The sequence below is a fragment of the Phytophthora infestans genome, genomic scaffold, assembly GCF_000142945.1.
Source record: "Phytophthora infestans T30-4 supercont1.30 genomic scaffold, whole genome shotgun sequence".
Taxonomy (NCBI): domain Eukaryota; phylum Oomycota; class Peronosporomycetes; order Peronosporales; family Peronosporaceae; genus Phytophthora; species Phytophthora infestans.
This window is the reverse complement of record NW_003303729.1, coordinates 1,506,108-1,570,964: the sequence shown is the minus strand read 5'-3', so window position 1 is coordinate 1,570,964 and position 64,857 is coordinate 1,506,108. Positions and strand designations below refer to the sequence as shown.

Here is a 64,857-nt window from a genome sequence, read left to right as displayed (position 1 = left end):
TGAAAAGGCTGGGTCTTGTTAATGATGCTTTGCTTGGTTTCCTCACATTCACAGCCCACAACATTTGAAGAAGTTAATCCCATCTTTGGAACCGCATTTCCTATGAATGTCAAGCTATCGTCGTTTAGCCAAGTATCCCCACGAAACAGCAGAAGCGACTCGTTAACTATCGCACCAAAACTCGACTGTTGAGACATGGGGATAACCAATTTCTGAATCGCTGTAGCAGCAGCAAGCTTGTTCAATTCCTTGTATTCATAGAGCTCGTCAGATACATCTAGACGTGCCAAAGGGATACTTTGCATCCAATCGACGGTATCATAAACAGCAAAGAGCTTCTCCATTACGCGATAGTACTTTGTCATCAGTTGCAGCTGAGACTCGGTAAATGTCCCCACTTTTGGAGCTCGAACACCAACTTTTGTATCAGTGTCTGAATGTGGCCGACGTCGGTGATCATTTTAGCATACTCGAGTTCAGCTATTGATTGCAAGAGAAGAAGAATATCCACGCACTCGTCTAGCATCAGTGTTGGCTTCAAAACATCCTTTAAATGACCCCACGCAGCTTCTAGACTAAAGCGACCGAACATTGTTAAAGTTAGTACAATTTTATATTATCTGCAAAAACGTTCTTACCGATTGTTTGTTGTGTTGCCTAAGTGAGGTACGTCAGAACGACCAAACCCACTCCACATTCTTCTGCACTCATGCCAGTTCTTGTCAAAATACTCCAGGAACGGGTGCAGGGATTTTGGAACATCTTGATCTAATTTAATCTCACGTCCCTCCACAACGTAGTACATATACTTCCGAGCTGTATCGTACTTGAGCTCCGTCTGAGCGCTCAGCATCATATGAACAGCATCTTCTACTTTTTCGCGATCGAAAGCTCCATAATCCCTCTTAGCCATTTCAGTACGGAGGTACTCAGCGACATGAAACACACAAAGTAGAATCTGAGCACCAGGAAACTCTGCACGATGAAGCGAAATTTTACCAGAATTTTTGTCAACAATGATGACACGGATTTTATCCCAGGTAGGGTTGGATGTCTTGAAAGAAGTGACGACATCCGTAAGACATTCAGCGCTCTCATTTTCCATCAGTACATGCTGAACGTATTGTCCCTATTTCACACACAGATCACAAAAAGCCACAATGAGGCATCAAGAATCACAAAAGCCACGATACGGCACCGGGGGGCACAAAGCGACACAAAAAGACACAATGGCACACTGTGAGTCACAAAGAACAAATAATCACAGAGTTGTCACTTACATGGCCGGATACGTCATGAAATATAAAGCTAAACAGCTTATACCGAGCGTCATTGATGTTGTGGGTGGCATCCACCACCATCACTTCTGGAAAGGCCTCAAAGAAGCGGTGCATCTGATGAGTCTGAAAAGTGATCGTTTGAGCCAGTTTATCCTCGTCGACATAGACCGTAGCTGTGTTTCCCTTCTGAGAACAAAAATCACGGAAACAGCAATCCAGTCTAGAACCCACAGTTGTAGCTCCCCGTCGTGCTTCCTTGGTATTGGCAACCATGTTGTGTACGTCCCTTAGGGTGACTCGCTTGCCTATAATAAAAGCGGTGTAGTAACGGTATAGATCTCATAATAAATAGCAGGCGTACCTGTTCTTCGCCTCAAATACTCCATGATCATTCTTTTCTTCGCTCCAACCGCCTGTAACTCCTCGACGAAGCCGAAGATGTCAGCATCTTCAACTCGACGGCTGGCAGGGTGATTGGCGTAGGTGAGTTGACCGAGAGGGTGATTGTGGACAGTTGATTGCTTAGTTACTTTCACCTGGAAGCCTAAATCCGCAACCCAGACCACTGTAAGAGACAACTGCGCCTGACTTTGTGTCGACTTCATAAAATGGTTCTCTCGTTTCCCTTAGATCGGCTTGGCCGTGACCATCCATGCGTGCATATCATCCGCTGGTAATACTTTTCGTAGAATAATTGTTGTAGATGTAGCCTTTCCACGGCGCGTGAGGTCCGTGTTTCTTGCCTCGACATCCTCTTGCGGAAGACTTGGTACATATCATCTTGGGACTTGTCCAGATACTAAAAAAAATGTCCCAGCCCGCGAAATGACGCTTCTCCATAGGCCGCGCAACGAACTTCCTGTCATCAGACGAGGGAATATGGTCCTCGGGTGGCTGTGCCTCAGTTGCGGAGATGCTGTCAACCGCTAGAGATGCCTCTGCGTGGCCTCATCAGCGGCGTCGGAATCCGAGGCAGACGCGGACCTGTTCATATCTCCGATGACGGCGAGCTTCTGCAGCGCTTTCAAATCTTTCAAAATGAAAGGCTGTAAGGCGCGAAAAGAGGGGAGGGGTGAAAGGTGGGAGAGGGGGTGAATATTTTGAGATCCGTGGCAGTTCAAATGTAGAGATTTTATATCTTCGCAGCCGTTTTTATCGTTAATTACTAAAACTCATAGTGTGCCTTTATCCACTTCCAATTTTCTAAGCGTCACGTATACTATTCGCACCGGTCGTGCAGAAGTGAAGGACAAGGCTAAGAACGCTAAGATGCATTTCGCCTCAGGAACGCTGTTGCCACTGCGCAGGTGTACCGCCACTCGGGTGAGGAAGAGGCGACGCATTCTCACTTTTGCCGAGGGCTACGTCGACAAACAAAGGTCGCTGTCGCGTATTTTTCTTCGTCAAAGGCATCGACGGAGGTCGTGGTCAACATCATGCAGCCTCTTAACATCAGTGCTCCACACCTCAATGGTCGGGTACTGGTCAATCCAGCTACCAAGATAGCAGCACAACCGCCGACGTCAATAATTTTCAAGTCTCTGCTCACTTCTGACAGCAGTGCCGCACTGCTGTCTTACACTGGCGCACTGGCAGTGCGCCAGTGTAAGATTTTTGTTGTCTGCCACGATCTGACATGTTTTTTTAATTTGTTCATTTAAAATAAATATTTATCCTCCAAGTCCTAACGCCAGCTTACCTGCACAGACACTTCGTTTGATAGCGTATTATATAGCACCACTTGTTGTAAATCTCCCTGAGCGATCTGGCCATTCGTTTGTGTTGGGTTGTTGTGCCGCTCACAAAACATAACTTTTGAAACTTGACAAACGTGGCCCACTTCCTCCTTCAAATTTACACTTCGGTTTCAAAACATCGATTACACCAGCAAGTAGATACGTATAAATAAAGGTGGACAAACAAACATTTTGCTGCTCAATACGTATGGAGCTTGTCAATTGTTCAATTTGCCCAATCAGATAGCGCTATTGTAGATAATTATCATATACCAAACGGAAAAAGAAAGCATATAAACCGTTTTGTATTTCATCGCGCCGAGAGAAAGTTGGCTGCCAGATTGACATGATTCATCACAGATCGTCCCACGAAAGTTTTAAGAAGCCTAGGACCTGGTGTTTCATATTTGAAAAAAATGGGCTTCCTTCATGTTATGATCCAAGACTTACATACTGCAATCAATATTGGTAGCTTCAAATTTAGGGTTGAATAGTGAGAGAAAAGTGCATTGTTTAATACATGCACTTCTGCACGGTGCTGTGAAGTGCAAAGATATTTTCGCTCGACCACTCACACATCTATTTTTAGAGAGTGTATAATGACTTAAAATCATGTATAACTACATGTAGCGACCACGTTGGTGAGTGATGTGTGTGTATTCCAAGCAACCGTGTTTAGTATTTTTGCTCGTTATGGTAGCTACTACGTAGCACGTCAGTACTATTTAGCGCACGAGCTGCAACGCATTCGTCGAGATCCCCGAAGAAGCCGTGGAGCTGGTATCGCTGTCGGCGTCATCGCTTCTACCAGCACGTGGGTAATGTCGATCATCGACAACACGTTTCAGGTCGAACCCCAGCTCCTCGTTGACTGCTGATTCATCTTCGACAAGATCTCCGACCCCTGCCCATCTTTGAAAGCTTCGACTTCAGTGTTGTTTAGCCAAGGTGTCGTAAATGTCGTACTTGCGCTTAGGCCCTTGCCACCCATGTTCGAGTAAATGAACACTAGCATCGGCACAGTCTCCAAACTGAGTCGATTTCGTCGCTTCGAGTGAATGTAGTCGTGTGTGCTCCACGAGCGCTCCGCAGCTGTTAACGAGGTTGAGGTGGCGAATACTCTGAGGGCTATCTTGGCCAACGTCGGAAACATCTTGATATGGGTGCACCACCAGCTAATCGGGGAGTATTGGGTCTGTTTCTCAAGTTCTTCTAGGAACCACGACTCTTTCATTGTGACGAAGCGTCCTATCTCGTCTCACAGGAGAGCGAGTTCCTTCTCGTCGAGCATGAAGCGCTTCGCCATTACATCCAGCTGGTCCAGTGTAAGTCGTTTTCAACGAAATGCGACGTACTCTGCGTGTGATCTAGGAGAAACGCCACCCCCATGGCATCCGTGTGAATGAAGTTCCATCGATATTGTATGTGTGCCAGTATTTCCGTGCGACGCTGTGGGGTACACCGCGGATTCTAACAACGCCGGTGTATATAGGATCTTGGATCAATTTTTCGAATGCCGCGTGGATTACTGAGAGCGAGCAATTGTCGCATTCGAAGGCTGCAATGCGCTTAACAATTGAAGAGGCAAGCTTGATACACAGCTTCAGCTTGTTCCAGAACAAATGGTCCTTCACTTTGTCAATTGCACTCAGGGGTCGACGCTTAAGATTTTTGTCTTTCCTTGGAAGCGTTTCATAAAGCCGATGTCAGCAAGAACTGCTTTGACGATATTTCTGTTGTGAAAAATATGTACCATGCCGGAATTGCACGAGTATTAATACCAGCGCGTGACAACATACGATCACCGGTAGCTAGTGTTGTAGCGCTGCGAGAAAGTTACTTGTGCCTTGCGAAATTGCTTAAGCAATGCACGTCGTTTCTTGACGAGCTTTGTCAGCGATCTGACTTTGCCAGGCACAGACTTGATGACCTGGATACTCATCACATCTTTCAGCAGCAAATTCGCGGCATGAGCTCCACGTACACTGCAAAGTAACTGTGGTCGCTTTGCCTCCAAAATGTCCATGGCAGCCCTCATTTTATTTGGGTTGTCTGTGGTGACGGCTACAATTTTCCCTTACCAAAGAGACTTTTAGCCTCGTCAATCACGTCCAAAATCTACTTGGCGATAAACTCTGTAGTTGCTTTGTCATCGCCGATTTCCACTGTCTTAAACAGCAGATGGCGCGACTTAGCTCCTTTTAAAATTAAGTTTACGATGTGTTCCCCAGCAAGATTGGCTCAGCCATCCGTCTCCGTAGCGAATATCTACTCGTTTTTTTAAACTACTACTACTTCGTCTCTTTCATCAGCGTATATTCGCTTGCGCCATGCCTCTGAAAGCAATGCACGAGTCGGTAGCTCGACATGATCCGGTCTACATTGCAGCAGAGCCCTTTAAAACGCAGGCTTGCCAATTAGTCGGAATGGGATGTTCGCTGAGTAGAACATTACTGTGACGTTCCGTTGAAATGTCTCGTTGTCAAGCTCCGAAGGTGCAGCATCGTATTCCAACGCATTGTAAAGATCCTCGTCATCGAAGCTACTTGTCGAGCTCTTTTTCTTAATTTTTGCGTGCTTTCCGAGCAGCTTCTGCCATCCCATGCTCCAGGTCCCAGAAGCGGCACTACTTTGTCTTCTCCTCCTCCGAATCCTGGAACAGACGATAATGTGGTTCAGCAACGCACGCCTAGGCTGTACATTCAGCATCTCGATTTGGCAGTGACAGCATTGGAATACTGCTTATGTTCCCCCTTGGGAACTGTCACTCGGACCTCACTCCACAAGCGGTGTGGGCGCCTCGGCATGGTCTAATCAATCATAATCGCAAGTGCACTGACGTTAGCACCGCACATCCGCACAAATACTCACCGTACTGTTGCCACGCTCAGGAGCGACGCTGTCCTTGGTCTTACTGTGCGCGTCAAAGTTGAAGTGAGTGCGTGGTTGAAGTGGGTGCGGGCATCGACACTCCCTAAAATTTGGAATAACTTCTGCCAGAAATTCAGAATTTTAGTTACCATGCAAAGCTCATATGCACGTTTGACGCACTTTTGAAATAAACCTCACGGTGCATTACTTTACAATTGTGCGCGAAATACATGCACTTCAATTTCCAGCCCTATCCCAAATGGATACGCTACGTGACTTGAACGTAAGCACGCATAGCAAAGAACAATGATGAAAGGAAATATTCAGAATCATTCTGCGAGTGTTGGTCCTGGCTCAGCATGTGCGTTTTAATCCACTTTGGATTTTGCTTCATCCGCATCACCCGCATCTGCCATGTCAGGCGCCTTAGCCGAGGGTCGGCACAGCTCTCGCAGTCCGAATGCTGCTCTTGGTATCCATATCGCTCAGCTCAAAGTTGCTCATAACAGGGAGATCACTCAGCTCAAAGATGATTTCCACAACAGGGTCATCGCTCAACTCGAAGCTGCTTACGGCAGGAAGATGGCCTCGCTCAAGAGGACCGCTCTGGAGCGACCAAGGGAGAGCAGTGGCGATGCTCAGCCTAAGCGAAGCAGGGTCGTGGGCGACGAGATAGCGCTTGTGTGCGCTGTGCAGGGCACGCACGAGAGCGGTATTGCGATTGCGATCAGCGCCAATGCATTAGTACGCGACTTGGCGGAGAAGATCTGCATCAAGAATGCTTCTCAGCTAGGCAACATTGCCGCGAAGCACCTCGATGTACGCCGCATTGCCCAGCTCGCGAAGAAGTGGACTTCGTTCGACAAAGACAGCTGCGTTGTCATGGGCCGAAGAGACGAATCACATACTACTTTCCCTCCTATCGCGTCTACGACTCTGGAACGGTGCAAATCGTTGCGGAGGTAGCGCCAGTATTCTCACGCACCACTTTCCCAGACCATCGAGCATATCAGAATCGCTCAGATGAAGAAGAGGAGGAAGAGAAAGCGCACTACGACGCTGTCATGAACGAGTTCGGCCTGCTCGTAGCTTGGCCGATTCCTGGCATCCACCTCTCGCACCAACACTGTTTTCCTCGCGCTCAGTGGCTCGAATACTACTATCCTGGTTTGAATCGGGTGCGTGCATACATCGGCGACAGAAAGACGCGGCGGGACCTCTATGTCGCGTGCAACAAGTGCGTCTAAATGGCTGAAGGAAGGGTTGCATTCCGCTTTGTGGAAGGCTTCGACGTATCGTCCGACTCGCGCACGCTGCGACTGGGTATTGGAACGTAGTCTAAAAGGCTAAACAAATCGGGTTATTGGTTCACGATACGTAATTTTTTCGTGCGTTTATTAGTTTAATACATTTGCTTGCTTAAATTTTTCTGCATGTAAAACATGACTTTACTGGTTTGACAGTCAATTTTGATTCATGTCTTTCCAGGGCGCATTTTTCGCCCTTTAGCACCTTTTTCAATACAAGGTGGCAAATGATACTCTAGAAAACCGACAAAAATCGCCCTTTTAGCTTTTTCTCCAGCTCTGCCTACCGTGTTCATTACTACCAATCACAGCAGTGAATGCAATGAGAGTGGGGGTAATTTTTGGTCGTCTGATCACCGCATCGTAATTTAATTTATTGCTCCAACGACCATAATCGGCCGTTTCTACGCGGCCGTGTCATCAATCTAAAGGTCAACCGCCCGACAGCCACCGGACCGTACAAAAGGTAAGCCAAATGCACACATATGGCCTCTTATTCTGCTTTAGTATTCTAAAAACTAATGCGCACTCGTTTCACAGACCCGGAAGACCAGCGCCTGGTGCAAATCGCCTTCCTGTTGGAGAACGAGGGCTTACGCATCACATGGGACTACGTGGACCGCAAAACTGAAGACAAAGCGGCCTGCCCGCCAACTGTGGCTTCGGCTGGCCAGCCTCAAAATGATGATACTTACGGGAAGGCGATTTGCGGCTTCCCACCATGTTTCCTTAGCGGCACGTCTTCAAGACGTCTTCTCAGAGAGCTGAGAAACCACCACTACCACCCCTCGTTTTGCAGTGACTGGTAAGACCGACCTGCCGTCCTCCAGCTACTCCGTCGAGTGCTAAAGATCTGTGCGGTGATCATCACGCACCAGGTTCGTCGGATTTGGGGAGATGTTGGTGCCGTTTGTGAAACTGACGTTGCGCTTGTTGGCTGAGGTGACGATACACATAAGAGTACCGCCAGGGGCAAAGAGGCGCAAGACAGCGAGGAGCGTGCATCGGGATTGAACGTCGACGAGACCTCGTCTTTCTAGGTGAGTGTTGCATGCAGCAGCTGTTCAAGCAATATCCACGGCTCATGAAGGTACTGCTCAAGCAAGTGGATGCTTGAGAAACTTTTGATGTCACGGCATCCTCTCATTTGTGAAGCCACTTTTATAACCATATTTCTATTTGAAGAAGATGCAAAGCTGATTGTTTCACGAGAGCTAGGTGCAATACCAGATCCACGGATGATGATTGCAACGTCGCTCTTCAGCCCGAGGCATAGTTCATCTTGCACAGCGCCATAATGCAAGTGCTGGGAGCCCGGTCATCACATAAAGTACATGTTAGCTGTAAGGCAACACTCCATCCACTTTTCATATACCGTAAGAAATTACGATTCGTTTTACCATATTACACTTGCCTCTCATCGGTTTCTCCGATATGTCCGCGGGCGACGGCTTCACCACGACATGCACCACCAAACCCAACTGCAGCACTTCCAGTCGCGCTAGTGGCACCACTAAGTCCGTGGACTACAACCTGCACCACTAAGTCCGACTGCAGCGCCAAGTCCGCCACCAACGTCGCTTCCGCCAACGCATGCAGCGTCATCACCAAGGCCGAGCGCCAGCTTGTCTCAATCACAGCTATCTGCATCCTTGCCCCTAGGCCGTCCTGTAGCACGGCCACTACTTCCACGCACCGTCTCACGCGCAGACCCGCCGTTTATTCTGCGATCTGTCCTTTCCCACTATCGCGCAGCTTCGCTGTTATTCACGCCTTACGCACTGTAAGCGGCAAGTCTGGGTGTGGTACTGCCGATTGGACACAACGCGTCAAGGCCTTGAGTGCCACCTTCACTGAGCCAGCCGCCACTGAGCCCATAACCAATCTGCCGAACAGTCGTCAGCCGTTGTATAAATGTTCTAGACTCATGATCATCTCTCAGCTTCACAAGATCACAGTGACGACGTTTATCCATAAATAGACAGTTAGGAAAGTAGAGCTGTTGAAATTTATCCTAGCATGTAGATGTTGTTGACGGACACATCCATGGTTTCGTGGGGTGGTCATGTACAACCCGGCATAAACACACACCGTGTGTTAGACAGTAATTCGTGACCTCGGTCGGATAGCGCCCCTCCCATCTTTTCGGCTCTTCTCAGCGTGAATTTGTCTTGAAGATACCGATGCGCACGCCGCTGCTGGTAGCACTTCATTCTTATTGGGTGGTGTCCGAGATGAAGGTGTACCAACTTGCTCCACATCTCCACCGTCGAGCGTTTCATCACTATATATCATTTTACCGTCACTAGGTGCATTCCGCTACTTCCCGTTCAAATGATCACCGACCGGCTTCATCGGGAACGATCTGTGGAGGTCATGAGTCGCTGGGTCCGTCTTCACCAGTCGCCACGTAAAATATGCGTCTGACCGTGCAACGTCAATAAGCGCGAGGGACTGCATCTTGTGCCCACGTTTGTACGAATGACCATCCGCTGTAGAGAATCGTCCTCGGAGTTGGTCGGGCGATCGACACCCTGCATATTTGTGTTGTACTGGGCAAAAAACGCTGGGGTCGGATAAAACTGCTTCTCACTGCCAACCATTCGAGCCACACAAGTTATATTTGTTGAGGCCACATTGGATACCAGGTTGACCACGTTTCCGACACACCATGCCGCCGCCAACATGCCGTGGTCGTGTGAGACGGCTTGACGGTAATCTCCTTGTGTGCAGACATCTTTGCGCAAAATTGTATGGGCTGGGAAATGTTGCTATTTGCACGAATCATGCCACAAGAGATTCTTCTAATCGCAGCTCCTGAAGTAGCTGCACCCCTGTGTAATAAATGTCCATGTTGACCACGCGATTAGTTCCAAAAAGTGGCCTCGTCACTTCTAGAACGTGTTGTCTAATTTTGGAGACATACTCCAACTCTTCTCTCAAGTCTTGTGCTTCTAACAGATGAGCCACACCACTAAGCCATCTAGGAGAAAGTGGTAACGCGATGCTATTGTCCTGCGAAGAGAAGTACAATCTAGCTAAGACCGTATTTGAGCCTGTATTTAATCACCTGTAAAGTCTGTCTAGCACAAAATTTTATAAAGAGTTGGAGAAATGAAAAAAAAAAACATTGTAGCTAAGGCGATGGAGACCAGTTATTCCGCAGCTACCAGCAATGACGACATTTTAGCGGTAAAGGGAGTATTGAATCTGATGACGACTGGCAAGACGTTGACACGATCGGATGTTCGGGTGATTTGGATATGATGCGTGAAATGGAGAAGATAGAGTGCGCGCTTGACGAAGAGGAGCACAAACCCTAAAAAACAGAAACAGTATTGTTGCCGAAAGAGGCAACGTTAGCTCAAGGGGCAAGGATATAATTCGACGCCATTAACCCAAGATTCATCTGTGGGACCTACACAAATGAACAAAGTTGAGTACGATAGCAAGTGCTCTGTAGTTGAGATGCCGCTGTCAGCGTTAGCCCCTTCCACTTATGCTGCTATCGAAGGGTCGTCTATCTCACAAGTGTCCCCGGGAGATATTAAAATCTCCGAACAATCCCAGCGTATCATCGAAGATTCAGAAGTAGACACTGCTTTAAGTAAGACGAAGCAACATCTTCAAAGACAGCAGCCAGCCCCGTACCCAAAGAAGAAGGCTCAGGCATTCAGTAAAATTTACCGCGACCGTTTCAAGGAAATGCCAGAAAGAAAAGAAGCCAGAACGGGTCGGCTGTTGTGGCTATGCCTAGGTACGCTGTGATCGACTATCCGCAGGGCCTGACAATCACCGTCAATGATGTTACCAGGTGAGCGCGCAATACCACCCGTCTCAAAGACGTTGCTAATATTTTGACAACGTTCCCGTGCATCATGAACGGGCAAACCCTCCGCGATAGATACCGGCGTGTTATGAAAGTGAAACGACAGGTAGCCGCTTCGTACTGCTACAAATACGTCATTTCTGAAGACTTAGTTATCTTATTGCAGGCTGGTTTTAGCTATTTCCGGAGACGACAGGCTGGTGAGCGCAAAACCTACAGTGTGGATCAAGATGTGGTGGATCTCACCTGTACTCCGAGGTCTGCCGACGACGTGACACCGGCTGTTTGGGTCACAATAGAACTCGATCCATTCTCGAGGTACTGGTAACGTTGCAGATTTATTGTTGCTTTATTGCTAATGTTGCACAAGCAACAATAACTGGAAGCTTTTTTTCTTTAGTGAGTGTGCTAGCGCTATGATGGAATTCTATACAACAAGACAAACTTGTGAGCGGTCGGAAAAAGATCTGAACTGGCTTGTTCAAGATTGGTCGAAGGTATCGGGGCGACCTGTCGAATTTTTCGCAACTGAGACTGGATCCAACGGCAAAACGGAACCAGCAGCCAAGCAAAAACTTGTCTAGCTGACCGAGAAAGTGGCGCCAATATACTTATCGCTCAGCTTAGAAACGATGATCGGCAGAGGTGACGTAAGCAAGGAAATTTGCTTTGATGAAGTCGAGAGATATTTGGCGGATGGGGCGTGGTTAAACGATTCCGTGCTAACCTATGCACCGGACCGAGACGATGTGCACGTATTGTCGTCGTTCATTATTCAGAGCGAGAGCTTCCCGACCCCTCCACGTCGGGACCTTTTCTCAATAAAATTTATAGTACTGCCAATTAGCAACTCCAATGCGCATTGGGCGCATATGATTGCTGTCGTGGAGAGACATGGTGTGCTGAGCCCGCACTTCTACGACCGACTCTATTTGGAACGATCACTACAAAGATAACGCGGACGACCTATGGGCAGCGAAACTGTTGCCATACCTAGGGGGGGGGGGGCGGAGCCGAAAAAAAAATGAGCTAAATTGGGAGAGGTCGCCTACGCAGCCAGATGGAAGCAGTTGTGGAATAATAGTAGCCGTTATGGCCTACTCGTTTATTCACGGAGGACGGGGGTTTAGTGCGGACTTTGGAACCACGGATGTCGTTAATGTTATGCGACTAAACGCGCCCTGGATTATTATGTGCAAATCTATGACCAAGTCTATAGATGCAGATGAACAGGAATACATACCGGATATAGGAAAACAGCTATCGCGAGCATTTGTGCAGGGTAGAAAGAAAGTACGGAGCTAAGATAGCTAAATTAAAAACAACTTCAACTTGAATGCGGGACAAGTTCTTGTCGAAGTAGTTGCACTGCTGTCAACTTGATAACGTCAACCTCAGTTAAATTGACGATTGCTACATCAGTTCCTCTGCTGTCAAGTCGATGACATTATCCGCAGTTAAATCAATGACTTCAACAGGAGCAGTACGGCGTTCTGAGTCGTGTGGCACTTGTGGCTGACCAGATTGCTCTGCCGTCGCGGATGAACGTGGGCAGTGGGGGCGCTTACGGCAGGGTCGACGTCGATCTCACACGCTAATGCGTCGAGGCATTTCAGAATATTGTCTTTCGTTTCGGTGGGTCATGGACATTGTGAATAGCGAAAACCACAGCTTGGATAGGTGCTTATTGTCGATTAGAACAACGTTATCTGGCGGTGTGCAACGCTAGTATACCCCAAGCAATGTTACAAATTTATAGCAACGTTATTAAATTTGTTTTCAAATGACAAGCACTTAAGTAATACAAGCAGCGGTATAATAGCAACGTTATATTAGCAATTTGAACTGAGCAACGTTAGCTAACGACCACAAGCGAGATCTAGGCTAACGCCACTACTTGTGAAGTTGCTTGCAGCACTCTTCCAGCATCACAGAAAGTGTTGGTACGTAGTTATGGTCCGTCGGAGCTGTGTTCGTGGCTTTGCTCGCCAACTGATATGCAAGGTCGAGCTCTTGCCCCAGAAGCTCTTGCAATTCTGTCGTGACTGAGCGCAACTTGTGTGGTGAAGTGCTTTCTCAAAAATAAGAGAATGGACCTAACATGGGGTAACTATCCAAAGTCAGTGACAGTTTCAAGTAATTAGAGAGGATTTGGATTGGAAGACAGGGACTCACGTTGCCCGAGGTGGATTGGCCATGATGAGCGGCATCCCGTAGAAGCCGACGATGAATCTGGTATGGGTGACGTATGGGAAGGCAGGATCCACCAAGGAAAGACTCGGATCCACCTTCACCTGAGTTCACTTAGGTGGATATGGGATATACTATGTACGGGTGGATCGAGTGTGGATCCTATGAAGAAATGATGGTAGGTGTCATCTGAAGGTGGATCTGGTATCAGCGACTAACGAGAAGTCAAGATCCACCACGATATGTCCCAGATCCCATACTCCCGAGTCCGGATCCAAAGGGGTGAGGATCCCACACGGAGTGACCTGGATCCGGGATATGGGGACGGTGGATGCAGTGGATCTCGAACTTTCGTGGGACAATGGGGATCACAGACGGTCGCAAGACGATGTAGGAGGATTGGAGAACTCAGATCCATGACGAGTGTACACTTGCAGTGAGGTGGATCAAAGCGATCTGGATCCGGATGCGTGTACCCATAATATGGCGACCATAATGATTACGCCATGGATCCGGTGGATATGATGATAATACAGCTGGAATGATGGGTAAAAGAGAGAGAGGACACGCAGCCGATCCTGGTAAGGGATTTAACAAGTAAAAGACATTGAAGGTAGAAATCCAGGCAGGTATAGGCTTAAGTATCAATACAGACGTCAATTTGCACAGTAACACGCAAGTGCTTTCCTGCCCTCAAGAATCGGAACTACATTGGCCGTACGGACTCGGAGAAGGTTAAGAAATGCAAATCTAGTGTTGGTAGTGATAATTGGATAATACATTGGCCAGATCCTACAACCTAGTGTCTTTTTTTCTTCCTTACACGTGCAGATCTGAAAGGTAAACCGGATTTACTATTTTGCCGGCTACAGCCTAGAGTCTCTCAACTCTCAAGATCCCGTCATAGGAGGCGGCAAGTACGACGAAAAGGAAAACAAAGGCAAGCCACCCGCAAGGTAACCCTACGGCCAGATCCACGATCTAGGCCCTGGATCCGCTCAAGCTCGAATATTCGCTTGGGATCCAGAACCAACCACGGACGCAGAGTGAAGATTTTACCACTGCTGCTCCACTTCATCCCCACGTCTCGCCAAGACACTCAAGCTTCACCACTTGAACGTTTTGGAAGTTCCCGAGAGAGCAAGATCCCGCCCTACCGACGGGTACACAAGGTGAGGAAAGTTCAGCAGAACACGGATCATCGGGGGACCCTCCGTTAGTCGGTGTCTGTGCGCAGTTGGTAAGTTGAATCCATGCAATCTTGCAGATTTTGCTGATCCCGCTACACCACACTTGCTAGTGTAGTAAGCCATCTCCGCAAGTTTGTCTCGGATGCATGATAGGTCGTGGACGCGAGGGCGGACAAGTAAGTCAGCAAGCTGGCTGGTAGCAACACTGCCTTTCCACTGCTGCTTGCGCTGGTTATAGGAGCCCCGCAGTCTTTCATCGCCCTTCTTGCTCTGTTTCAGTGTGCAAAACACAGGGTCAATTCAAAGTGGATCAGTGCCCGATTTGAATAGTCCCGGTGTCCATGAAATTCTAATGTGAATTTAAGGCTAATATGATATTTGATAAACCGATATACCAGCAGAAACCAGTTTAACGTTGTATAATGTGGATAATGTTGCGCATTAGAACCGTTATGACGTCGTGAAGCGGTGCGGATTTGTTTTAGAGGTCTTTATCGAGTGCCCATTACTCAGTCAATTTTATATTTTTGATTGTGCATTTTTCACACAAGTTTCTTCGAAATAGCAAGGATTTGCTAACGCTCGCGTTTTTGCACTTTGTAGGGAGTCTCACATACAAAATAGAGGAGTGACGTTCCTGCAACAATAACCCAAATGTTTCGCCTCGTTCTTTTTCATGATTATTAAGTTTGCGGAGGGGTATTTCCAAAAAGCAGTACAGTACCAATTTGACCCAATAGTACAGTATCGGCATCGGAAGCACTACTGTATCGGAAGCAGTACCTGCTTCAAAAGCAGTACCGACCACATGGACAACCTGCTCGATGGAGGTTTTCACACGCTGGTGAAGCGTCGAATAACGAAGAGCTGAAATGTAGTGTTTTCTGTACGTGCGCCAACACTGTTCCCTATTTCCTGTTGCAAATCTAGGAACCACACAATTAAAGGTCCATGGCTACTTGTAATTCAGCGAAACTCAACACTATAAGTACACGATTAAGTTTTCATGTGTCAGCGTACGATTTGTTGGTCTAGTTCGCATTAAAAACGTCAACACTTGCTCTAGAATGGGCAATTGTCGCCTCATTTAGGGTGATCGATGTATCACTCTTGTTTAAGCCACCGACTAGCAAAGCTGAGGCGTAATATGGCTTCGTGATATATAACAATACATCTCTGCTGTGATTCTTTGAGCCAGGCATACCGCATTATCTTGCCCAGCTCACGACATTGCAATTCGATGAGGGTCTACAGGCTGTGGTACAGCGAAACCTTTGGATAATTTCTTGGGTACATTAAATAGCCCTTTTTCTAAATTTTGGTACCTCGAGCTCCCTAAGCTCGCGCTCCATAGTTTTTCCCACACCAACGTCTGTCACGACGGACACACGATTAGAGTAGCGAAAGCAATGACCTTGCTGACTCACCCTGTCCTCAGACATTCCACCCTCAGCTCCGGTCACCACCACACGAACGCCAGCGCCGTCACCCCTTATGTCCCTGCTAATCTTGCGAAGTGAGCGATGGCAAATGGAGGGGGAGATTGAAACATCTAACAAATTTGCAGGGAATACATCGCCTTAGACAGAGTGCGGCGCGAATCAGTTTAGCTAAATGATACACAGATTAAACGCTTTTACAAGGGTACCGAGCTTAAGCAGTCTGTAATCGTATAGGTAAGGTGATTTTTTGTCCAAGAGGAGGTAGTAGTTCTGCCCGGATTAAAAGGATTTGTTTAAACAGTGGTCGTTTGATCCTTTTGTGCTATCAACTAACATTTTTCTTCTTCCGCACTACGTTCGAGTTTCCCAGATACGTAGATAGCAGCGAGGCGATTGAGCCCTGGCTAACGTGGTTGGGGACAGTCTAGTCGTTGACCAAAACCATTTCTCGGATTCGCAAGTATGTTGCGTACGCTTCTTTGAGAGAAACTGGCACATGGGGAGTAACATCTCCCACTGAATTTCCATAGTTTTTCCAACGCTGGAACTCCTTATCGCGGTAAGATGTATCCCGCCCCATTTTCTCCAGCTTCAGTGCAGAGAACAAATTAGACCCAGACATCCTCTCTTCCTCGCCGTGTTCGTTAATTTCGACCTTGTCATCCGTTATCTGGTGACTTCGAAGAAATCTCGTGTCCTCGGTAGCGAGAACATTTGAGGAGTGAACATCCACGTTCAACTCACTGGCCTGATCGGCATTTGACACTGCTGTGCCACTTGCAAGGAGGCCGGTCGCAAGAACCACAAGGGTCATGTTAAAAAGACGCATGGCTGGATGGGTCTTGAGGACCGAGGAAAATTGCGGAATGAGAAATGCGGCAGCTGTATAAATAGGCCTGCGTATCGAGAGTCGTATCATGTACCGTACATGTGGTATCTGGTCTCTCGAACGCACAAGTGGATTCGGAGCACTGGCACTGGCAAGGCTATGTTAGTCACCTTTATGTTTTTCCTCTTCAAGAATCTGGAGCTCTGGTAAATATTAAATGTATGTTTGTGAGCGCGGACAGGATGCACTTCGGAGAGAGGATAGGTCATCGAAGCAACGCGCGAAAATTGAGCTCTCGCGCGAGTGGGCAAATGGAATCTCCAAACTCGTCACCCACGAGACCAACAGAAAGGCTGTCCATCTAGCATTTTAGCTGATCTCCCACTTTAAGGTCAGCTAAAATGCTAGGTGGGAGTCCCAGGAATGTAGGACTTAAACACAAACTTGGTTTGTTTAAATCATACAGTACGAACAATGTACAACGCTCAAATCATGTACTGTACATGTACTTGTGATTACAGTGGGGGCGGTACTTATCCTTTCACATCCACATCCAATCATAAAGAGTGGATGAGTCTCATTACGCAATACCGGTAGGTCCATGTACCGGTACGGTTCCTGCAGGTGTTTACTGAGTAAACGTTAAGTTCACCTGTACCCGCCTGAAAATCACCGTAAAACCCAGCACACTATGCATGGAGAGGCCATTCTCGGACGCCCCGCTGCGGCAGCGCGCACAGCCGGGTGGCGCATCCGGCGCGATGTGCTCCCGCCGAGGGATGAGCATGCAAGGTCCACTGACCGGGGTGGGCCACACCCAAATTTGGGCCACTTTTAGGTGGCACACTCCAGTCAGTATCTCGCGGAAGCTGTCGACGAGCAGCAGCAGCGCCGCCAACCCGGAAAGCCGCACGCGCCCCAGACCACACCAGAGCAGCATGCCGGGCCTCAGCGCCTCTGAGCTGCCTCCAGAGACTCTGTGTGCTGGTGACACGATCGAGTACTACTGCCGTGCCTTCGTCTGTTTAGACCCCAAGGGCTTTCGGCGCGCCGTCGTCACTTGCATTGACGACGGCGCGGACGTAGACTTCCAGGTCGATTTGGACACCGGGGACGTAATCCCGGGCGACATGATGATGAAGCGAGTCACTGCTGCGTCTGGAAAGCAGCTAGATCCCAGTGCCTCGCTCTGGAGGAAGCTACGGACGTTCAAGCTCGTCGCAGGGACGTTTGCAGCTCCATCGAGGGCCAGCGCACTCAATTCAGCGCTTGCCGGGGCAATCAATGCTGCGGTAGAGTCCGTTCGGGAGGCGCTACGTGATAAAAGCGAGGAGATCGTTCCGGAGACACCCCAGAGTAGCGCGTGCAGCTCTCCCGAGCCAGCGCCGAGTTTGAGCCAGGTGGAGCTGCCCAGCACTCCAACCCGGCCGTTGGCGGCGACAGCGAGCGGTGGTAAGGCTCCAGCACGGTCGGAGAAGAAGGCACGAAGCGAGCAAGCGTACGAAAGATCGTCTATTAGGGAGATTATCGACTTGGTGTCGTCGTGTGATGAGAGTGGAGTGCTTTCCGGTGCTAAGTCTGCCGAGCCAAGTCCAGCAAGCGAAGTTGAGGCGGCTGTGTATATGCGGGCGATTCCTGACACCTCGTCACACGCCCCGGGCCAAGATCCGCCACCAGGCGAAGAAACCTCTTTGCGCAATGGCACGTCCCGAGATCGAGAAAGCGCCGCTATCTGGCAAAGTGCGCCATCACCAAGAGCGGCTCGGAGATCTACCACGCGAAGCCGTTTCAGGCCGTCTAGCTCGAGGCCTTGAAGAACAGCCCTGAGGTGAGAGAGCAGCTGGAGACTTTGCACGCTAGACGAGATGTGTTCCAGGATCCAGCAGCGAAGCAGTCTCGCACGCTGCTCAAGACGGTGCCATGGCCGTCAGACGTCGAGCCCATTACGATCTGCAAGCGCAACGGCGTCAAGTTCCCGGACATCGGGGCAGTCGACGCATGCAAGTGTTTCGGCGATTGTTTTTGGGATACGTGCTCCAACGTGGCGTCCGCGTCGTTCTGCACCCCGAAGTACTGCAAGCTCGGGGCGAGGTGCAGCAACGCACCGCGGACGCTGGACACGTTGAAGCTCTTCGACACCGGTCGGGTAGGCCTCGGGGTGTACACCTCCACGGATCTCGAAGTCGGCGACGTCCTGGGCGAGTACTGCGGGGAGCTGATGGAGTTCCCCGCAGTGGTGGAAGGGCAACCACGGGCAGCCGTCATGGAGAACAGCGGCTACACGCTGCTGTACAACGCGAAGTCCGTCAACAGGAACATCGTCTACGTGGATGCCTTGAATTGCGGCTCCGTCACGAGGTTCATCTCGCACGCCTGCGAGCCCAACGCAGCTTTTATCGAGCAACAGACGCGGTCGAGAGTCCGCGTGCTAGTGAAACCCAAAAATGTGTCTGCAGGCGCCCAAGTGACTGTCCATTAGGGTAGCCAGCGCTGGTTCAAGTGCGCGTGCAACAAGTGCTGGATGGACCCGAGCCAAAATCAACGTAGTTCAAGTGCAGGAAAACTGTAAGCTCTGTTGTGGATATACTCGCTTGTTCAATATGCATTGGCCCTAGTCAGACTCCGTGCCACTATAGATCCTCTCCTACGTCCGCATCCGCGAGTGCTGGGTCAGTCTGCAGATAGTGCAGGTCTGATTGCTCGCGGACGACCCCCGGCAGCGTCGGTGCCTGCTGATCCACGCTTCTGCCCAATGCGTCTGCTCACGAGTATGCGCCGACCTGGCGATCCGTAGCCCGGAGCCCGAAAATAAGGTGCACACAGGTGCCGAGCTTGAAGGAGTAATTACATGGACACCACTTTCTCCGCAACTGAACGGGCCACCCATACGGTGGCTCGTTCTGCACTTCCATCCTGGCGTAATTGACGCCCATTTGGGCTGAGACGGCAATCGCCTCCTCCGTGGTTCGCTTGGCCCCCTCCACGACGATGCGCTTCGCGGGATACTCGAGGACGTGAACGACTCCGGCGTCCCCCACGACGCTGTCCGCGTCGCAGTTCCTTAAGAGCAACTTCTCCCGAACGAGCTCCACCACGCGTCGAGTCAGCGTGAGTGCAGCTTCGGGCTCCGTTCGGAATGGTCGCTGCCTGGCCGATTCGTGCATGCAGCAGTCACTCAGCTCCTTCAACAGCATGCCCATCTTTAGGCGCCGCCGCAACGTATAATCCCGCTTCAACACCTGCTCAACAGGATTGTTCGTTGTGGCAAAGCCACTCGGCGTTGAGTAGCATTGCCACAGTGAGAACGGTCTACGCAGCCACTGCGCCTTTAGGTAGTCGCAGAAGTCCACCAGCCCCGGGTAGTTCCTCCAGGCCCACAAGAGCTGGTCCCGCAAATAGGAAAAGCTGGTCTGGTCACGGGCGAAATGCACGTTATACAGCCCTCGCACTAATGCACCCGCCACGTGCGAGGGAAATTTCTTCATGTGCTTCTCCACGTTGGTCATGACGTGGAAGAAGCAGATCAGATACTCCATGCCAGAGCTGCTCTGGAACACTGTGAAAACTGCATTGCGCTGGGCTTGTTCAGCGTCGCCCATGACGTATCGCGGCATCAGTATCTGCTGCGTGATCCAGGTGTAGAGCCGGCTGAGCGCTGCCAGACAGCTTTCGTAAATTAATTGCAGCCTCTGGGACACCACCAACAACGCCACGAGATGGAGGCTGCGCGCACGATCGGAAATGCCGATGACGATCACCGGATACTCCGCGGTGTTGATCTTGAAGGTGGCGTCCATGTGCAGTACGTAATACTCGGAGGGCAAGTTGAGCCTTCGCACCAACGCCTTCGTTGTCAGCCCCACAAGGAAGGGCTCCTCATCTGAGCCGTCGCCGATGATTGGCTTCCTGCTCTCATCGAGATCCCACGCAAAGGTGAACGTGTCGTGGTCGCCCTTGCTCCCGGTGTACGCTCGGCTGTGGATCCACTGGGTGAGGTCCTCCAGCCGGTCGTGGTTCTCGAGCTCCGTCTTCGAGTAGTGATTGCACAAGTTCTGCACCTTGTCCAAGGGAGGGAGGTCGTCCGCAGGAAGCTGGAACTTCCACGCCATCGCGTGCTGGATGCGCAGCGGTCGCAGCTGCTGATTGGCGAGCTCACGGCAGAACTCTATCTGCCTTCCAGACAGCCTAGCACGCTTGGGAGAGAAGGAGGCGGTGAAGGGATCACCTAGCTCGTAGATATAGAACTCACCACTGTCGGAACAAACGCGGACCTTGCCGCGCCACGAGCAGGTGACGCCGCTACAGGTCGCCGACTCGCACATGAGCAACTTGTACCGCATGCTGTGGTGCGAGCCGGCGCCACAAGCCGTACACGGCATTGCGTTGCTCTTCCCCGTGCTGTGCCTCTTCATCCTGCTCAGCATGGCTTCCGCATCATCGGCACTGAGCTCGGTACCCACCTCTCTCCACGGCAACGTCCGGGGCATCGCTCGCTTGCTGTGCTTCACGAAATGGGGGGGCTCGGTCTGATTGGCCGCAAGTCGAAGTGGAAGCGCACGCTCCAGGCCCTTTGCTGCGCGCACTCAGCTCCTTCCACGGGCGCGGGGGCCACGTTCATGCACGAAATGGGTGCTTTTCATGCATCGTGTGGCGGTACCAAGTCATAGTGTGCCGAACACCATCTTTGTGTGGGAATCGCCATGCTACTGTACTGGTCAGGGTATAATGGTGCCAAGACGCATTATTGTGAGTTTATCCACGTTTGCGGTGCCGTCACCATACTTTAGGTTGCTTTTCACTCGTTCTCGTGTGTACTGTAGCGCACACGCTCTAAGTAAAAACATGTACTGTACCGGTATCAAGAAGCTCAGACGTTAAGGTTTCAAAACACTCAAATCATGTGCTGTGCTGTAAATCATGTACAGTACATGACATGTACTATATGTACTTGTGATTACAGTGGAAGCGGCCACATCCACTCATAATGAGTTTCATTAGGCAATAGGTACAGTACATGTCCTCGTACGGTCCCTGCCGAAATAGAGCGTGTTTGCTACACACCTCTTCGGAAGAGGTGTTCGGCTGTGTTAAATAGAGCCGAATTGGCTGCCGATTGGCGGCGGTCGTTTAGGCTTATTCTAGCTGTTTGCCTTAGCAAATTGGAGGCGGTATTAAGCTGAACCCCTATGTGTCTAAATCGACTTCATTAATTTCATAAACCTGGGTTTTATTTAGACCAGTCGCTACAAAAAACTGAGATCCCAGTAAGCCGTGCAAGTTGTTTTACAAAAGGCTGAGTCTCCAGCATCATACTAACCATGCTTAAAAAATATTGTAGTGATCTTGACACAGTCCCTTTATATTGTTGGCTGTCACCTGTCAGAATCACCTGCACCTCAAATAGCATGTCTACAAGCGCATAAGCTTTTATTTAGTTTAGCGTCGTGATTGTTATCATGGGCCGTTTCTAAGCCGCTATGAAACTTAGCTCGCGTCAATGCCAAGGATAGTAATGACTTGTCCAGCTTGCACTTAGTACCCGCGTGGACTGCCTGCTTGAGCTTACTCACTAAACTTAATGAAAGCTAAACAAATATTCAAATGTATCATTTTTAATGCATTGAAGTGAGTTCATTTATTCAAAAGTCATTGGATACTCGAACCTGCCAGTTATGATTTCATTATTCATAGTATAATGCTTAGCAAGCCGCCTTGCTGTTGTTGGTGGCAGTGTATTTATTTGATCCACGTTAGTTTAGCTAAGATTCCAGAGATCAACTATACTCCAATCTTAACCTTTTTTATGGGGGCTAATTAACCAACCATAATCTACGCATCTCATATTGTGCTGCTGTCTATCCGCTCCATTTAAAACTTAGGCCGTGTTCGGTTTGCAGGGCAAATCCAGCTTGTTTGAAAATATGCTAGAGCTGTAGAACAGTCGTTTTGTTAAGTAAAATAAAGATAAAAATAAGTGATCGTGTTCCATCAGAAAAAGGCTGGATTTGAAGGCGTCTGCGACCATAGTGCTGTAAACGTAGGGAGAAAGGCGAAACGAACAAAAACAGTTAAGGCACCGGTTAGTTGGTGGCCAACTGGCGGCCAACTGGCGATGAACTTTTGTTTCTCAGCGGCTGTTTTGGGGTGCCTCACTAAACGGATACTTTCTTTAAATCTGAATTAACGGGTTTAGATGACTATATGCGATGACGAGTAGCCGTGGGCTGTAAGCACATCAGCATATTCTAGGAGCGCTAGTTATGGGGGCGATTCAAGTGCTGCAAACCTCACACTCGAAACGCTGTCTGGGCCGATAACTAGTCTCATCAAGTACGCAAACGGCGAGTGATCGATGAACATTTTGATTGAGATTACTTTGAGCTCTCTGATTCTTGGATGTAATTGTCGTGAATCAAAATCAAGTCACGGACTATCTCCGGTTGAAGTGAACATCGCTTTGCTATCACAATATTACCAGCGGTGGAAAACGCCCGCTCGGATGAAACTGAAGTTGACACACATCCCAGCCATTTTCGAGCAAGTCTCGAAAGAGCAGGGTACATGAGCGAATTTACCTTCCACCATGCCAGTGGGTCATCGTTGGCGATGCCGCCCAGGGAAGCAGCCGCTAGGTAGCTATTTACCTCAGTTAGGCATTGGCAGCGGAGATACCGCTTGCATAGCGTGGGCCATGTTAGTGCCGAGACCGAACGTTGCGCTGTGAACTTCTAGCTCGGGCTTCCCAAAGACTTTCGTTGCCACGCCAGCCAGTGCTATAATGCCACGCGCCCACGCGTCGCCAAACGCAGCACTGAAGCGCTGCTGCCGCAGTAGACCGAGCACGTATTGTTCGATGCTACGTCAGCGATATTGCAATCAGTTCTTTTTCATTGATGCAGTTAAAACTTGATTAATAGCAAGTAAATGAACAATCAATTAAATGGGACCAGAAATCTTTACCACATTGGCCCGTTGCAGCAATACTTTTAATCTTGAATAAACTATGGACACAGTTGACTTTCCGTATCGCGCAGTAGGGCGATCAGTTGTAAACTAGAAGGGACAGTTTCTGTTTTTGTTCGTTGGGAGCACTTGGTGACCGTACGTTTACAGCACTACCGCCAACCATTATACTCAGGTAGACAAAGAAAAAAAAAGACCAATCACCAGGGAAAAATGGTAGACGGCGACCACGACGACGACGATGACCTGTGGCTCCTCCAAGCGCTTGTTAAAATGCAGGAGGCGGCAACTCAAAAGCAAATAGCACTCAAGGAACCTATACCACGGCTATTGAGCACACAGACCCCCCCAGCCACGTTTTTTTCAGTCAATCTACACCAGTCCTAATCCATTTATGTTCCGCGATCACTTCAAAATGGATAAAAGCTCCTTCGACGCGTTATTTGCTTTGTGTGAGCCATTGCATTCCGAGGTTGAGTAGCCGCTAGTGAAGCCCCGTTTTCGTCAGTGAGTCTAGGAGTATTGATCTTGCTGTCCCAGTCAGCACCACTTAAGTCACATAGTTTTTTTAATACATCGAATTCGTACATCAGTCTTGAGTATTTAGTTTTGCATTGGGCTGCTAAATAGAATAATACGGTCAGTACAATAGTGTCGGACAACTAAAACCACTACCCTTTGTCAGCAGGTATTCCCTCTTTCGCTAGGCGCGTTACGACAAGCGCCCAGCCCTTTGACTTGACACCTTTGTCGCTTTTTAAGGAAGCACCGCTGCGCACTGCAAGGTAGCACCTAAGCAGCGCCTTTTCATTCACACGCCTCCAGGTCGCCCTTTGTTTCTTCGTCTGCTGCTCCATCCGCTGGTTTTAGAACTACTGTCACTGTTTTAAGGGGCAAAGGAGGACGAATCAAAATTCAACTTAGAGCTGAATTTTGAAACCAGTCGTTTGGGGCTATCCTGCTGGATGTCATTTTTTTGTGCTTCTTAGCGGAATAAAGCTGGTTGAGACATTCCAGTTCTTTAATAACAATTACAGCTGGTTTTAGCTTAGATCGAACGCGGCCTTAAAAAGTTTTTGCTGTCAAAGCAACGTTGAGAAAACAAACACCAAATTCAATTCGCTTACAGTAGTAATTGTCACCAGCACATTTAAGTTTTGTCGCTTCCTCTTAGACTATCTATAACGGCTCAAGCGACAACGTTTTTAGCATGGCATTGTTCTTACGACCAGTTACATGTACTGCACTACGGCCAGCTAATGTTGTACTACGATTTGGCTGTTACCTCATAGAAACCCACTCAGGTAACTTACCAAGACGTTTACAACACGTCCATCTTAGTTACAGTAGTACCTGTATTTTAAGCATGTCATCGGAAACGCATATTCCAACGTGTCCGGTAAGCACCTTGCAGCATTAAAAACAAGTGATAGCACTCGAATATTAGAACTAACAGCATTTCGGCATTAAAAAAAAGATGTTCGGCCTTTGGATAATGAAAATGTCACGGAACTAAACCGCCCCGTGAAAGCTTAAGCAGTTGCGAAACTACCTGGTAAAAGATATTGAAACAACTTTGCAAAAAGTCGGAACCCACTACAGCGACTCTTGGCAACAAGCGAGTCGACGGAAGACAAACTAACACAAAATACACTTTGAATTATTCCATCTACTACGCAAGTCCTCGCCTACAACGTCTACATGCTCGTTCTCGCCAGGTCGGAGTCCCCTCAAAGTCCTCCGCCCGATACCAACGCTACGCTGCCTCCTACCGCTTTGTGGTGTCCCGAGACGTAGGTCTCATTCGGACGGGAATCCACCATATCTGCAGCATAGTAGACCTTGAAGTGGAAGGCAACAAGAGGATCGACGTCGGCAGTGAATTCGACGTAGCGGGAGACACTTCCTCACTTGACGCCGAAGAGATAGATCGAATTCGGCTGGACTTGGCAAATCTAGAAGCGCTAGAACAAACACTACACACGCTGACACGAGACCAAACAAGTCTGACCAAAGCTGTTGTGCTATTCGATACGCGAACCAAACAACGACAAAGCCGGAACTTGGAGCACATTAAGGCAAACCAGGCCTTGCTTTAAGAGGGAATTAACCAGATCTAGAGTTTATCAACTAGAAGTGATGATAAAATGGACAAACAAACAAAACGGCTTGTCCTCGCTACGAAGAGAAATGGACGCACTACGACAAGGCATTCAAATGCAAAAAATACCTCGCAGAACGTCGACTAATCAGTTAATAACCGCGGGTACATGAACGAAGAAGAACTATATGTAGAGAGGATTGTTGTGGGATCAAGTCCGCCCAACGCACCCAATTTAACCAATCCGGAGCTAAAGGTCGAGTCTCAATGGGCTTGAAGCAAAAAGAAACACCGGTGTATGGGGGTACTGAAGCCGACGACATCGACGTGTACGTGCTCAACATTATATCGTGGTACGCAGCATACGGTCTTTACTTGAGTCAAGATCAAGTCAATTGACGTGTTGGTGAGCCCATGTTAAACCATACAAAAGGAACCGCAAAGAAGTGGCTCCTGCAAGACTATAAGAGCGAACGACGCTGGAGTCATATTGTGAGAAAAAAAAATGAAGCAGTGATTTGTGACCCGATCCCGAGAAAAAAGACCTTGTTCTGAGCTTCTATGCTTGTAACCAAGAAAGTAAATTATGGATACATATATCGACGAATTTCAGCGTCTGAGGAGCAACAATGATGTATCCGAAAAGTACAAGATGATTAAATTTAAGAAGGGCCTGCGCTCGAACCAGTTAACCCCTTGGTTACCAACGTCGTAACTTACGACGTAGTGAAAACCTTAAGTCGTAAGTTACGACTTAACTGTCAAGATAAACAGGAAATGGCTCAGATGCGACGATCACATACTTTAATCAAGTCTGTTTCTCTGCAAAAAAAATATAAGCTTGGAAAGGTAGTGGGCGACAGGGGAGAAAAAGGCTGTAGGTGGATTCACTGTCCCACTATCTGGGGACCGTACGTTTGGTGGACGGTGGATGTTCTCCACCAGTACAGAATTTGCGGGCTCAAGCAAAGATGCCGGTCAGAACAAGCAAGCGGTCAAAAGCTCAAGCAGAGGCGCTCTCAGGAATCGACGTGCGAGATGTGGATTTTGGTCATCTATGGCGTCAGCTCGTGCGTGTCGGATGGACGTCAAAGAGGCCAACGCGGCTGTCCAATTTGCACTCGTACTACCCACCGAACGCTGCAAAGGAGCTACACATCGAGGGCGTGAACATGTTTGTCGGTAAGTCTGATGTGGTTAGTCTATTGTGAGTGTGTCTAATACGTGCTCTGTGCTGTGTATGCGAAGGAGAACATGCGGTAGTAAAGTATGCGTTTGAACAGGGCATCATTGGCGCTGACGAGGGAGGTGCAGGCGACGACAGAGACGACGAGAGTGAAGAAGGTGAGCCAGAAGTTCCTGCAGAGTGTGAGAGGGTAACACCGTCTCAGATAGACACGAGTGTTGCTCTCTCAGCGAACACCGTTGAAGCATTGTTTGGATCCGATAGCGAGGACAGCGAGACACCTGCAGAACTTCCGCTATGCGCCACAAGTCCGCACATAGAGGATGAGAGCTCAAGGGCGTCACAGATAGACACAAGTATTGCGCTTGCAGCAAGCACCATAGACGAGATATTTTGTGGAGCTATGAGCGGTGATGAACCTGATGTAGCGCTGTCACTATGCGCCGGTCAAAATGGTGCTGTTGTCGAGCCTGTGACACCAACAAACTCGAGACGAAACGATGAGCGAACAAACTCGAGAGAAGATCGTGGCTTGCTACAAGAGGACGTGAACATCATGAAGGACGAGGACAATGCAGACGAGTATGAGAGCATGGACTCGGAGTCGGATGGCTTTGGATCAGATGATGATAGTGATATTGTTCAAAGACAAATTGGTGACGACGTGTCATCTGACGAAGAAGAGGCGCCTCTTATGGATGCAGCATTTATTGATTGCTTGGGGGGTTCTCTATCTATCGAAGACATGAACCAGATTACACTTCGTTCGATGGCGTGGACTCCTGCATCCTCCGAGTATGAAACCGACAATAGCGCGTTCAAAGATATGAAGGATCAAGCGGCTAGGCCTGTGGAAGCCCTTCGTGCTAAAAAGGATTCTCCATTGGAATTGCTATTCTATTTTATGCCGGTGAACCTGTGGACATTCATCACGAGCGAGACAAACAGATACAAAAGGTCACACCTCGAGGAAAAGGCGCGCCAAGAGCGTGCACGTCTCGTTCGTGAAGGACGCAGCGTACCAGGTCAAACGCTACGGGATGTTCGCCGCCGCATACGAGTCGAACCTGATTACGTACCGCGCGAGATTCTTTGTGTCATGGGTCTACTTGTAGCTCATATGCTCAGCCCTACCCGTCCGTTTTCAGATCACTGGGCTATGACCGATGATGGCGCGCTTTCGGCGGGACGGTTTGGCAATTTCATTTCTCGAAATCGCTGTACTTCTATCCTACGAGATCTACATTTCTGCAACAATGACACAGCTGACAAGAGAGACAAGTTGTGGAAACCGCGAGCTGTTGTTGACGTACTTCAAATGACATTCCTAGCTGCGTGGATAGTGGCTGCAATCATCTCTTTCGACGAAGGTGTACTTCCTCAAACGTCCAAGCGTAACAGTACCCGTATGTTTATGCCGGACAAGCCGCACCGTTATGGCACCAAGATGTTTATGACGTGCGACGCAGTGTCTGCTTACTGCCACAGGTGCGTATTTTTTTTATAAATGTTGCAAAGTCGTAAGTTATGACTTGATGGTCTGACATTTGCATTATGTTGTCACTTACGACTTTAGATTCGAGATATATGTAGGGAAGCGTCAAAACCATGAAAGTGCAAGTCAGGCGTTTGACCACAAGACAGGAGCAGCCGCTGTAATTCGAAATTTGAAGGCTGTGTTGGATGAGAACGACCCCGGATTTCGTGTCATTGTTGTCGACAGATTCTACACCTCCGTTGCTCTCGCCATTCAACTACTTTCGATGTCGGTCTACATGATTGGAACAATCATGACGTCAAGGCTGGGATTCGACAAGCACGTCGTTGAGCGAAGGAAAACACGACCAACCACAGTAGAGCGCGGGTCATTCACGTACTCAAGGTCGGTTGCGGTGCCCACCATGGTTGCATGCCACTGGTGGGACCGCAAGCCTGTGCACTACCTGGCCACTGGGGTGTCAATGGCCGAAGATACCATCAAGAGAAACCTGAAGACGGTGGGGCAGTCGACGTTCAGCTGTCCCAAACTGGTGACCGATTACCAGCGCTGGATGGGCGGAGTTGATGTGCATGATCAACTCCGCCTTCAAACGTTCTCCGTCCAGACTTCTTTCAGGTTCCGAAAGTACTATAAGGGTCTATTCTTAGGTCTGTTTGACTTAGCGCTTGTAAACGCATACATCACACACAAGGAGGCCTGTCGCCTCGACGGCGTCGCCCCAATGAAGCGCGTGGACTGGTACAAGTTGCTGCACAAGCAGCTCACGCAGCTCACGGACGAAGACTTCAAAACAGCAGCGCCATCACCGTCTCCAAGCGCGCCAAAGCGCCGCCGCAACGCTTCCCACGTACACAAGCAGCTTGATGATTGGGTGATTGTATCGGGCGTTCAGAAGCGGCGCCAGCGCTCTTGCAAGGTGTGCTCCCTCTATCGAGGTGAGCAGAAGAAGAGCTACCAGACTACTTACTACTGTGAAGACTGCTCGCAGGGTGATGCAAAGTGCTTCCTCTGTCCCAAGGCGCGCAGAGGCACGGATACAACGTGTTTTCAAGTGTGGCACGACGACTTCGAATGTGGCGCGTCAATTCCGAGTCACCTAGGTAAGCGTGTCGTTCTGCGCCGTGCCCCCAAGGCCGCCGGAGTGCGAAAGAAGACACGTCGAGAAATCTTGTCTGAGGAGAAAGAAGAGAGCTAGTGAGCCTCCCGTACGGTTTTTAGCAATGCTACTAATGCATTTTGTTGAGTTTCATATGATTGCTGTGCTGTGTAGTTCCGTTTATAACTGTGTTTGTGGATTGTGATCCCGATCACATGATCGGCTAAGTTGTATCTGTGTACTTGTTAGTCAGCGATGCTGAAGTACGTCGTCAGTGTTACGACGTAAAAATCGGAAACCTCTGTATAACTTATAGTCCCATCTTAATGATTAGACAAGTGGAAAAGACAGACTAATACAAACTCCGAGATAATTGTATGCTGTAAGTTACGACGTAAAATAAGGCGGTTCGTGGCCTGAATTCGCGGTAATAAAGGGGTTAAGGGAACTCCTTAAGACCCAGATACACGAATCACTGGACGAACCGTTTGATGCGGTCCCATCATTTGACCCTCGCGATGTACCAGCTGAAAACCCGACTGGAAGCCAGAACCCTTATCCGGGCTCAAACAAAAAAGCTGGTGCTTTCAAAAACAAGAGCAATGAGCTCAGTAAATGTAGCTCGTCTCGGTGGCTCGAGTAGGGACATACAGAAGACGAGTGTTGGATGCTGCATCCAGAGCTGTGTCCGGTATGATTTAAAGATGGAGGAGGAAAGAGACTCGGAGCAGCATCAGCAGCGGTCGAACATTGTAACTCGGCTACGACAAGCGACAACGACTACATGTGGGAAATGTTAAATACTATTCAGACGGATCTTGCCAAGATCAAGTCTGATTTAAACTAACGGGTCTTGAAGATGGCGTCTCAAGACCGAGCATAGCCAGCACCAATGCCCAGAATCGCGTCTTTGATCCTGGCAGAAAGGCAAATTACATGTATTTCCAGTCTGGAAACGGAGAAAAGAAGCTAACACCTGAACGCTATCTAATCAAGACGGTACGCTGCGAGAGAAATACGACATCCGCGGCAGCTCGAGCCTTTTTTGACGAGGGAGCTGATTTTGTGAAATTTCAGAGAAATTCGTGAGGCAGCAGGGCTTAATGAAGGGGGCTGTCGATCATGGCGCAATGCAAGTATCTTATGCTAGCGGGAAGACTGAGTCTGTGCGTCAGCGAACCATTCTAAGTAACCCTATTTGTGACAGAATTGGCATCGTTTAAGTTCGAGTTTTATCTGTGTAATATCCCAAATCAGTGTGACATCATACTTGGAGTGCCATGGAAGCGGCTTGCAAGACTCATTATCGACTGGGAAACTGATCGAAAACTCTCTAGAGAAGCATTCGTACAAGAGGTAACACACACCAGGGACTACTGTATGGATAACACCAAAGACCCCAGGTCCACCAACGACCTGTTTGCCGGAAAAGCGATATTGCCAAAGCAGGCGTTTTGTATTCCCAAAACATATCACGCTGAAACAGGCGGACAAAATCATCCGAAAACAAGATGTCGAGTTTGTTGCAATCATTCATGAGGAGGCCATCAACGCGCTGTACATGGAGATGTTAAAAGAAGACGGCAAGGAAGCGGTGACAGTAAAGTTCGCACAGGCAGCAAAATGGCTTGACAAAAAACATACTCGTCAGGACATGACAGATCGGGAACGTTTTAAAGACACACCCGGCTACCCGCTCATGTGTGAGGATATTTTCAAGACGGTATTGCCGCCAGGGACCCCCACCCATGGCGAGCACGAGATCGAAATTATGCCAGGCACAGGTGCCGTATACAAGCCACAGTTGCGATGCAGTCCAGATCAAGAGCGAGCTCTACGCGAGTGGGTGAAGGAAATGCTTCGTGCTAATTAAATCCGACCAAGCATAACGCCACACGAGACACCGACGTTTTGCATTAAAACACAGTAGGTTGGCGCGTGGTACACGATTACAGAGCGATGAATGCCAGAGCAATTCGGCAATCAACGCCCATGTCACGAAAGGACGCGATTTTCGACCGAATGGATGGGTCATACTGGTACAGCTGCTTCGACTTACTCTTGGGGTACTATCCGATCAGGATGAGGGCCAAGGATATATCGTTCACGGCATTCCAGACCCCGGAAGAACTGTTCGAATACATAACTGTCCCCATGGGCCTCAGTAACGCGCCAGCAACATTAAATCGTATCGTACAGAGGGTTTTCGAGGACTTGCGAGATAACGTCACCACTTATTTTGATGATGTCTACGTTTTCACTAATGAGACGGATGTCAAAGCTCACTTGCCTGTGGTCCGACGTGTGTTCGAGAGATGTCGCGAGAAGAAGCTCTTCCTCAAGGTATCAAAATACACTATTTGTGCAGCAGAAATTCCCTGCCTTGGCGATTTTGCCGGACGACAGGGTGTATGCATCGTTCCGGACAAAGTGCGAGTCGTGCGGGAGTGGCCACGCCCAAAAACTATATGAAACTTGCAATCGGTTTTGGGCACCACGGTCTACGTTCAAGGATTCTGTAAGAATTTCCCGGAAATCAGTGCTCCTCTGTTCGAAATGGTTAAGCACAAAGGCAGTAAGGAGTTGAAGAGGACAGGAGAAGGTATCACGGCTTTTGTAGCGCCGAAATTGGCATTGACCGACACGCCCGTGCTCGCGTTACAAGATTTCTCTAAGCCCTTCTTGCTACGCACAGATGCATCTCAGTTTGCATTTGGGGGTGTACTACTACAGCACACACAATGTTGCGATGGAACAGCACGAGAGGGGAAACCAATTGCATATTGTGGAAGGAAGATGAGCTCAGCTAAGCTAAACTACCCGACGCATGAACAAGAGATGCTAGCGATAATTCATTGTCCGAAGATCTGGCACGTCTATCTGCTTGACGGAGGTAGCACAGTAGAAACAGACCACCACTCACTGGAGCGAGTATCACGCAGAAAACAATTAACCGACGCATTTGTCGGTGGTATGACCATCTTGTAGAGTTTCAGCTTCAGTTTCGAGATATTTGCAGGAGAAACTAATACCGTAGCCGACGCACTAAGTAGGCGAGCTGATTTCGAGATTGATTTCCTGGAACAAAAGCGGAAGCAAGTTCTCGCTGCTCGTCGACTAAAGGCGACAACACAAGTAGCACGGATCCGCCGGGCACAACGGCGAGCCGGCCTGACCAACGAATTTGTCGTTCAGAAGAAAATCAAGGACACTGGAGACTTCGTATACGACGAGAGCGACGGTATCGTTCTGTATCGAGTGCAAGATCAACTTAATATCTACATTCCAGCTGATGATGGCGAAATCCAGAATACAATACTTTGGGAACTTTTGACGTCCCTATATCAGGCCACCCATGAATCGAAAAAACACGACAAGCAGTGGCAGAACGTTTTTACTGGAAACATTGGCAGAAGCGAGTGAAAGACTACGTGGCAACATACGAATCCTGTTAGCGAAACAAATTCCGTACGGGAAAGCCTCCAGTGCGCAAAATCATTGGGGGCCAAACTCAATCTCGCAACAGCACATCACTAGCGGACCGACTGTCAAGTAGAGAGGATGAACGCAATCCTTGCACTTATCTCAGACACTACGTGAGTGGGTCCAACAATGACTGGGATGACTACTTGGCGATGGCGGAGTTTGTCTACAATCGACATTACCAGACGACTACAGGCGTGTCGCCATTCTATGCTGATATTGGCTACAACCCACGAGTACCCGCCGATCTACAGATTATGAACCTGAAAAACACCTCGGCAGTGACGTTTGTACAGAAATAGGAACATCTTCTGCGGGAGCGCCAAGCAAACGTTCGTATCGCGGCAGAAAGAATGAAGCTTTTATATGATCGAGGTCGCCGGGATCAACAATTTCAAAAAGGTGAAATGGTGTTAATCTCGGCTAAGAACGTCAACCCAGAGGTAGCTGGAGCAGTGAGAAGGAAGTTGCAGCGAAATGGATCGGCCGTAAAGTGTAGTTAGGTCCTTCACGATGGAGAATTATATGAGGTTCAACTACCACCGGAATTGAAGATACACCCAGTATTTCACACAATGGTACGGAAGAAATTTCGGAAGGAAACCACCGCAGTCCAGCGTGATAGTACGATCCCCACCGTTCGGCTCAAAGACGGTTCAGAGGGCCATTTATCGGGACTATCCTCGACCATCGAATCTCCGGAGACGGTGGAGAGCAGTGTGGGTGAATCGCAATAAAGATATCACATGGGAACAACCGCAAATTTGATGTCAGTACCCGGCCTCATTAGGGAATATCATCGACGAGCAAATGGCCTGCCAACGCGAACATCCAACGTCTACAAGCAAAGCATCACAGCGCGGCAAATGCAGCCCATGTTGTTCGTCAATATGTGACTAGTATCAAGCTCTGTCCGGCGGAGGTCGTGTCACGGAACTAAACCGTTCCGGGAAAGCTAAAGCAGTTTAGAAACTACCCGGTAAGATATAGTGAAACGCCTTTGCAAAACGTCGGAAACCACTACAGCGACTCTTGGCAACAAGCGAGTCGACGGAAGACAAACTAACACAAAATACACTTTGAATTATTCCATCTACTACGCAAGTCCTCGCCTACAACGTCTACAAGCTCGTTCTCGCCAGGTCGGAGTCCCCTTAAAGTCCTCCGTCCGATACCAACTCTACGCTTCCTCCTACCGCTTTGTGGTGTCCCGAGACGTAGGTCTCATGCGGACGGGATTCACCATATTTGCAACAGAAAAGCCTTGTACAAATTTTCATATGTACCAAAAACCGTAAGCCACTAGCCATTGCATTTTGAAGCTCAACAGCGATGGCACTTGGCGACAGCACTTGGGATGCCAAGGTACGGCACTGCCGTGTACCTGTATCGGGCTCCCTGTTTATACCTCATTCGTGGCACCTGCGACAAGTGCGAGTGTTGCATGGGTATCCTCCTGTCTTTTTCGCATTCGTGACGAATTAGAATGCTGCTTTATTTTCCCATAAACTAGACCCTTACTTTCTTAAAGTACAAAGCCGTGCGTCAGCGCTGAATTTGAATTCCGTTTGTTTTAGTGCAAAGTGTTGATCGCTTAACCTGGCGCAAATATCGACTACTTTGACAATCTCCTTCTCGTATAAATATCTGGATAACCTTTATAGCATCCACAAATAAATAAAAATGAAATTACTTTATCAGAAGTGAACCCTCTCATCACTGATGTTATGTCAGATGCTGAGCTCATATCCATTTCCCGGCAGTTTTTGAAGATTGACAGCTTTCCCTAAACGATAGATGGGTAAAATAATAATCCGAATTTGCTGTAAGTACATGCATGCCATAAAAGTCGAATTAGTTTCCTTGTAGATAAGTCGTTTATTTGACAGAAAACTACAAATACACGAAGGGCACAAGGTGGTCGATCGTAAACAGCCAGTAGTACATGTACCATGTAGTACATTAACGTGGTCTCTAAGGGGGTCTAGGGGTACTCTAGATGTCATTTTATGCACAGGTTGAGCGGACGATGTAGCATAATCAATGCAGTCCGTCCACTAGCGTACGCTAACAGAAAGAACGCGCGAGTTAACGTTATCCTTATGTGAATTCTCAGGCATTGTCAGAATTGTCACTGTAACAAATGCGTCACTAGAGCAGGTGTAGTTATCTAATTCCAGTAGTTCTGAAGTTCCGAAACTTAAACCGTATCCCATACATTGTATGATCAAGTCACTTTGAACGAGGAACCACCAGAGTGACTGTAGTTATTAAAATTCAGTAGTGAGCAAAGTTCCTAAACATGATCTGAACCGGTGTCATGTCACCGAACTGACGTAACATCAACAATTATGATCATGGTAGGTTTTATACACCATGCGGGACTGAGTTCCCAAGTTCCACAAAAAAAACGATACACTGTCTCTCTATATCTTCTTTCTCTCCTACCCCCTACCCCCCCTCTATAAATTTTAAAATATTTATATATAAAAGTATAGGAGCTCGGAACCCGAGCACCAACGGAAGATGTCAATGTAACCACAGCCCTTCTAGTTATTAAAATTTGGTTCCGAAATTTTTGGAACCCGGGTTCCCACAGTTCATCAAATAATTGCAATTCACTATTAAATTAATGCACCACAGCAGCTCTAGTAAGTACGGCATCATTTTGGAACCGGTTCGGAATCGGTTTTGGAACCTCGGAGCTCCGACTTAACTATTATTCCGAGCTAGGCACTTAACGGAGCATCTCTTGACTTCGTTTGTCTCTCCCAGGTACATGTATTGAAGAGAAAATTGATCACAGGAATCAGCAAACCGAGCATGAACGATCTGAACCCTCGGAAACCGCGTGAATCGATACACTTCGTCCAACGTGTGTCCCATGGGAACGAAGTTGACAACGACCATCCGGTCGACGTTGAACTGTTGTCTGTACTCATCTGCTTGTTTTGCGGCGGCTTCGATCTCGGATTCCCGTAATTGATTTGACTTCAGCTCGTACGCGACTCGGACCCCATTGGCGATGAGAATGTCGGCTCTCCTTCGGCTGCCTGGAGTTTTTACTTCAGCATAAATACCCCTCGTCAGTGCTCCCTTCTTCAAGATATCCCGAATTGTCGAATACAGCTCGTGATGAAATGCCGACTCACTCGGTGCTTGTCGATTCCTCACAAGATGATTCGAAATGGTTTTGGGGTACACTTGTCCAAGCGCAAGAGACAAGAGCAGCACGGGGTCATCGGTATTAGCAGCTTGATGAATTTCCCGCTCTGGGAGGGCTTCGACACAAACTCGACACATCATCTCAGATACAATGGCCAATCCACCACTGCTTCCTTGGACCACAATCCCCATTCTCAGTAATGGGTCAACGAGTCGCCTTTGCTGATCGCCCCTGACTGCAATGCCGCAGTACCCCTCGACAGTGCTAGCCGTCAAACTCCCATTGTCTTCAAGTATGTATTTGAGTGCCTCCCACTCCAACTCAGTCAAGCTGCGCAGGTCGCCTTGTATGCGGTGATAGGTGTTGTTGTACTGCGTCAAATACCCGGAAAATGCACCCACTTGGAACCACGGTTCCCATTCATGCCACTCCAGAGTCCACTTGTCGTTGTCAACCGTAAATCGAATCAATGATCCAAATACACCGGGCGCTCCACTGGAATACTTCATAATTCCACATTGAAGCGACTGAGGAACGAATAGCGTGGCTCAATAAGCTTGAAAAACGCACTCATTTGTTCCACTGAAAATGGCGCCATCTTGATCATGTTACCAACGTTGAAAGGGCTTGTCTTGTCGTCCCCACGAAAGATTTCGTGATGGTGCACCAATTCATGACTTCCGATCCCAAGAAAACCACGGAAATACGGTGCTGCTTTCCACTTTTGAAGTGCCAGCAGGAACTTGATAGCCAACTCTTTGTTGGAAAAGACATGATTCATTCCATCCACAATCAGGCACAACTGCTTCCGGTCTTGAGGTGCGCAATCCTCCACCAACTGCATAAACGAATCGTAATCGCAGCCCGCATTTCGATTATCAATGCACCTCCCCAATCGATTCCAGAACGTTCCCTCTGCAGCCACATCCGATTCATGCATTTCAAAAAAGACGCACTTGACATCCGCAACACTGGAATCACTGGCAATCCAGTCCATGATGCGATACGCAATTGTTGTTTTTCCAAATTGACGAGGACCGTACAACAGGAACAATGGGTGGCCGATGACCTCTTTTCTTGATAGGCCTTCCTTGATCTGTCGAAAAGCGTCTATTGTATCAAACGGAACGGCGCACTCATCCTGATGCAATGGTCCTGCGAATGCAATCCGGTTTCCCTCCAATCTTTGCTTATTCTTCGGTGGTTCAACCGCAACTTCTGGCAGTTCCACCAGCACGTGAATCTCTTCATCTCCCGGCGTGAAACTCGGCCCAAACAACTCCGATTTGTTGAGCTTCCACGACGGACGCATCTTGTCATTACCAGTGCTGATGCCACCTTGCAAGAAGCTTTCCGTGTTGCGGTCGTCCGCCAGCCGCGTGGTATCCCCCTTCTTCTGCGCCAAGTAGAGCGTCAACCTGGCTGGGTAAACCTCAACGCGGTTGCTCACGACTCTGTATGTACTTGCGATCTTCTCCTGCAGCGCCTCCACATCTGCATTGCGCTTGATCTCGACGGAGAAGACACTCCCTTCGCCGTACACACCGCAGCGCAGCTTCACATCCGTCTCCTCTGTCATGCTCCTGTGCTTTCTCTTAGACAGCTCTCGACTGAGAAGCGGCAGGGGGTTTTGTGGGTTGGGTTACCCCAGGGTTACCCACCCGTCCATCCCTTACGAGCTAAATGTGGGTAATGGGTGGATTATTAAATAACCCATCCACCCCGTTTACCGGCTACTCATAAAAGATACAATACTTGTATTGCTGTTTTCAAGCGACGTACCAAGCTACAGTGGTAGCTCAGTGCTACTATAGTAGTACTACGCATGAGAAAAGTGCTGCCACTGATGTCGCTGCAAGAATGCTGCGGTGGCCATCCATTTTAAGAAAGCAACTCGGAGAGGATGACTTGGAGGAGGCACTTTTGAATTGCGAATTGAATTGCTCTTCTTGTGTATTAAACACAATTTTCTAATAGTGACTAGACATTAGTTTTTATAAGTGAGTAGGGTCACACAAACCATTATTAGCTGCGAACTTAAGTGTACTGGTTTTTTGTTCAATAACTGTCTGGAAATATGTACTGGATCGGTAGCTATATCCCAGCGTTATTTGTACAGACTGGAAGAAAACAGTACAAAGTGGAACTTCCTCGTGCTCCAGCACGTAGTACGGCTATGTCTTCGTCCGACACCTCATTCTGCAATCTGCTCGCACTCTCTCATTTCGACTCAAGTGCCCGAGCTGTTGACCCAAACGACAAAAAAATGCGCCTCACATGCATCCTTGCAGTGCTAGTCGCGGTCACTTTCCACGCCACTGGTAATGCCAATTCTGCGGTTGCGGGCAAGGCTTCGAATGAAAATGGTGTTGACATGATCACCACGACCGACGTGCATGACCCGCGTTTACTGCGTCGTGTCGGAAACGACGAAGGCGAGATCGTGGAAGAGAGAGCCAAAGGCTTCAAAGAAAAATTGAAAGCTGTAGTGGAAAAAATCACGCCCAAGAAAAGCTTGGAAAAACTAAAGGAGACTGTCATATCAACACCCGATTGGGCGAAGATTGTAAAGCACAAGACCGATGAGGCAATGAGACTGGGTTATAAATAAAAAAAAATAGCGCAAAATAAGCTCGTGGTGGGACACAGACTGGTTGGTATGTTTTGTGCCAGGTAACGAAGTACGAAGGAAAAGCGTGTCAAGGTTCGACCTGCAGTGTGATGTGATTCGCTTATCCAGTTAACAACGCAAACATTGATGCGACCTTGCTTGCTTTACTTTTCTAGCTTCAGTTTTATCGTAGGATTGTGGGGGCCACTGCATTGTGTGTTATATGACGGATAGTTCAAGAAGTTGCGCGGTGCACGAAACAGCTCTGAAATGTTATTGTGGTTTAATTTAATCAACCACTGTCTGATATGGAAGTAGTATATATTGTTAACTGTTAGTGGTCACTTCAAACATGTTAGTTTTCAAAAGTGAATCATTAGCGCTATCTAGCTCGCCCGTAGTTATTGTCCTTCTTCATTTAAGTTTCTGTGTAAACCCTGTTTAAACTTCATGAGGTGTGCGGCTTGTCGTTAAAAAGGATGTGTCCATAGACGAAAACAAGCAAGGACCGGATATTCTATTGCCTCCACGCACATGCTGAAAATAAAAGCGAAATACAGTATAAAGAAGAAGAAATACTACCTCCGCTCGGGAGATAAATCATCTTACCAAACTATTTTGCAGCGCTCCGCCTCCTATTTTTCATGTTCTTGAAGGCTGCTGATCCTTCTGCTAAACAGGTGCATGCCCAGTGGGTACTGTGCCACCAACTTAGCTGTGACAAGCAAGACTGCATTCAAGGATCTTCGACCTTTAAAACAATAATTGTGACGGGCTCACACAGCACCTAGCGCTAGAGAAAATTATGCGCTAAAGGAAAGTAGCTTCTGAGAGTATACAAACTATCCGTGAACGGCAGCTCACAGGTCCCCTGAGCGAAGTGGCCAATTTAAGGTAAGTTATAATCGAGATACCGGTATATTTAAAGGTAGACTAAGCTTGAGTCTAATTTACAAACTATAAGTCACCTATAGAAAAGCAATGTCATCAGCCAATGGTTGACCTCGGACGACCCTGTTACCATGTACCAGATATCCCGAAGTATGACGTGTCACCCTTCATGTAACTAGGGGTGGAGCTACGTACCCTGCTACATCTTTTTCCACTTACGTTCGATTTACGGAATAAAGAATTGTACGTCACAAACTTTCATTCTCAAAGTCGAAATACATCGGCTTGGTTGCGCGAGCGCTCACTTCACAGTTAGAGCCTCGAGCAGCGGTTGAGCGCCCTTCTTCTTGGTCTCCACATCGACCGTTATCATACCCCGTGACACTGCAAAAAGCGGTGCGAAGACATGCTCCAAGGCTCCTGCAGGAAATACGCAAGCCAAGAGCGCTAAGCCTCACGGCAAGGACTCTGCACACCAGAAGGCTACTAAGGTGGCCTCGGAGGCGATCGGCTCAGCGCGGCTGTGAGCAAGCATGCGAGCAAGCGCCGCATCCCGTCACCTTCGGTCTCCCCAGACAACCGTCCAAATCCTCGGTTCGACGAACGTGAGTTCAACTCGGGCAGTGAGGACGAGGCCAAGAGCGGGAGCACTCACCATGCTCCTGTGGACTCCGTGGGAGGGCACACCCCAGTGACTAGCGAGAGCAATGACGACAGCGTGCAGTCGCTACCTAGTGATCACGGTGATCACAGTACCACTACGTCTTTATGCTCTGAGCGTCCTGCCATCAAGGCTAAGGACACTCCCATAGCTGGCGACGACGAAGAGGAGAAACCTCACAAACATCTCTCGCTTGCCGAGGGTCTTGCGCGTGCTAAGGCCACTCAGGCCGAGGGCGCCAAACCCTCTGAGAGGCGTATAACTTCGAAGTCTTCACTCCATGAGGAGAAGGAGACAGGGTACTCCTATCGGAACATCTTTGGTTCCTCGGATGAAGAGAACGAAATGGAGGAGGATGAGGAAGAGGGTGCGTTTCTGGATCCCCGGAAGATCACTGTGGTGTAGTAGAACACACAAATACCGTCAGATATGGATTCCTTACACAAACCACAACAAATCGCCGAGTTAGGTCGGCGGTTGTATGGCCTGCGCAGAGGGTGGTCCCCTCGCGGCTCGACCCTTCCGGGACAGCCGAGTGGCTCGCTTCCACTCGGTTCCGACTAACCAAGTCAGAGCACTTCCGAGGCTGCACAGAGTTTGGTTCGGATGAACTCGTTCACAAACCCTGTGCCCTTCACCAAATCATGGACGACGGCGCGCGAGCGCTTTTACAGGTCACCGATCGCAGAGGCTGCTCAGCTAGAAGTGTTTCGGCACCCGGGCTATCCGACGTACCGGCCCGCTGAGGATGCGGGGCTTTCTTTCGCGCGTAGCGAGACTTTGTCCTACCCAGACCGACCTAATCTCTTAGCGCTACCAGTCAATACCTTACAAGCTATGCCTCTCGGGTATCAACGGCAGACATAATCCATCCCTATGCAGGGACTTACCGGAAAAGTGTACACGTGTCTTGGACTAGGAAAATTCTGCTCTGTTATCTTCCGGGAGCCTTTTCGGCTCCCCCTATTTAATCCTATGCTTCTCATAAAATGTAGTCGTTTCGGATTTCTACCGACCCTTCCGCTGGGTTCAGGCGACCGTTGAGCTCAGCGGCTATCCGGATAGCATCATCTGGACAGATCGCTGAGTACTTACCGTGATTCTTTGTTCCTAAGATCTGGGTATAATAACCGGGGAGGTTGTGGTGTAGGGATCCCTACACCACAACTTCCCCGGTTATGATACGAGCCGAACTGGTGAGCGTCTTAATCCTTCATTGGGTTCTGCCACCGTTGGTCCATACTCGGCTGATGTCGTCTCGCGGCTCTCCACCACCTTCTTCGGTACGTTTGTTGCTTCCGCTGTCGCTCACTTGGCAGCTCCTTACTCCTCGCATGTTACTCCAGCACAATTCGCGGCACCATCCGTCTCTTCCAGCTCTTCGTCGAGGTGAAGGCGCGCCAGCTGAGTCGATAGCTCGACCCGTCGGTACTCGTGGGGTCAGCGACCGGCATGAAGCTGGGTTGGTCGACCAGACAACTTTCATGAGTCTGACGTGGAGTCGGCGGAGTCACCTCGCGCGCGCCCTCCTGGTCCACCGAGCTTGCCGGGCGACACCACTTCGGGCGCCAACAGTCAGTCAAGCTCGGCTGCTCTAGTGAGTCTTGACTCTCTCATGACCAGGGTTACTGAGCAGGAATACGAGCGTCGAGAAGAATTGACCTTCTTGGCGAGGCTCATGGCCTACGGATTCACTCGTCTCGTGGAGCCTTCTGATCCCGTGCAGCAGCGAGCGATCCTGTAGGCTTCTTCCGTGGGGGAACTATTGGACATCTTGGAAGGCAGCTACGCCGCTCTTGATTATCCCCAGATCATTGGTGATCTCAGGGCCGACATTCAAGCTGTTCAAGAAGAGAACCGCGCATTGACTCGGCGATTGGACACTCTTGCCCTCATCAATGTTGACTTGTCCACTCAGCTCTCATCGGCGCGACAACAGGTGTCTCGATTGGAGGCTGTTGCCACGCAGTCAACTAATCTCCTTGCTTCACTGCGAAAAGCTGTAGCCCTGAGTGAAGCGAAACTTGCTCGGGCTATCGAAGCTGAGCAAGACAAGGTTGAAGCTGCGTTGAGTCAGGCCCAGCTCCATCATCAGCAAGTCTTGGATCGAGATGCCGACATCGCAGTCCTCCTCCGATCTATTTCCGAGAGGGGTGCGGCGTTTGTTACTCTCCAAGGCATTACTTCTAAGCATTTCGAGCAGCTGCAGGAATCGGTGCAGCTGTACAGCTCAACGGGCACCCAACCCTTGCCACACGCTCAGTTGGTGATCGCTGAGCAGCGGTCAGTGATCTTGCGGAAGAAGCGGCTCATTCGTCGGAACGGCGTCATTCCAATGCACGAACCTCACAAGGCTGCTGCTGCTGGCGCCAGTTTGGAGGTTCCTGGACTTGATCTGTCCGATCTTCGTCTTAACACTCGGCTGTGTCGCGTTTTGGAGTCTCGCTTTCCTGAAGTTTTCCGCATTCCAGCTGGCGAAACTCGGCGGATGGAGTTGATCGTCCAGCCTCGCCAAGATGCCTCAGTGACGGGTTCTGCTGCTAGTCCTAATGTAGCTCCTCCAGCGGGTTCGGCTTCTTCTGCGACCCCTTCGGCGGCAGCTCCTGTCAGCTCAGCGACGGCTACGAATCAACCCGAGCCGACCCTCGCCCAGCTTTATCGTACTCCGTTGGCGGACTTGACGTCGACGCAGCGGCTTCGGCGTTATGCCAGTCCCAAGTATCCAACTGCTGCAGGTCTTCGTCACCGTTCGCCGGCGCCGCATCCGCCTCAGCCGTACGCTTGTCCACTTTCCGGGAAGGAGGGACACGAGGCTATCAGTGCCCATTTGCGTTCGAGTTCTCCTCAAGCTACCGTGTCCGATGGAGGGAAACCCCGCTTTGGTAAATCTCGTCGTCGGACTCAGCGGAAAAAGGTTCGTCACCTCCAGTTGAGTTCTGCTACTCAGCTCACTCTGAAGACGACGATGAAGCTTCGAGCGAAGCTGAATACGAGTTTGAGATGCCCGAGCCTGCCGACGACACCGTTCCTGCGTTTAATTCGACGACTTAGGTGGCTTTTGGTTCTTTGTCGACGTCGTCAGTCGTGGCTACCCAACCATCGTTGGTGTCCTCTTCTGACGTCATGACTTCACTACCAGTCCCGGCTACGAGCGTTTGTGCCCCAGGTTCGACCTCACCTATCTCAGCTGAGTTGCCCCTGTCAAGTGTGCCGCTCAGCATCGTATCAACGGAGGTTGGGCTCTCCCGGTCGTCATCTGGTCCTCGGTCTTCTCACGTCTTTCCCTCTCGGGGAATTAGCTTATCCACTACACCGGCGGACCTAGTGACTCCGGCCGTGAGTGTCCTCAGACCGTCTTTCCCTACGAGCTCGGCTGTGTTGACGTCCCCGTCTGGGCGCCCCATCCGGAGATCTCCTGCGACTGCTCGCATTGTGACTGCCCAGCTGCTTGAGGACCTTGACGCATCTGATGACGAGGTCTTGGGGCCTGACGACGGTTCTGCACCGCCCGCCTGCTCGACGAATCTTGCCGCTAGGTCACTCTCGGATCTCATTTCTTTATCCGAGAACTCGGCGGGTAGTCCTTCAGGTTCCGACTCGGCGGTCGAAGATGCTCGTCGTTCTACCAAGGCGAGAAGCCTTCATGCGGCAATCTTCGGCTTTGACTACGAGATGAGTAATGAGTCCTTACTGCCGAGTGATCGTCACTCTTCATGACATTCATCGATGGATTCTGGTGACGGAACGGCGCCTTCTACCACGGCGGCAGCTTCGGAGAAGCAGCAACGTCGCAAGCGTCGTGCCTTGTCCAGTCCTACCGGTCATCGGTCGAAGCGATCCAATAAAAAAGAATCATCACAGGAAGCATCGGTACCACAAGCATCGGCGGTTTGCGTCAACCCCTTACCTGACTCCTGTCCAATCTCTTTCGGCTGCTCCTTCGCCGAGTGTGCTCCCGGTAACATCCGTTCCATCTCAGCCGAGTTCGACTGCATCACAGTCACTCCGCCAAGCGCTCTTACACTCCCGCTGGCGATGTTAGGGACACAGGCCTCGCAAGCGGTTTTCAAGGATTGTCGTTTGACTCTTCACATGGCTCAACTCCGCGGGGTGCCATTTATGCAATTCGGCTCAGCCCGTTGTTGGAATGCATTATTGGCTACACTGAGCGGAGGGGTGCAGTTGGAGCTCGTAGGTGGCAAGGGTCGCGTGCCACCCACGCCGTGTTCCCTTGACGGCATACGAGCTTTTATGGCTGTCGTTGATCTGAGTCATCCTTGTCAGCGTCTCAGGCGGACGCTCCCCGAGCTTTCTTTTATTCTTTTCTCCATGAGTGCTGGAGAAGGCTCGGCGGTGCTTGGCTTCTCAGACCCGACCTCGAACCTTGATGCAAGTTCTTGGGCATATGTCGGTGAAGCTTCGTGCAGACAGTCTTTTGGACTCGGCGGGGAGGCCTATCAAGACAGATGGCCAAATGACTCGTGACTTTGTTGGTCTCTACGAGCGTCGCCATTGGATCGTCGAGTCAAGGGTTTTGATGGGTCTCCATCCCGACGCCAACCCGACTGTCACGCCTGCTCAGCTTGCTGAAGTGTATGAGCTGTGGCTGGTTTACAAGCGCGAGCACAAACGCCGTAGTGACACCCTACGATCCTTGGTCGTCGCTGTCTACGACCAGCTTTACTCGGCGGTCACCCAGAAGCTCGGCGGTGAACCTGCTCCTCTTGCAGATGCTGAGGTTTTTTTTCGATCCGTCCGTCCCCCATTACGCTCCTGCTAACCTTTCGTGGGTTCCATCCGGGAGAGACTGGGTTCAGTGTGCGCACGATGTGAATCTAGCTGAGCCCTGGCTAGCTGGGTGGCTAACCGACCCGGCGGTTCATCCGATTAACACATGCTTCCGCGCTCGGAACGTGGACTTCTTGGTTTTCGCTCCGCGCGGTATGAACCCTCAGGTTGTTGATGACGGGATCGAAGGAGACTTCGATCTTGCCGAACAAGTGCCTCCGGCGTACGCTCAGGGTGCCCCACCTCGGCTGAATCATCAAGGTATGCACAGCTTCGCTGGGTCTTCAATCGGTGAGCTCGGCTCGGACGACAAGAGTGCGTCTGATGACGACTCAGCGGACGACGGGTTGGGTTCTCCCAATCTCCGAGGCACATCTCCGAGTATGTCTCTGTTCGGCACTCCACTCCCAAGTGGAACGGACCGCCTCAACCCGCTTCAGCCGAGGCGGGTTCTGAGGCACCGGTTCTTCTTCCACCTGCTTCGGCGTCAGTCTCTTTAGCTAGCTCGGCTATGATACTTCTTGCCACGGCTGCGGATGTTGCATCTCCTTCCGTAGTTTCCCAAGGGGCGACGTCTGCTACGACGCCATACCTCCAATCGTCGAGTCCGCTGAGCTCTTCCCAGTTGTCTTCGTCGGGCTCACCTCTCTTGGAGTCCGGATCGCCTTCTTTTTAATTTTCTTCTTTTGACTGAGCGTCCCGTAGGTATCGTTCATGACTTCATTTCGTAATTATTCAGTATATGTAATTTCGACACAGTAGCATTCCATCTCAACTCGGCCTGCGTCGTCCGCTGAGTTGGTGTAACATTTGGTGCAATAACTGTTAATCCTCATCTGCAACTTTCATCATTTGCAGACGGTTTTCACACTTCTTCCGACGTAGATAGTCAAACAGGAAACCTGCACATGACAAATTCGACAGTGGTTCCCAAGTAGGCCCATCGTAGCCGACCCACTTAGCCTTAAATCTCCGTTGTGACCGGGACGTACTCGTGGATAATGGTAGCTCGTCGTCGAGGATTGCTTCGACTTCATACTTGTTCATACTTGTGTCAAGCTCCCAGCTATCTTCAGGTAGTAGTTCTTCATCAAAGTCAAATCGCAGAGTCTCTTCGAGGTCGGCGATTAGCCTCGTCTTTGGTCTTCCACCGAGTTTGGTGACTGCCTTTAGACATGATACATGGACCACTGGGTAGAACCTATATCCACTCTTGTCGGGTAACTCCAATTCATAGGCGAATTCTTCCACCTTCTTCGTCACCCTGAATGGTCCATTCCATCGATGGGCTAACTTCTTAGTCAGGCCCGACTTGACTCCCTCCATAAACAACCATACTTGATCTCCTTCTTTGTTCAAGGATTCGGTGGATTCATCGCCTCGTTCTGCAACTCCGTCTTCGTCATCTGCTGTGTTGGGAATGGATATTTTCTCCTTCTTGCTCAGTGCTTCGTTGTGCTCTCGAGCTCGTCGTGCCTTCTCTCGCACTTGGAGCTCAGCTGCTAGCTGTAGGGCAACTTCTTGTTGTATGTTCGCTTCTCGGCGCCACTCGATCGCAACCGCTGAGTTGGCCGAGCGTCCCTTTCCATGTCGTATTGAGCTCGTCATAGCCTTGAGGGTAGACTTGGCGTCCCAGCCATGTACCAGATACAAAGGGGTTTCTCGACGAGTCGAGTCTCTTGAGTTGTTGATAGCGTGTACCATTTTCTCGGCGTTGTCATCCCAGTCGGCCTGAAGCGGGTCTTCCACGTAGACTCGTATAGGCTGAACCATTGTCTTGACTGCCTCTCTTGTTGACCGTTGGCTTGTAATCGGTAGCTCAGCGTATACCTTGATCTCGACTGCATCATCTCGGAGAACGTTTGGAATACTTCACTCATAAACCTTGGATCTCGGTCGTGCCGTATCAGAGACGGAGCCCCAAACTGCCTGAAGACGCATTCTTCAAGCACCTCGGCCACTTCAAGTGCTCCGGTGTCATTTATAGCCTTAGCGATAACAAACTCCGTGAAGTGGTCCTGGAACAACAGCAGTGCAGTATATCCCCGCTGAGTTCGAGGTAGAGAAATCACGAAATCCATTGACACGACTTGGAATGGGTGGTCTGACACCACATTTCCCGGCGAGTAACCTCTCAACTGTGGCTTGCTCTTACTGGTACTGCAGTCTTCGCAGGCTCTAACATGTTTCACCACGTCGGCGTAAAGACCAATCCAGTAGTAGTCGGCTTTGGCTCGGTGATAAGTTCTGATGATTCCTTGATACCCCCTTCGATCGAGTTGTGACAGGTATGAAGTATCGCGTCGACCACAGTTGACGGAATCACCAATCTCAACGCGAGGTTCGGTTCGCCGAGTTCACCTTGTCGGCGCGTCTCATCTCGGCGGTATATCAGGCCGTCTTCGCTGCGTACAAAGACTTCTGCGACTTTGCCGGCATTCTGAGCTCGACGGTGTGTAAGGTCCTCAAATTCACCTCTCAGGCACGCCTTCAGATCGGCCGACCTGGGTTTTCGTCTTGTGCCTTCACGATTCGTCTTCTCTGCTCAGTCTGTACTGTCACTGGATCAATGTCGTTGGCATTCTGAGCCGTCTGGGCTGACTCCATTTGCGACCCTGTTTCAACATTCGAGGTCGTGCGGTTAGTCCGCCGCGTCAACGCCCTGCTGACTTGTTCGATTTCATCTCTACTGCTCTCAAACGCGGATTCTTCAGGATTTGTTGATATAGCTCCATGATCCTGACTTCCTCCTCTTGCTCTAGTCGAGTCTTCATCCAGCTCATCCTCAAGGTGAACTCGGCGTACTCGGCTACGAGTGACTGCCGTGACAATCGGGGTTTCCACTGGGTTGTCTATGGCGTACCGCACTTCGGCTACTCGTTTAATCGTTCTCAGTTCGGCTTTCCTATCCGTCCCGAGGATTACTCGTCCGGCTTATGCTTCGAGTGCTCCTGTAGCGAGATAATCAGCCGCTGCGTTATTGTGTCGCGCTATGTGTCGATACCGGACCGAGTTGAGTCGCTCTGTGAGATCCTTGTGTCGTGCTAACTCCACCTGCAACGTCCCCTTCTTGCATGCTATCACCCCCATAAATTGCTGGATTGCAAGCCGGGAGTCTCCCACGATAATTAAGTCAGTTATCCCTCGGTCAATCCCCGCCGAGACTCCATTGCCGGTATACTCAGCGATGTTGACCGTGGTGGAGGACAGGTAAGCACTCGCAGCGATCTCAACGTCCCAGTTCGGAAGGCGCGATAGGATCCACGAACAACTTCCATACCCGCCGTACTTAGCTGTCTTCGCTGAGCCATCAAATGACAGTACACATCTCGCGAAGTCGGCTGGCTGGTATTCGATCGTATTGCAGCTCCGGGTCCATTCTAACTGTCGCCGAGTTCTTGTAGGGAGGCGCAAGGTGCTTCAAGGAATCGTCGATTCCGATAAACGGGGTTATCGACGACTGGAGCAACTGGGCGAAGTCTACGTCTCGTTCACGTACTCGCTTCTCCTTCAAAACGTAGGGCGACAACATAACTGCGAAACTTACTGCGCGGCCGTACAGCGACTTTGACTTAAACACTCATTCCAGCGTTGAGAAACGGGTGTAGACGTGTAGCGTCTTCCCCACCAAGATAGTATAGCACACTTTCAGTACTTGTAACAGCGCGACCACTTCTTTCTCAGCGGGATGATAGCCGATTTCCTTCTCCTTTAGTACGCGCCCGCAGAAGCGAGCTGGGTGCAGCTTGTCGTCGTGCGGCTGCATCATCGTACTGCTCAGTGCCCAGTCATTACACAACATTATGTGGACTTCTTTCGCCGAGTCGAAATGGCGAAGAATTGGAGCTTCTGCTTCCCGTTTTTTGAGCTCAGCGAATGACGCTTTTGCTGACGTCAAGTCACCCCCAGGACCAACGTCCGTGTCCTTTAGTTGATAGAGTATAGCTCCATAAACAGCCAAGTTCTAGATGAATCGGCCGTAATAGTTAAGTGCGCCGAGGAAGGCTTGTATCCACTTCTTTGATTTCGGGAAGGAGAGCTCGGCGATCGCGGCTATCTTCTTCACATCGGCGCGTATGCCACTCGGCGTAACCTCGTGGGACAGGAAATCAACCTTGGGTTGGACAAAGATACTCTTGGAAAAGCTGATGCTAATTCGACATTCTGTGAACCGGGCTAGTAGTCGGTCTAGTGTCTCCAAGCAGGCGTCAAACGTCTCCCCTCCAAAACAGATATCATCGACAAACGACCTCCGCTTCAACACCGGGATCAAATAAGACTGGTCTGGTTCTCCATTAGCGAACATGTCACCGTCCGGTCCGTTGAAAGGTCTTGGATCGGATCGCAGTCAGCTTGTGATTGGTGGTCCGCTTCGAGCTTCGTCAGTTGTCCTGGCGTTAAATCACCGACTCCGCCGGGCTCGAATCGCCGAGCTCCCGACTCGGCTTCGGCGTTAGCCATTCGTTCAACAAACAACTGCCATCCTCCCTTTGGTTGAACGTATCCTCATAGAGCGTTGTCGATCAGTCGTTGGTAAATCATAGGCGCATTCTTCAACCCGAACGGTATTCGTAACCACTCAAAGTCCCCAAGTGCACAGACGAACGCTGAGATCTGCCGAGCTCGGCGAGTCATCAGGACTGCCCAGAATCTGCTCGCAGCATCAAGCGAGCAAAACCACAACTAACTCTCCAATTCGGTGAGCAGGTCATCAACTAGTGGCATGGCGTATTACACCGGCGTCGTAATCGCGTTTGCTAGTTTATAGTCAATGCATAGCCGAATATCCACACCATTTTTCTTGAGTACTATCACCACTGGTGAGGCCCAAGGGCTGCTCGAGAATGATACCAACCCAGCTCGAAGCAGTCCTTTCAACAACTCGTACATTTTGCTCAAGTGGCGGAAAGATATCCGCCGAGATTTTTTGCTTGATAGGTTCGTGTCCGTGAACGTCGATGTCGCACAATGATCCGTACGCTGGAGGCGGCAGGGCATTGCCACTTGAAATCATTATTCCTTCGTGCGTTTACAGCTTTGCCACCAGCCTAGCCGACTGTGCTGGCGTATGGCGACTTGACTTGACGTTTGGAGCGCCATAGTCGAGTTCTGTAGGCTCCGTTTTAGTGAGGTCGGAAAGGAAGGCCAGCTCATGAGCGTAGTCCGTCAACTCCAGATCCCTCTCACTCCGCTCAAAGATATTGGTCTTACTGTCGTCATTATCATCTTCTTGCTCGTCCTCGGTTGCTGCGATAGCCACGTAATGTTCTCTTAGGGTTTCCATTCGGTCTCTTGTTGAGCTGCTTTCATCATCTTCTAAACTGTAGCCAATTCCGCCGGGGTCGAACACCGTCGTCGCTGACTTCGTTACTCCGATCTCAGTTACAGTACCTCTCAGCAGTGATACCTCTGATAAATCATAGTTGTCGATCACGTCAGGGCCCGTTTCCGCTGAGCTCACTACGATAGCCGATCTAACTTCTGCACGTTCAAACTTGTCTCCAAGGTAGATAGTATCATCGTCGTGTCGGCTAACCCCATTTGAGCCGGTTTCAGTATCCATAGCCTCCAACGCTGAGTCCACCGTAGCTTAATCGTCGTTAGGCTTAATTCCCCGCATTTAGTAATACCTTCCGATTATCATAGTATTCAGTCGCGTCATAGTGCTGGTCCGCCGAGTTCACCGAGATGGTAGAACTAACTTCCGTGAACGCAAACTCTTCTCCGTTATAGCTTACATCCTGGCGGCATGCCGTGGTCGTGTCCGAGTCACTCTCAGCGTTTAGATCTGCCGACGTCGAGTCCACCGTCGCCGACTGGATAATGCAGGCTTTTGGCGTACCCATCGCTGAGTTCACCACGGCTGCAGAACTTGATCCATCGACTACATACTCGGCTGGTGCCTCACCTTCATCGCTGTGGCTACTTGTCTTCACCACCCAGCTCAGCCCTTCAATGTTAGCCTCAACATCTTTGGATGTAATACCTCCAGCTTGGAATTTGCAGTCGTCGCGCTAGGGCGCTGTACCGCTGAGTTTGCAGCGACAGTAGGACAGACATTCACGCGTCCACACACTTCACCCGCGTAGTCGGCGGTCTTGGGGCATGCTGGGATAACCCCCAAGTCATTTCTTACGGCTGGATCTTCGAGCGCCGAGTTCGCCGTCACCACATGGTTAATCCCAGCACTCATAGTGGTCAGTGTGCTTATAGCTGAGTACACCTCGCTCACAATACTTGGTCTGATGACTTCAAACTTGGCTCGGTCATCAATAACGGTCTGTTCGTCGCGTAGGACCTGTTCCGAGCATTCTTCAGAGACTCCTTCCGTTATAGCTGAGTCTTCAGTCGCCGACGCTACTTCCTTGGTCCCTACTGCACTTGTTCCTTCAACCGCTGAGTTCGTGCTGGCGTCAGTAACGGCTCCATCGTCTTCAATCTTGGACAGATGATACGAGACATCTTGGCCATCGCGTAGTACCGGCGTACGATCCGCTCGGACGTCTTCCAGCTTGAACGCTGAGTTTATAGCCGGGTCACCCCTTGCACCCCTGAAGTTGATATGACGTCGGCGTTTTCGCGACGTCTCTCGTCTTCGTCGGCTTCTGTATCAGCTTCGATCCTCCTCCAGCGTTCGGCGCATGTTAACTCTGGTCCATTCTCCACTGGAGGGAGTCGTTTTTCCACCGCCGTCGGAATAGGGTATTTTCGTCTTTCCACAGATGGCGGTTGGTGTGACAGCCAGTCCTCGTACAGTCGTTGTTCCTTCTGCAGCAAATCTTTGTCCATCGCTGACTCAAATGCTAATATCTGCCAGTCTCGGTATTTCGCCGAGCTCACGCGGACATACCACTCATTGGCTAGTACTCTGTGTGCTTGCCATTTGATCACATAAAAGTGAGGTGGACACCAGACTGACTTGGGTCGTACGTTTGTAATTAGGACATGGGTTGGTCTTCCTCGGCGATTAAAAACAACCGTTGGAATCCAAATCTTCGTCCGCCGCACCCCACAAGTCATGCGTCGACTCACTGGGTTGCCGCCTGGGCATTTGAACTCAGCGGTCATTTGACTTTCGATTGTTAACCCGTCTGGTGGCCCACATGGGACATTTGGTCCGAACTCGGTCTTTTTCGGCGCATTACTTGATCGGATGACCATCTCATTGACTAGCTTGACTGACATGTTGTACAAATCCAGACGGTTCCCAGCTGGGATCATAAAGTCAGTGCCGAGAATCAAATCGACTTTGGCATGGTGAGGCATTATCCACATCTCAAACTCGTTTACCACTTCCCAGCCGAGTGTCACCTTCACAGCTGCTCGTGACGTTGTCACCACTCTGTCTTTACTTATTCCTTGTGTGTCAATCTGCTGGCCACTCTCTTGAGACGTAGTTTCTTCGCGAAGTACTCACTAATCGCCGAGACATTTGCTTCGGTGTCCAATAGTATCTTGGTCCTTCGGTCCTTCACTGACCCCATACGAGAGTCTCATTTTAACTCGGCGAACATACGTCTGTGCTGACCACCATCCCAGCCGCTCTCCTGTAAGCAGCTTCATGATTCTATTACGATGCACAGCCTGGTCTGACGGCCGAGCTACACTTGCAATCGCTCGATAGTTATCATCTAACTCACCGAGTTAACGCTCAATTCCGTCGATTTCACACATCCAATTGCCACCCCGCTTCGTCCTTCGGGCCGCCCTGCTTCGCCTACGAAGGCAAACAAGAAGTTCGCCTCAACTGCAGGTTCAGCTGACTGTGGCAGCTCGGCATATTCCAACCCAGTCAGTGTTGGCGGGCCGCCGAGTTTAAATCACTCGGCGTGTAAAGGTTTTGCAGGTCTTCTGGCACTTGCGACTTGTCGATAGCGTTCTCCAAAACGCAGCCAGCTTCTCGTATTGACGAAACAGTTCGCACTGGCCTACTTCATGGTCTTGTCTGCGGAATTTGCAGTGCCGCCGACAGTAGTGAGCCGAGTGCCCCATTCTTCCACAAGCTGCACAAGGTCCACGCTGTGAGTTGTCGCGTGATCCATCGCCACGGTTCGATTGCTCTCGTTTATTGTACGGTCGCGGAGGCGATTCGCTGAGTTCCCCCAACTTCGATTCGAGCTATTCTGGACTCCCGCCGAGTTCTCTCGACGGTCCGGTGTATTTCCCTTATCATTGGCATCCCCGGCGTCTATGTAGTCATCGTCTTCCACTGAGTCGTAACCTCCGGACTGGTCCTCATCATTTTATTCGTCTTCGGGGTTGTATGGACTCGGCGGGCTCTGATCGAGTAGTTCTTCCCCGTCAGAGTCTGCGTCAACGAAAGTGACTCAGCGCTCGCGGTTTTCTTCCTTGCGACTGCGCTTCTCATCTCGACGTCCATCTCGGCGTTCATCTCGGCGGCTTGGATCCTTCCACTTATTGTCTCGGCCTCAAGCGATCACGAGTCGGTCGCGTTGCTTCTTCCGCTTTTCACCGAGGATACGACGATCGATTGTCTGCTCCACCTTACTGATGTCTTCCAACTGCAAGGGGTACACCAAATCCATCATATCGCCATCTCCACAATACAGCAAGAAGTGCTCGACATGGTCAGCTGCGTCGGCGCCACCTTTCGCGTACTGGATCTTGGCTGTCTGAGCATACTTATTGCGCCGGATCAGGAATTCGCAGATCAGCTCGTTGACTTACGTCTCGCCGAGTAGTAACGAGTGCGGGCGGATTGGTCAAACTGTGAGCAATAATAATCCAGGAACGCCTCGCTGAGTAGTTTCCAGCGTCGCTGACTATTCTTCGGCAGCTGCCTATACCAGCTCTTCGCCGCGCGTCCCAAGCATAGCGAGAAGGGTTCGCACGAGGCACTTTGGGGCATCCTGGTGCTCTTCATCTTCATGGTGCTCTTCATCTCGTAGATGAAACGCTTAAGCCACTGGAGCGATGCGTCAGAGCGGTAGCGCTTCCCTTCGAACTCAGCGATTTTGTCGAGTGATGCGTGGGCTCGGCCTTCTAGGTACTGAGTCGAGTCTTCTTCAGCCGCGTCGAAGCTCAATTTTCGGATGTAGTCCTTCACGGTTTCTTCACAGTTTCCTCTCACACTGAAGGCGTCATCGTCCTCCTCGTAAGCCTCAGCTTCGTCAGCAGCGTCATAAAATTCACGGTAACGATCTGCATTCCGCTGTCTACGACTCGGTGCTCGCTGAGGCGGGTTAAGCTTCATCGGGGTCAGTATGTGGGAGTCTTCGAAGTATGGAGTACCTTGCGTAGCGCGAACCACTTCACGTCGCTTCGTCTCCGGGGCCTGCGGCAAAGGAATTTCGCTTGGGTCTTCGCCGAGTGTTTTGAACTCGGCTACTCGGCTGTACACCTGCTTCGTTCCACCAGGGGCCTTCTCCAATCCACTCGCCACTCTCAACTATTTATTCCTTTGCCAGAGCTCAGCTCCGTCGCGGGTCATACTCCAGTAGGACAGGATGAGGCTGTTAGGTCGGCTGCTGCACCGAAAGCCCATAGCCTTCAGCAGCAACACAGTTTCTTCCACCAACTGATTGATGTTGGATGCACGCACCGGTTGAGTTAGCTCGGGACCCAACATCGGCCACTTCGCCTACGCCATCGCCACAGGCGCGAACATCATCATCCATTCCGATCTCGCTCTCATCTCCTCGCTGAGACGAGCCAGCACGTTTTTGGCGCTCGGCGTATCGGCGTTCCTCGTTGCTTTCGGAATAAGGGGCGGACGGTCCCCATGAGCAACGCCATGTTCTTCTTCATCTTCTTCATTGTCCGCACCTTCGCCGAGATCGGCGGATAAGTTGCGCTCGACAGGACGTGGGGCTCCCATGCGTCCACCTGCAGCGTCAACTCTTCCACCTCGCCAAGTAGCTCGGCGGTAGTCTTCGTTTCTCCGAGCTCAGCGGCCTCGGCCTTCTCTTCACACTCTCCTTCCTTTGCATATCCGTTCTCGCTCTCCTGGTCGTGGCCATCCTCGTCGAACTGGACGGTTCGTCCCACCTCCATCGTCATGGCGATGAGTCGCTGATCCGCCGGGTCCGACCCCGCGAGAGGCGATCCTCTAGCCGTCGCTGGGCTTCCGTCGCTCGGAGTTGTTGATCCCTTGACCATCTTCACTTTTCTCTTTCTCTTCTCTTCCTCTTAACTTAGTTAGCTGGCACCTATAAAAACAAGCACACACCCCTGTTCCCGGGTCGCGGCACCAGTTGTGGTGTAGTAGAACGCACAAATACCGTCAGATGTGGATTCCTTACACAAACCACAACAAATCGCCGAGTTAGGTCGGCGGCTGTATGGCCTGCGCAGAGGGTGGTCCCCTCGCGGGTCGGCCCTTCCGGGACAGACGCGTGGCTCGCTTCCACTCGGTTCCGACTAACCAAGTCAAGCACTTCCGAGGCTCCACCGAGTTTGGTTCGGATGAGCTCGTTCACAAACCCTGTGCTCTCCACTAAATCATGGATGACGGCGCGCGAGCGCTTTTACAGGTCACCAATCGCAGAGGCTACTCAGCTAGAAGTGTTTCGGCACCCGGGCCATCCGACGTACCGGCCCGCTGAGGATGCGGGGCTTTCTTTCGCGTGTAGCGAGACTTTGTCCTATCCAGACCGACCTAATCTCTTGGCGCTACCAGTCAATACCCTACAAGCAATGCCTCTCGGGTATCAACGGCAGACATAATCCAGCCCTATGCAGAGACTTACCGGAAAAGTGTACACGTGGCTTGGACTAGGAAAATTCTGCTCTGTTATCTTCCGGGAGCCTTTTCGGCTCCCCCTATTCAATCCTATGCTTCTCATAAAATGTAGTCGTTTCGGATTTCTACCGACCCTTCCGCTGTGAAATGTAGTCGTTTCGGATTTCTACCGACCCTTCCGCTGGGTTCAGGCGACCGTTGAGCTCAGCGGCTATCCGCATAGCATTATCTGGACAGATCGCTGAGTACTTACCGTGATCCTTTGTACCTAAGCTCTGGGTGATCAGATCGAGCCGATTCTTGATCAAAAGTAGGTTGACGTATGGTGGAATCTGGAAATTCCTGCACTACATGACTGTCGACGTCGACCATCAGCAGGAGAATATCCTAACTGCCCGTCGCACGCGTGGGATCCGGTGTCGGCACCCGTCAGTCAGGGAGCTGTCAATAGCCCAAGTGATTTTGGTCTCCCGAGGAGATCGTTGGAGCTGACCTCTTTCTGGAGATTCTCGTCGCTCCTCGTGGCCTTGTTGATGGCCACACTTCTAAGTACGTTTACGAACGAACCCTTGTCCAGAAGGAACAGCTGCTTGTCGACAACTTGGAGGCGACCCGGTGCGTGCTTATGGCGCCGCACCGAATCCCTCTAAAGGACTTCAGGACTTGTAGTAAGAAGCCCGAGAACCGGAGTGGTCTATACCCTCTCTGGGGCTACCCCTGGTGTTTTCTTGAGAACGGTCCCAACTGGAACTCATGTGAGGACATGTTCTGGGCTTAGGTGGAGCCTCACAAATACTCACCCTCGGCGTTATGGGAGTAAAGACTACTAAATCCGTTAGTCGCGGCAGAGACGTTTGCCTCGAGCATGCGCTAGCCTTGATTCACGATAGAGGATCGTTAGGCGACAAGCGTGATGACTTCGTCGCATTCATCAGCCCAATACACAAGCCTTGACCGGCATCAGCAACCTTAACAGGCTAGGTGTCCATACCTTAACTATCGCATGCGATAGTTGAAGGGCCGTTGCAAAGTGTCTAGCTGCTAGCGTTGCCTTCAGCTGATAGTCCAGCGCAACGCCAACGTTTGTCACGAGGGACACACGATTAGGATCATTAAAAGCGAAAGCAATGCCCTCGCTGACTCAGCTGTCCTCACGCGCTCCACCCTTAGCTGTGGGGGGGGGGCTCCGTTCATCACCGTACGAGCGCTAGCAGCGTCGATCTTTACCGCAGGGGATATCTCATAGCGCATGGACATATGGTAAAGCACATTTTGGATCAGTGAATAAAATACGTGGTACATCTTATAAGGCACACACCATTTACAGTGAAATTTCAATTATAAAGATCAAATTTGCTCAGCCAGTCACTCAGGGTCGCCATCGATACCAACAATCTCATGTCATTTTGCTGGTGGCGTATTGGGACGAACAGGACACCCACGCAAGACGGGAGGCCGCGGCTGAAAGTCAAAAGTCAAAACAGTACAAACTGGTTGGTATAATTTATGAGTATAAGCTGCGCGTTCAGATTGTTTTTTATACATCAACACTGGCGGCTACGGTATAAGATTTTTTCGTAACTAGCAATTCTAACTCGAAACGACGGCAAGTGCTCGCTTGGAAGAAGTCGAGAGCTGTCATATAGACCAAGGTTGCTGGTGGCTCTCGTTGTCATCTGCGTTCCCGCACCCTTGGCATGAGCGCTACGCTGTCTACGGAATTAGAGGAACAATTGGTGGGGTGGAAAAACGAGCTGAGAGCCGATGGTGTGGCTGTGACGAGCATCAGACTCAAGTCGTAAGCACAGGAGCTTTACAGGACCAGCGGATCACGCGATTGGTTTTCCTAGGCCTCGTGGAGCGGGCGGAAGCATTTTCTTCGCCGCCGCAAGCTCTCTATGCGCCGCCGAGCCCGAGAAGGGCAGTCTACCCCGGCCGACGTAGAGCAGAAAGCGGAGGAGTTCAGCGACCAAGTGTGTCTCAATATGGACGAGCTCGATGTTTCTGTTGTTTACAACGCTTACTAGACCGGTATGTGCCAAATATTTACAGCGTGTGAGACGTGGGAATATTATTATCTTATAGGGACCAACTCTGAGTATGTGCCTACCTCTACTATCACTACTCGCAGGGTGAATCGTGTATGGGTTAAATGCGCAGAAAAGGCAAGAAGGGGTGACTGCAATACTGTTGGCCGCAAGCGATGGCCTCAAACGAGAACCTTTCCTCAATATCAAGACTCGGCCATCGACCAAGCCCGACGTCGCGAGGGAGAACAAAGTGATGCGCCACGGTTTAGGGCGCAGACTTTGGGGCGAGGTCCACCTACTTCAACAAGGTGTTCATATTTACGGCAATGCTACTGGGTGGTAGAATAGCGAGCTGTCTATTGAGTTTCTGTCTGTTTACTTCGGTCAGCGATCAAACATGCACGTGTCCATTCTTCTGCTCTGGGACGAGTTTTCGGGGGCACTGGCGGAAATATGTATTAATCCTTGCTCGTCTCCTTAATGTCGTGCTAACGAAGGTGCCTCCTGAAAATACATACTCGTGCCAGCCGGCAGACGTAGCATTAAAAAAAAATACTCAAGAGTTTCATAAGAAATCAGTGGGTGAAGGTTTTATTAGTTCAAGTTCGAGCGGCGCCCGCAGGAGGCACTACGTTCATGATGTCACCACTAACACGACCGAATGTGGCTAGCTGGATCACATGGGCGTGGGCATCGCTCGCCTATACCACAATCATTGGCATTTTCAACAAGGCCAAGCTAGCGATCAGCACACTGCTGGTGCCACCCCATAGCCGACACTGCACGTACCACCAGCATCAGACTTGACCTACTCACTACTGCTGAGCAACGTCGCGCTACCTCCTGTTGATCCAGCATAGGCCATCAACTATAACGATCTCAATGGCGAAGAAGATGGTGCAGAGGGCAACCGCTGGGCTCAGAGCGACGCGTCTTAGCTTGGACACGCGATCAAGAGACTACCGGGAGGAATCGAACCTCCCTCCTCCCACAAGAGGAACTTTGCCGTAAAGCTACTGTAGTAGGCCTTCACAGGACCCGCGCATACCATCAGCAGCACCGTTAATCTGAATACACGTTACAGTTATTGAAGAAGCGATCGTAGCGTACCATTTTGTGTTGGACGGGAAATTAACCATTGTTATGATGGCTACCATTTTAGGACATTCATTCCCCCCTTCAATTCGCTTCGTGTTCAATACTACACTACAAGGCTTGGCAAGAAGGCGGCCAAAACTATCGCCCATCCAATGCATGTCTATAGACCTATTAAGTAGACAGACTGCTTACTTTATTTTTGCCGGATAGAAGTTAAAATTTGCAAGATTGGAATGCATATGAATTTTCTGATGAACCCATCGGATACCATTGATGGTGCTCGATAAATACCCCCTGCGGTATGTACTGCTGTTCTTGCGAAGTGAGCGATGGCAAATGGGGTGATTCACAACCCACTGGCCAACCGTAAGGAAACAGATTTCTTAACATTAAGTTTTAGTTTGGGCGGGGACTGTATTGAAGTTATATCTCAAACAAATTTCTATTGCGATACCACGTTCTGTCAATACGCCAGCAGACAACAGTGATGTCGTGCTTGGGCTGACACAAATTAATACCAGTATACTCGAGCCCTTGTGGGGCTCTTTAGAACGGCTGAGAGCCCGAGCTGAATGCTCCGTTCTGTATGCCCTTGGCGCTTTGATGCATCTCCTGCGGCTTCTTTGCAGCCGCAAAATCTTTTCACGGTTTCCCTTTACTTCATTGAAGCGCTACCTTTCATATCTGTCTTCTTATAGATAAGGGGACGAGATCTCTACAATCGGACGCATTATTGCCTTTATCTACTATAAATAGCCGTAACAGCGCCGTAACTGTGTCAGTTGACCCTACGTGCGATGCTAGGGTTGCTCTTGTCTTTGTCTAGATCATTACAGATTTTCTGTCGTAGACCTGAAAGTAAGCCAGATTTGCAGGTGATCAATAAAAACAATAGACTATTGGTATCAACACTGCTGCTGGGCTACATTCTACATTAAATGCCGTTCTTAGCGCAGATCGTATTTTGGGCAGTTCAGCAGTGCCGTTACCGTAACTAGAATTGATGTTTTAATCCTGATAGTGCTGCGGTCACGACGTACGAACAGCCCATTAGGATTGATTCGGGCCGTCTTTGGGTGTGCTCCTTAGGTTTAGTGCGTACAAATATGACATTGACGGCCTTTTAAAACAATTACTTTGAATCGATGGTTATTAATCCACGCAAGTAAAATCACCGGTTCTAACTTATCTAACAGGAAATACTAACAATAGGCGACGTACTGTAGCTCCATTTTTTTCAGAATTTTAGTTGAGCTGTTATACTATTTCAAATTAAATAGAGTAGCCACAATTGATTTTACCGGTAAGGAACTGGTGCAAAATTTAGGATCTTCTGTTTCTTCCTAAACCATTTCATTTTGCCCACGGAGGCTCTTCCGGAGAGAGCGGGGTCCCGAAACGTGGGTCGGGGACACAGCGCGAAGTACAATCCAAAACATAAATTGTTTCTAAGCCGGAGCGACCGCAGCGAGGACGACTAGGGAGCGCTCTAACGTAGCGATCCACCGGATATTTACTTAGATAAGATACCCAATGCAATTATATTTCTTTTTGGGCTTGGCGATGCAACTATTAAAAGATTATTTTGGCGCAGTACGACGGTTTGCAATCACCCAAGCTTTGTCCCGATCCGGGAATGTTAGTGTAGCTCCAGGCGGACGGTTGCTGTGTTTTTCTTTGTCTTGCAGTGTCGCCCTAGCGGCGCACCCCCAAAGCGATAGGATTAGCTCATTCGAAGTACAAGGACGGATGGCAGGCCGCTATCCAAGAATAGAAGCGAGTCAAGGCGGTAAGGGTGTCACGTCGAATGATGTGTACCTTTTTCTACTTGATTTGAATTCATTAGAAGTATCGTATATTATGTATTTGGAAATCCTGGTTCATATATCTCCGAAGAAAACCCGCTTACATCCGCTATCGCGGCATATCGCTGGTACTTCAATCCACTCGTATTCGTATCTATTTATGCAATTAGCGCATTTTAAAACACATTTTAGGTAAGTTTCTCCAACCCTGAGGTTACAAAGCGGTCTGACTAGCCTCGCATCACCCTGTATTACTTCCTAGAACGCAAACTCAACGCTCATAGTATAATTACTCATTAGGCTTAGATATCTGGCATTAGCTGTAGCTAATAGGACCTTCACCTTTGAAAGCATTGACATTACTAGTGCTACGCATTCTTACCATTGGGTAATATATTACCGTGTTTCGCTGAGGTATGATCATGCAATCGATAAATTTATCGCGGTCTTATAATACTGCGTACGATCGTTTTGCGTCACTTACAATTTCTAAGAAAGACGCAAACCTTTTGGTTTTGAATAATGCTAGGCCTAACAAATTACCAGGCATTAATTGATGGATAATCATACCTCTTGGCTCCTACAGTACATCGCCAACACTCGGATGTAACTTTGGATTTTGTGACACACACGCTGCGATTAAGTGTGTAATAGCTAGCGGACATTCTGGGGTCGACGTGCGCTGTGGAGGGTTGCACCAGTAGCTCGGAGACAGAAACAGGGCGGTGGTACGGCAACGTGACCGCAAAACATTAAAAAAAAGTCGTCCATGGGGATTCTTTTTTTTTTATCATTTTCGGCATATCCAAAAGTCGTTCTGGTCCTGCCAATTCGGCTTTGGTAAGATCAAGAGCGACCAGCAAGCTCTTCCAGCTGCTCCGACTGCTCCTGATCATAGCACCCCTGCAGGTAGCCAGTCTGAAGGCGTCAAGTGGATGATCAGCGACAGTCGTGTCAATAAAGACTGTAAAGCGCGGCGTCGAACAGGAAATTTTGGCGATCGGCTCAGACGATACCAAGTCGCCGTTGAGCGGTACCAGGTAAGCCTTCCCGCATAACTCACCTTTTAATTTATCTTTGATGAGCCCGTTCAAGCGTCTCTTTAGACCGTGTAGCACTCGTCATTGCCCGGCTTGGGGCCGAGCTAGAAGCCGCAGAGAGCATGCTCGTGGAGATATCACAATTCAGATGGGCACTGTTTGTCAGACCCCCCCCCAATCCGGTTTTTTTTCTCGAAACCTGGGTCCGACTCCGATTCGGGGACGGAAGGGACATCGACTCCGCATTTTATCGAGCGTTACGACAGCATTCGCAGCAAATCAGAAAAAAGATATACTTATTTTGACGAATTAGACGGAGCATGCTCAGAGACAGACGGTCCGTCAACTCCGGATAATGACGACCCTTTCAACAGTAATTCCGGCGAATTAGAAGAGAGTGGGTTGGTTTCAGAAAACCCAGGCAGTTTCATGCAGGAATCCTACTAAGCAGATGATGAGGAAGACATCGTTATCGAAACGGATGGATCTTAAAACAATCCAGAGGACCTGACGAAAGATAGTGGGCTAATATTAAACAAAGTTCAAGTGCGTAAAAGCTGAATACGTTCTAATTTTTACTTCTCGAATGTTTGAAACAAAGTTTATTTCAGACCCAACCTGTTACTCTTTGTCTTACGTAAACAGCTGACATTTGGAAGTTGTACGACTAAACGTTACTACCCTATGCCGCAGACGTCGAGAGTACAAAGTTAAGAAATCAATCCCGACAAATACGTTTTATTTCACTTCTAAAAAACAATTTGTCCCACCATCAACCACAACAACCAAGGTTTTAATCGGAATTATACTGCTAGCTGGATCTTCACATCGAGGCAGTTGTGGGCACACACCATATCGTGGCGTTACTATAAGGTTATCGACGTTTGGTTATGAACAGCTCGCATCTGCGTAAGGGCCTGATATGGAGCGACATGGCAGCGGACGTGCCCCAGGGCCACTTTCTCCGATATCTATCACCCCTTCATCGAACGATAGTGATGCCTTTTCTTGATAATTAACACTTCACGAGCCATGGCTAGCGCGGCGGCAAAGATATGCTGAGAGTGAGGAAAAGTCGGCTGGGGAGAAACTTGCATCAATAAGCGGTTACGGCGTCCGCCGAGATCGCCCAGGGTGCGATCCACGTACTTCTTATAGGATTTTCGACCCTTACAACAAGTCTTCATCGGATGAAAGACAGAGAGAATGACGAGGATTACGACTACGAAAGCGACAGCGTGAAAAACACATAACTCCGTTTATCCGAACGGCAAAGTGATGTTGTGGATCTGCACTAACAAGACGAGAGCGCTTCACTACCGTGGTATATCCTGTCCGATTCTCGACGATGGAAGGGGCACGAGCATTAGCTAGATGATAATGAGAACGAGCGTTTTTCCATGATACACAGTGGGAGATGCATCACCGTACTGGAATGATCTTCGCACGTTGTCTGTACAGTAATGGGGGACATAAAATACATGCAAACGAGAAGTACGTTCTATCGCGGACTGGTATCCATACAAGCAGAATTGTCACTCCGGAACCCGGAGAGCCGGCATTCATATACCTTTGTTACTGGACGTCGATAACTTGCTGCTGGGTGGCCAAGGTCCATAGAAATGTCGGACAACACTTCGAGCTCGATATGGGAATTCGCCAGATCGGATTGCGATGTTCCCTAGAGTCAAGCAGCTGAAGGATCGGTCACAAAGCCTAAAGAGACGTGGAGATATTTTAATCACAAAATACGCCGACGTGATGGAATTGGCCTCTCCGAGAATGTGCACAGCGCTCGAGCACTTTTACCAGTATCTCGAGTGTGATTTATCACGGATGCATTGCTTCTTTGTCAGTAGTCATTCAACTTTCTGCACGAGCTACGTGTACTGGATTGCTTTTCAGATCCTCTAAAAAATTGAGAAATTTCTGTCAGGATTATCTTCACGTCCAGGCAATTGCTCAGGACTGCTCCTAGGCAGGTACTAGGCCAACGTTTGACCGACAGATGCCCGGAAAAGCTTGGTGTGACGGAATGGTTATTATAGATTCATTTTGGCGGATGGACACTAGTTTCGTTCGGTACCGTTGGGGGGCGTTACACGGCACTGACAAGTATCGACAGAAGTTCTATCCAATCGCGTTCACGTTCACTCGGACGCAAACCGCCTTCGCGTATACACGGCTTTTTACCGTCTGCTATTACAAATGTGATTTGTTTTTTGTGGAGCTTTGGAGCCAAACTACGGATGAACGGAACGCTATGCCATATCCCAATTGCATTTTGCCAAGTCTGGTCAGACATTAAAGTTCTGAGCTGTTGGTCACATTTGTATCGTAATGCCAGAAGAAAAGGGGTATTTTGTCCATAAGTGAGCGCAACCAAGAACTCGTTCAGCCACACATAAAATACCTCAGCGATGCGCACTCGCTTGGCCAGTTCAAGGTTTTATTTGAGCTAGTGGTCAAGAACGGGGAGATGCTAGATGAAGCCGAGTACGCACAGTGGCTTAGAGATGAATACCTGGCTGACCCCTGTGATATGTAGTTATATGCTGCAGGTGGTACTGCTGGAGTGCTACCAAACTAAGCTCCGATTGAATCCCGTCATCGAATAATCAAGGCCACGGTCATCTTCGAGCAGCGACGGGGCAGGTGCTATCTAAAACTTTGCCTAAATTTTGGTCGAATGTGCTATGAACATCGGCTATGAGCCTATCAGGTATTTTGCGTCTGGCTCAGTGCTCGCACAAAAAATTGCAGTTTGTTGTGGCGCTATGCGATGAAGGCAACCACTACCGTACTCACAGACGCAAATCCAGACAGGCGGCTAACAGCATCCAATAATAGTTTTTAGACGCCGAGCACTACATCGTGCGCGATGACAACCTCCACGGCCTTAAGCTTGACGGCAATCGAACCAAATCATACAAAGCCTCGCTCAGAGGTAAGCGCAAGCAAAACGAGAAGGTGGATAAAACCCAGCTGCGCTATTTGTCGATTCACGTCGTGGAAATCTTAGAGCGAATTCCGTTTGAGCACGATTTGGATAATTATTCCT

General features: G+C 49.6%; 2 protein-coding genes and 1 pseudogene across 2 annotated transcripts; 1 reads left to right on the top strand and 2 right to left on the bottom strand.

The window, feature by feature from the left end:
- Positions 1-16,269: 16,269 nt before the first annotated feature.
- Positions 16,270-16,659, bottom strand: PITG_13959 (secreted RxLR effector peptide protein, putative; the record flags this gene model as incomplete). The annotated part of the gene is made up of 1 exon (XM_002899573.1): positions 16,270-16,659. The coding sequence occupies one exon, from the start codon at positions 16,657-16,659 to the stop codon at positions 16,270-16,272; it is 390 nt and encodes a 129-aa protein (XP_002899619.1).
- Positions 16,660-36,235: 19,576 nt separating this feature from the next.
- PITG_13957 lies at positions 36,236-37,749 on the bottom strand (annotated as a pseudogene; the record flags this gene model as incomplete).
- A 687-nt stretch (positions 37,750-38,436) lies between these two features.
- PITG_23009 (avr2 family secreted RxLR effector peptide protein, putative) lies at positions 38,437-38,781 on the top strand (the record flags this gene model as incomplete). Its single annotated transcript, XM_002899572.1, has 1 exon — positions 38,437-38,781. One exon carries the CDS (start codon positions 38,437-38,439, stop codon positions 38,779-38,781), a length of 345 nt encoding a protein of 114 aa, XP_002899618.1.
- Positions 38,782-64,857: the final 26,076 nt, after the last annotated feature.